The 60,948-nt window shown below is 35.7% G+C and overlaps 1 protein-coding gene across 6 annotated transcripts; it reads right to left on the reverse strand.

The window, feature by feature from the left end:
* Positions 1-6,804: 6,804 nt before the first annotated feature.
* On the reverse strand, positions 6,805-60,655 carry Nr2c1 (nuclear receptor subfamily 2 group C member 1). 6 transcript variants are annotated; one of them, XM_076854960.1, is made up of 15 exons: positions 60,320-60,655; positions 52,611-52,658; positions 49,716-49,789; positions 44,966-45,196; positions 39,036-39,117; positions 35,991-36,170; positions 34,677-34,824; positions 34,508-34,598; positions 31,513-31,694; positions 30,013-30,163; positions 23,193-23,314; positions 14,554-14,693; positions 12,390-12,527; positions 10,042-10,147; positions 6,805-8,814 (listed from the first exon to the last, which is right to left on the reverse strand). In XM_076854960.1, exons 3-15 carry the CDS (start codon positions 49,767-49,769, stop codon positions 8,640-8,642), a joined length of 1,800 nt encoding a protein of 599 aa, XP_076711075.1. In that variant the 5' UTR covers positions 49,770-49,789; positions 52,611-52,658; positions 60,320-60,655; the 3' UTR covers positions 6,805-8,639. The 6 variants fall into 6 exon arrangements, with proteins under 6 accessions (XP_076711075.1, XP_076711076.1, XP_076711078.1 ...); XM_076854961.1 differs by lacking the exon at positions 60,320-60,655 and adding an exon at positions 59,493-59,925; XM_076854963.1 differs by lacking the exon at positions 52,611-52,658 and having other exon boundaries at positions 30,025-30,163.
* Positions 60,656-60,948: the final 293 nt, after the last annotated feature.

Raw genomic sequence — 60,948 nt, forward strand, 5'->3', positions numbered from 1 at the left:
ATGTCCACAATGTCCACCCATGTTGTAGTATATGACAGTGTCTTCTTTTTTAAAAAAGTATTTATTTTTTAGTTGTAGTTGGACACAATACCTTTATTTCACTTAATTATTTTTATGTGGTGCTGAGGATTGAACCCAGGGTCTCGCACATGTGAGGCAAGCGCTCTAATGCTGAGCCACAAGCCCAGCCTGACAGGGTCTTCTTTTAAAAGCCTGAATAATGTTCTATGTTACGTATATACCAGCTTTTCTTTATCATTCATTTGTCCATGTCATTTAGGTTGCTTCCCCCTCTTGGCTGTTGTGAATACTGCTACAGTGAACATGAGTGTGCAAATATCTCTAAGATCCTGTTTTCAATTCTTTTCAATGTATATCCAGACGTGGGATTGCTGGATCATATGGTAATCTTATTTTTAATTTTAAAGGAACCTCCATATTGTTTTCCATGGTGCCTGGCTCATTTATACTACCTGCTACAATGCGCAAGAGTTTCAATTTCTCCCCATCCTCACTGACATTTGTTACACACACACACACACAAACACACACACACACACATTTTAATAGTGGCCATCCTGATGGGTGTGATATTTCAATGTGTGTGTGTGTGAGTGTGTACTGGGAATTGAAACCAGGGGCACTTAACAACTGAGCCACATCTCTAGCTGCCCCCCCATTTTTTTGTGTGTATTTTATTTATTAGAAACAGGGTCTCACTGAGTTGGTTAGGGCCTTGCTAAATTGCTGAGACTGGCTTTGAACTGGGAGATCCTCCCTGTCTCAGCCTCCTGAGGGATTACAGGCGTGTGCCACCCAGCCAGGCTTATTTGTGCTTAATCTATTTCAGTAATGTCTTATAGTTTTCAATGTTCAAGTCTTCTACCTCCTTTGTTGATTTTATTTTATTTTATTTTATTTTTTTAAAGAGAGAGTGAGAGAGGAGAGAGAGAGAGAATCTTTTTTTAATATTTATTTTTTAGTTATCGGCGGACACAACATCTTTGTTTGTAAGTGGTGCTGAGAATCGAACCCGGGCCGCACACATGCCAGGCGAGCGTGCTACCGCTTGAGCCACATCCCCAGCCCCTGTTGATTTTATTTTTTGATGCTGTTGTAATGTGTTGTCTTAAATATTTTTGAATTGTCATTGTTAGTATATAGAGTACAACTGACTGTTTTGTGTTTTTTTTTTTTTTTGAAGCAAAACTCAGTTTATTAGGTTTGTCCAAAAAAGTCATACTTGATACACTGAAGATTTCTTCTTTTTTTATACTAATAATTTCTACACATTTTCCCCATAGTTTTAATGGGAAAACCCCATCAATTGAACAATATCCAACACATGAAATTTGAATTTCAACTAGATGACCATCTTAACATACACATCATATGAAAGATAACTTTGCTCAAAGGGAGTGCATATAAGAAGAAATGGGTTGGAAAGATTCATAAAGCCAGAAAGAAAGAGAGATTTCCTCTAATATTAATTTGACTCCTTAATATTATTTTATTTTATTTTTTAATTTTAATTTTAATTTATTTATTTATTTATTTTTAATTTTTATTGTTGGTTGTTCAAAACATTACATAGTTCTTGATATATCATATTTCACACTTTGATTCAAGTGGGATATGAACTCCCATTTTTACCCCGTATACAGATTGCAGAATCACATCGGTTACACATCCATTGATTTACATATTGCCATACTAGTGTCTGTTGTATTCTGCTGCCTTTCCTATCCTCTACTATCCCCCCTGCCCCCCTCCCCTCCCCTCTTCTCTCTCTACCCCCTCTACTGTAATTCATTTCTCCCCCTTGTATTTTTTTTCCCTTTCCCCTCACTTCCTCTTGTATGTAATTTTGTATACCCCTGAGGGTCTCCTTCCATTTCCCTTCTCTCTCCCTTTCCCTCCCACCTCTCATCCCTGTTTAATGTTAATCTTCTTCTCATGCTCTCCCTACTTTGTTCTTAGTTACTTTCCTTATATCAAAGAAGACATTTGGCATTTGTTTTTAAGGGATTGGCTAGCTTCACTTAGCATAATCTGCTCTAATGCCATCCATTTCCCTGCAAATTCTATGATTCTATGTTTTGTGTTTTTTATCCTCCAACTAACTTTACTAAATTTATTCTAACCTTTTTTCTTTTCCCCTTGGCAGTGCTGAGGATTGAACCCAGGCCCTAGGATCTGCTAGGCAAGCAATCTATTAGTGAGCAACATCCCCTGCCTTTGGTGAAATCCTTAGGATTTTCTACATACAAGTTACATCATCTGAAGAACAGAAATAATTTTACTTCTTTTCCAACACTGACGCTTTTCTTTTTCTTGCCTAATTGCTGTGGCTATTGACTTCCACTAATATGTTAAATAGGAGTGGGCATCCTTGCCTGTCCCTAATCTTGGAAAACATTTTCAGTTTTTCACTGTTGAGTATTTTGTTTTAGGTTTTCACTCCGTCTTTTTGAGTTCCTTTCCCTCTATTCCTAGTTTATTTATTTTTTATCATAAAAGAACATTTAATTTTGTCTGTATTGAGATGATTATATAGTTTTCTTCTTCATTCTATTTATATTGTAGATTCCACTGATTTTTTTTTTTTTTTTGTATGTTGAACCACCCACAGATTTATTCCGGGAATAAATCTGCTGGTTATGGTCTATAATCCTTTGAATGTGCTGTCAAATTCAGTTTGTTAGTATTTAGATGAGGGTTTTTTTTGCATTGATAGCCATCAGGGGTATTGGTTTGTAGTTTTCTTGTGTCTTTTCTGATTTTAGTATCAGAGTAGTGCTAGCTTAGAAAGTGATTTTGGAAATGTTCTTTTCTCTTTGATTTTCTGGAAGAATTTGAGGACTGGTATTCATTCTTTCAATATTCGGTAGAATAATCTAGTGAAGCCATCTGTTCCTGGTCCTGGTCCTTTCTTTATTTTTGATTGTTGATTTCATCTCCTTATTAGTTTTAAGTCTGTTCATATTTTTTATTTCTTTGTTATTCTTTCTTAGCATGTTTCTGGGAATTTATTCATTTTCCAAGATATCCAATTTATTGGTACAGAATTACTTTTTTTTTTAAACTTTTTTTTAGTTGTAATGTACAAATAAATATCTTTATTTATTTTTATGTGATGCTGAGGATTGAACCCAGGGCCTCACATGTGCACGGCAGGCACCCTACCACTGAGCCCCAGGCCCCAGCCCCTCGTGTTTTTATTAATAAACATTTTCTTTCTTTCTTTCTTTTTTTTTTTTTTTTTTTGAGAGAGAGAGAGAGAAAGAAATTTTTTAAATATTTATTTCTTAGTTTTGGCGGACACAACATCTTTGTTTGTATGTGGTGCTGAGGATCAAACCCGGGCTGCACGCATGCCAGGCGAGCGCGCTACCACTTGAGCCACATCCCCAGCCCCAACATTTTATTTCTTATGTCTCCTTTTGTTTCTTTTTCATCTTTTATTCTTAGTCTAGCTAAAGATTTGGCAAATTTGATTTTCTCAAAAACCAACTATTTTTTCATTTCTTATTTCTGTTCTAATCTTTATTATTCCTTCTGCTAACTTTTGTTTTCCAGTTCCTCAAAGTAGAAAGTTAATAGTCATTATGGTCAGGAAAGATTTTGGGGGGGGGTATCAGGGATTGAACTCAGGGCACTTGGCCACTGAGCCTCATCCCCAGCCCTATTTTGTATTTTATTTAGAGACAGGGTCTTACTGAGTTGCTTAGTGCCACACTTTTGCTGAGGCTGACTTTGAACTCGCGATCCTCCTGTCTCACAGCCTCTCGAGCTGCTGGGATTACAGGCATGTGTCACCGTGCCCAAGGAAAAAATATTTATTTAATACAGTCTCCTTAAAATTTGTCAAAACTTGTTTTATAGGCGGGTGGAATTCTCCTGTAATTTCAACTACTCAGGAAACTAAGGCAAGAGAATTGCTTGAGCCCAAGTTCAAAGATAACTTAGGTAACATAGGAAAAACCGGATTCAAAACAAAAACAAAAACTAACATGTTTTGTGATATAACATTTGATCTGTCCTGGAGAATGTTCTATGTATGTTTTTTTTTTTTTTTAAGAGAGAGTGGGAGAGAATTTTTTAATATTTATTTTTTAGTTCTCGGCAGACACAACATCTTTGTTTGTATGTGGTGCTGAGGATCGAACCCGGGCCGCACGCACGCCAGGCGAGCGTGCTACCGCTTGAGCCACATCCCCAACCCTCTACGTATGTTTGAGAGGAATACGTATTATGCTGTTGTTGAGTGCCCTTCTTCAGTTAGATCTAATTGGACTAAGTGTTGCTCAAGTCCTCCATTTTCTGATTCATCTTTCATCTGGTTGTTCTATCCATTATTGAAAGTGGGATTTCAAAATCTCCTTCAATTATCGTTCTTTTTTTTTTTTTTTTCAGTTCCGTCAGTGTTCACTTATATTTGGGTATTCCAATGTTAGGTACATAAATAATTGTTATATCTTCCTGGAGAAATCGATCCTTTTATTACTATACAATTTTTTTAGTCTCTTGTGGGTGATGATTTTCAACTTAGTCTATTTTGTCATATATATAATTTGGCTATCCTACACTTTCAATTATCATCTGCATGGATTTTTTTCAGCTCTGTGTGCTTACTTATCATGTCCTTTGTCCATACAAAGGTTTATACATATGTATGTTTTTATATTTTGAGAAAAGGCCTTGCTATGTTACCCAGGCTGGTCTCAATCTCCTGGGCTCAGTAAACTTCCCATCTCAGCCCTCAGAGTAGCTGGGATTATAAGCACATGCCACTATACCTAGCCAAGGGTGTGTACTTCATTTTAAGAATCTACAATCCAGTTTAACAAACAGAATACTGTGACAATGTATTTTCTAAAAATGACTTAAAAAAACTTTCCTTTTTTTTTTTTTTGTTCCAGGAATAGAATTTAGGGACACTCAACCACTAAGCCACATTCCCAGTCTTATTTTGTATTTTATTTAGAGAAAGGGTCTCATTGAGTTGCTTAGCAACTTGCTAAATTGCTGAGCCTGGCTTTGAACTCTATCCTCCTGTCTCGGCCTCCTGAGCTGCTGGGATTACAGTGTGCGCCACCATGCCTGGCTCCCCAAATTTTAAAGAAAATTTTTGCCACTCTTCTATTATGAGGTATAGTTTTGGAAGCTGGGAGTGTAGCTCAGGGGTAAATGCTTGCCTAGCACGCATTTGGCCCTGGATTTGCTTGACGATCTCTCTCTCTCTCTCTCTCTCACACACACACACACACACACACACACACACACACGTACAGTTTAATGCTCCTCGAATGTTGGTAGGCCTTTGCCTCAATGAACAAAATGGCAAGTGATATTGTTTGGTTTGAGAATAGGCGAAAAAAGACGATCACTTCCCCATTGTACTCCCTCTTAACATCTGCCCCAGTAGCCACAAGGAAATTACAAGAGGCCAGGTACATAGCAGAGCAGTTTCTTGGGGGTCTTCCTGCCAGCATAAAGGGCTCTTTTAATTTGTTCTATTCTTTATCTTTTAGTCCATAGTGATAGTTTAAACTTTATAAAATTTTGTATGTATCAATTTATAAGCAATCCATATAGACAAAAGTCATGCCTCCCACCCCCATCTTGTCGGGATAACCCCTTCTTTACCTTGGCCTTCTAAGTGAGGTTGCTGAGATACAACATCCTTTCCTCAAAATGGCCAGTACACTTCTGGCTCCACATGTTCTTCTAGAAGCTTGCTACACCTCCTCCCCAAGAGATGCAGAGTATTTCCCCTCCTTTTGAAACTACAGACTTTTATGGTGTCTCTGATGAACAGAGTACAGCAGATACAGTGGATGGCTTCTAATGACACGTGACACCTCAGCAAATGGCCACCATCAACTTCCAGACATGTGAGTGATTTCAAAGATTCCAAACCCACCCTTTGAGCAGACCCAATTTGGCTGAATGCAGCAGAGACAAGCTGTTCCTATCAGGCTGTCCAGGTTGTAGATTCAAAAGCAAATATATGTTCTTTCAGGCTTTGGGGTGGTTAGGAAGCAATAGATAACTGGAGCACTATTGATACTTTTGAAGACCCTTATATATCCCTTCTTGTTTGCACTTTCCTACTCCACTAGAAATAAGTAGTATTCTAAATTAAATATTACTAAGTCTCTTGCCGTTTTTTTTTTTTTTTTTTTGGTACCAGAGATTGAACTCAGGAGTACTCAACCACTGAGCCACTGTCTTGCCCTATTTTTTTTTTAAATTTAGAGACAGGGTTTCACTCAGTTGCTTAGCACCTTGCCATTGCTGAGGCTAGCTTTGAACTTGCAATCCTCCTGCCTCAGCCCCTCAAGCTGCTGGGATTACAGATGTGTGCTACCATACCCAGGAAGTCTGTTGCTTTTTTAAACTCAGTTTTACCACCTAAGTACTACTCTTCAAGAGTATACCCCCCTACCCGCCCCCCCCCAATGAACTGGTTAAGTTATACTCCTCTTGTCTCAAGTCCTTCAAATGTCTCAAGTCCTTCAAATCCTTGGGATTACAGGTATGCACTATTTACTGTGGCTGGCTTTATTTATTTTTGCTCCTACAATACTGACATAAATGTTTTTTTGTTTTGGTCTTGGGGACTGAGCCCAGGGCCTCAAGTGATAATGTACATTTCTACTGCTAAGTTATATTCTCAGCCTCATGACATGAAGGATATCCAAATACTGAGCAAATAAACACTGAAATAAAATATACTGGCAGGATACAGAAATTTGTAATGCAAGTCACATTTTAATATAGTTTTAAAAACACTTCCAAATATATCTACAAATTTAATCAGGAAAAATACCTGAAAATAACAATGTAATTAATCATTAGTACATTATTTTAAAGAATTATTTTTCTGAATCCTTGGCTTACTATCTTGGATTAAAAAGGTATCAACCTACTGACTTTTCCAGGTGGGCATTTTATATTAAATGAAGCTTTTCACAGCTGATAATTATAAAATAAAGGTGACAAAAATTATGATTTAATTTAAGTAGGGAAAAAATTTCCCTTAATACACTGGTAAAAAGCATAAGTTGATACTTTTGAAACTTTTTGGCTACTACTAAAATAGTAATTAGTAAAATCTGCATCACCTGCAAATTTTAACTTTTCCTCTATTGTAAAATTCCTTATTTAAAAATGTAATGAGTGCAATAAAATCTTTATATTTGTGTTTGAAAAACCAACAAGCAATTTATCAAAATAACTCATCATGAAAGCAGAGTAAAGAGATTTAACAGAAGCAGCTGTGCTTGTAACAGTACTGTGGAAGGCATCCCAGGAGTCTGAGATGCTGTTGTGGCAACACCACAGTTTCAGGGTGAGTCTCACCTACTGCTAAAGCAGCTCTCCTCCATTTTACAGTGAAAAATCAATGCATATTCCTTTATCTTTAAAAGTGATCAATTGCTTTTTTGTTTAACTCGCTTTGGAAACATGGATGGGCTCTGATAAATCCATTATTTAACAAATTTAGGGTATTTTTTTAGTAACCTAAAAGGAATTGGCTAAAACCCAGAGCATGGACAAGAAGCTACAACACAGATCAGAAAAGAGGGAAAGGACAGAGTTATTTTATGGAATAGAACAACAATTTTAATACCTATTTTGAAATACTGAAATATTTTGGGTTCAGTTAGTCTCTACTATGTTTAAAACACAGCAGTAAACCCAAAAAAATTAAACCACAAATACCACCTTATTCTCAAAACCAATTCTCAGAACCATTTGCTGCCATGTAAATAAAAAGTGCTTGTAACTAATAAGGTATAATAACACTAAAAATCACAAATGACCAATATCTCACTGCCAGCAATGAGTGGTATATGCTTAAGGATATCATGATATTTACAAAAGTCAAAAAAAATACATATTCAATTATTATTTCCTACAGTTCTAATTTTATCATTATACCATTGAGCATAAAATGATCTTTTGAGATGGTAAACAGATTACATTATGAAGAATAAAATGCAAGGAATTCTCTGTAAGGATATTTGACCACTAAGTGTTCGTACTAGTTCAAAATGAAGCTAAATATGAATAGAACACAATTTTGGGGAAAAAAAGAGACTAATTTATTTGCTTTATAAAATAAAATAGAAATCTTAGTTTAGATGGTCCGGAGGTGACAGCTTCAGATGTCATCTTTACCAAGAATAAATCCATAGTATTTCTTATTTATTTATGTAAGACAGAAAGGGATATTTAATTCCTGCTGACTGCCTAGTCACTTCAAAAAGTCTTTGAAGGAAGCTAAAATAAAAATACCTTGAATTTTGGTTATTATTTTTTTTTTTTTTTGAGAGAGAGAGAGAGAGAGAGAGAGAGAGAGAGAGAGAGAAAGAGAGAATTTTTTTTTAATATTTATTTTTTAGGTTTTAGCGGACACAACATCTTTGTTTTTTTGTATGTGGTACTGAGGATCGAACCCGGGCCGCACGCATGCCAGGCGAGCACGCTACACTTGAGCCACATCCCCAGCCCTTGGTTAGTCTTTAAAGTCAAAATTTGCACATACTATGGAAGCAATGAGTACAATTTGGTGTTTTCCTGTGTTCTGGAAAAGAACAATAAGTTTATAGCACTATGATCGCAGCTTTTCAAATGCTGTGACCAATTATTTGAGAGTTGTAATCTGCAGGTTCCATTTTTAAAATATGTGGGATGACACTGTCAATCCGTACATTTCCAATGAGACCTTTGAAAAATAATTCTTCTGTGATGGTAGCATTCATCAATCTCAAAGCTGGCAACCTGAGAAGGAGTCTCGATAATCTAAAATGAAAAAGAAAAAAGGGGGCAGAGGAACAAAGTTGAAAAAATAGAGATTTTGTAGAAAGATATTAGTAATTTATGCATGTCTATTACTTGTAGACTAATTTAATAAAGATCTACTGTTTGTGTGTAAAACCTATGACTGTCACCTGGATACCAGTGTAGTCTAAAAGGCTCTACATGAAAGCCTTGTTCTCAACTGTTGTCCCACTTGGATCTAAGGACCAGGTAACTAAATTATTAAACCATGGGTCAGGTTATACAATTAAGAATGATTTAGCAACTCCTTTCAGATTGTACAAATGCAATGTTTTGTGTTATCATGATATATGAGATTCAATAAGTTTTCTTGATTATGCTCTGCAAAAAAACTATTGGAAATGGTGTAACAGATAGCAGTTGTTATAGAACATGGAATCAAGACCACTGGAACCAAACCTTGATTCAACTGCCCCTTATGACAAAACCTCCTCTGGCCTTGCCTTAACAATTGAGACCAAATGAGACAAGAGCTCCTGTATAGCACATTTCTACTACTAAAATTACTCAGTTCCTGTTTGTTCCCAGCAGGTGAGCCCCATCCACAGGACTGAAAGGAAGCAGGGTAGGAAAACTAGTCAGATAAACCAAGGCTGGTTTTCTTGATGGAATTGGTTTATAAATCTACATGACTTGGTATAACACACTGTTATAATAAAATGTTCTTTTATTAGTTTGAAATATGCTAAACTGTTTTATTCATTATATATAAGCATACTTACATAGCTCTTACTGCATACCAGGTGTGCTTCTAAGCATTTCACACATATGAACTGACTTAATCCTTATCACACAGTAGTTCCCCCTCATCGGTGGGGTTAAGTTCCAGGATTCCCAGTGGATGCCTCAAACAGTGACCCTGAACAAGTTACTTATCCTGTCTCTCTTACCATATAAAATGTGAGTACTGATGAATATACTATATGTAAAGCACTCACAACAATGAACTGTTCTTTTATTTTCCCCTCTGGTGTTGGGGATCAGCCCAGGGCCTCCCACATGCCAGGCAAGTACTCCACCACAGAGTCACATCCCAGTCACACTACTGCTTCCAGTAGCATTAGCTAGTCCAAAGATAAATGCTGCTGAAAACATTTGATTATTGTTATATTGGAAAATAATGAAATAATAAGATTCACAAAATATTTTTAAATGAATGTAATTATATAGTATTTAAGATCTAGATACCTGTAAGTGTCATCTGGATATGTTCTGGTTATATAATCTTGAAATTCCACATAAGCCTTTTCCTGAAATTTCTCAATCTGTTCCATATTTTCTAGGCCTGGATGATCTGAAACAATAAAGAATATATTGTTACTCTAGTTCTGAATGTTCATTTAATGAAATCCTGAAAGTGGAGATGAAAATATAGTTTAGTCAAAAAAGAAGCCAATTTATATAATGCGCTACACTTTTATTACACAAATATTTATTAAGCCCACCTATTATATACCAAACACTGGACTTTACATACTTGAATTATTTTCTCTCATATACATATTCTAGCATCTAATAAAAAATGAGATCACTGGATGTTACCAAAATAAATAGTTTTCTTGGGCTGGGGTAGTGGCTCAGCAGTACAGCACTGCCAAGCATGTGTGAGGCATGAGTTCGATCCTCAGCACCACATAAAAAAAATAAAATAAAATAAAATAAAGGTATTGTGTCCATCTATAACTAAAAACAAAACAAAAAAGTTTTCTTTCTGTTCCAAAGGCAGTGAGATTTTGACCATTTTATGGTTTTAAAAAGGAATGAACAACCAAAATGATACAGCTTAAAGAAGTATCTTTTATTCATAGTATGTGCATTTAGAAGGTATTTTAGTATTTTTTTTCTTAAGGAAAAAACCCTACTATTGTTAGGTAACAAAGTACTTATGAAATTGTGAAACATAAACATTATCACTATCAAAAAATGTAAAATAATCTACATAAGCATTTCTTTTAAATATTGCTTTTTTTAGTTGTAGATGAACACACAAGTATCTTTATTTATTTTTTTGTGGTGCTGAGGATGGAACCCAGTGTCTCCTCACATATGCGAGGCAAATGCTTTACTACTGAACTACAGCCCCAGCCCCTATACAAGCATTTCAAAGGTCACTGTAACATTTCACAAAACTGGGAATACTAAAAGAACTTCATAAAAATGATGCATTCAACTTTCATCTATAGAAAATGAAGGTGGCACATTGCCTGTGATAAAAATGGAGACATATGATGGCTGCAAGTATAGTTCAGTGGCAGAGCACTTGCCTAATATGTGCAAGGCCCTGGTTCAATCTCTAGCACCATTGAAAAATGGAGACACGTTACTAAATCATGTGAACATTAGAATAAATAGTACAAATAAGCTCTAATTATCTTACTGTTATCACTGAGAAATTTGTTCAGATAATTTCATTATGACACACAGGGACAGAAATACATAGCAAAATGAAAAACAGACCCTAATAAAAACCTCTTAAATTTTTCCTATTCATAAATTGATCATTGAAAGCTTTCTGTCATTTGTCTTTGAAAAACTAGAAAACTGGCAGAAAAGTAAGAAACTAGGTCTAATAAGATGTTTGAGAATTTAACCCCCTGACATAGCAACAATTGTTTCTCATTCTGGTATTTATTATGTCTAACAAAATATACTTACAAAATTTCAATGTTGACCTGACAACCCAAATAAATACAGTCTATACATGCCCTCACTGCTTTTCCAACCTTCCTTTTCCTTCTCAGATGTCTAACATCCTTAAAATTCTCCAATATAAAGAATACAAGGATGATTTTTTTGGTAAGAGTTGTGCAATCATCACCACAATCTAATTTTAGAACATTTTGTCCTTCCAAAAAGAAACTTTCTACCTACACTGAGGAGATACTCAGACCCTATTGACCAAGGTTATGTACTTAATTTCTCTTCACATTTGCCCACACTGCATTATTTTATATAAATGGAATCAAACGATATGTGTTCCACTGTGACTGGCTTCCTTCACTTAGATGTTTTCAATGTTCATCATATTATAGAGCACATATCAGAATTTCACATATTGTCATGGCTGAATGATACTCCATGGTATATATAAATGCTCATTCTTCAGTCATCTGTTGATGGACACTTGAGTTGTTTCTACTTTTGGGCAATTATTAACAATGCTGCTATAAAACATTGATACATTTTTTAAAAATATTTTTTAAGTTGTAAATGGATACAATCTTTATTTTTTTATGTGCTGCTGAGAATCAAACCCAGTGCCTCATGTGTGCAAGGCAAGCGCTCTACCACAGAGCTACAACCCCAGCCCTGATATGCATATTTTTGTGTAGATACATATTTTCACTTCTCTCAGACTGACAGGAATGCAACTTCCAGTCATAGTGGTAATTCCAGGATTATTATTTTGAAGAACTACTGAACTCTTCTCCAAGACAACTGCACCATTTTACATTCCAACCAGCAATGTATGAGGGTTTCAATTTCTCCATTTCCTTAAACATTGTACTTTAATTAAGAAGTAAATGTTTATATACCTGGACTGAAGAGTACTATTGCCTTCAGATAGGCATATTCATATCCATCAATGCAGAGTTTAACCATGCTGTTACAAAACTCCTGTAGCTTGAAGATGTGCTCCATCAACAATTTTCTCCTTTCTGGTGACATCTTATCTTTAATTAAAAAACAAACACTTTTAGTTTTCATCTAAAACATAAGACTATTTTGATGCATGATATTTCCTTCTTACTGATTTCTAACTTTGAATATAATCAATCTATAAATGTTTAAAATTCAGAATATAATTATAGATGAAACTAATCATCTTCAGATATTGCTCATTCAAAAACTAAACTGTTATTACAGTAACACTTAAGGTAACATTTTCTTTCAATAAACATCTTTGAGAAGGAAAGGTTTAGAGGCAATCATCCCAAAAATTGGCCAAAGTACAAAAGACTCCAAATATAGTAACAGTATTTTACTTAAGCTCATATTGATTAAAAAAATAATGCACAAACCCATCTTTAAGAATTAGCAATACTACTATAATGAAACAAATATTTAGCAAAACAAACAAACCCTGCCAAGATAAAAGAAAAACTGAGGAAAAAAAAGTTTTACAGTAAATATTTAGTGTACTGTGGAAGGATGTGTATAAGACATTAGTAATTAGTCAACCATAGCCCTTCTGAAGGTAGGTGGTATGTGGCAAACTACAAGTATGCAAGAAAAGAATTAGGAATAGAAGTATATAAATAAGATGGAAATGTGGTACTGCCTTCTAGTAGATCTACTGAAAATGAGATTTTTAAGGTGATTTCTCTGCCCTTAAATATGAGGAAAAAGCAGATGATTTAAAGATAATGTAAGGGCTGGGGTTGTGGCTCAGAGGTAGAGCACTCCCCTCACATGTGCCTGACCCTGGGTTCAATCCTCAGTACCACATAAAAATAAATAAGTGAAATAAAGGTATTGTATCCTACTACAACTAAAAAGTAAATATTAAAAAAAAAATAAAGATAATGTAAAATAATGAAAAACAGAATATAGTAAGGAACTAAAAAGTAGTCCCCAATGTAAAAAGTATTCCTGAGCTCAAAAGGCTGAATCACCCTCCTGGTTATAGTGATAAGCCATTCTAAAGTTAAGTACTTTATAAACCAGTTATTGCCTGTCTCCTGAAATGAATGACAATTGTAATCACCTTGGTATCTAGCAAAGGAAAAAGAAAGTAAAAGTTGTTCCATGACTCTTTCTTTCTGCACATGAGAGAATATACTCTGTTGAACTGATATGAAACCAGCCTATACTGGGAATCAAAGGGCTATAATGAAGCAAAGCAGTTTTAAAATTGGGAAATATATATTTTAGAGATTTGAGCACCTCTACATTAGCTTTTTGGATTCTGTATTGTAGTATAAAAATACACAGGGTCTGGTCAAAAATAGTCTGGGCTATGTTATGGATGTGATCTGTCCCATCATGTTGCAACTTGGGTGCCAATGTAGGGGTGTTAGGAGGTAAGGCTTTTTAAGAAGGATTAATGTCTTCCTCAAGACTGAGATTCATTCTTTGGAGAGCAGGTTGTTATAAAATCAAGTCTGGCTTCCTCACTAGCCATGTGCTCTCTTTCCTAAAGGTACCTGCCTGCCCTTCTGCTTTTCTACTATGAGGCCCTTACAAGAAGAGGAGCAGATGGCAGTGCCAGGTTGTTCTACCTCCAGAATCATGAGCCAAAATAAACCTCTTTCTTACAAATAACTCCAATTCAGGCATTCTACTTCAGCAACAGGAAATGAACTAGGATAGCCTGCCAGACTTAAATATCCTAGGTTTCAATTTTGCTGCACTCTCATTTAACAGTATTTTTGGATGTTTAATAAATCTTATCTAAAATGTAAAAATTGTGGGGCTGGGTTGTGGCTGAGCAATAGAGCACTTGCCTAGCACGCGCAAGGCCCTGGGTTCGATCCTCAGCACCACGTAAAAATAAATAAATAAATAAATAAAGGTATTGTGTCCAACTACAACTAAAAAAATAAATATTTAAAAAAGAAAATATAAAAATTGTATTAAAAGGGTAGGTACCTAAAACATTAATATAATCATCAGGATATCTAACTTTAGTCATAACCTTCTATAAAATGGATGCCTCCTTCTATATCCTGGAAAAGGAATAAATAAGGTGCTTTTTACCTTGTTGAAGACTACTGTGAAGACAATTGACAAATGTTGCTAATATAGTTGCTACATTCATCACTTGCCAGCACTGGGCAAGGCCAAGAGTAAAAAGTTCATTCCAGTAAGCTTTTACCAATGATATGCTGTTTTCTTGCCTATTAAAAAACAAAAACAAAAGTATAAATCAAGTATTAAAATAAATTTTAAAAACTTCACAACTGATCCATGTACTTAAAAATATTACTGAACTAAAATTACTTAGAAACACCAACTGAGCAAGGATTCATCAATTCTGTTTTGCATAGCTGAGGGCAACTGATGAAAAGTGCTTAGAATTTAAATATTAGCTCATTATCAGTTAGTTTCTAAGAATAATTAAAAGTAATATTATAAACTTAAAATAAGACAAGGAGGAACAGAAGTTTTTGGCCAGTCTCAGCAAGTCAGCAAAGGGCCTCAGCAATAAAAAATAAATAGGATTGGGATGTAACTGAGTGGTAAAGTACCCCTGAGTTAAATTCCGAGTACCCTCCCCACTGAAAAAAGCATGTGTGTATGTGTATATGTATCAATTAGCCTTTTGTGTTTGTGTGTTGCTGGGGATTGAGTCCAGGGCCTTATGCATACAAGGCAAGCACTCTACCAACTAAGCTATATCCCTAGCCTGGCTTTCTTTTCCTTTAAATTTATAAAGAGGTAACTGAATTATTTGGCAGTAGGAAAGCAATAAATTTGGTGGAGAAATGATTCATTCTATAATTCAGAAGAGACATTAGTATCCCTGTGAAGGAGATACTCACAATTTTACTATGAATAACACAAAAAGCCAAAGGCCTTTCCTGAATTTCTGAATAAGAACTCTCTTCACAGCATAAGAAAATAGAAAAAATATTTAGAAGTACAAAGCACTATGGTTTAAAAAATCAGTTATCCATTTGAAATTAGACAAGTAAGCTCCCCAGGTCTCAGGCTGCATAACTTTCTAAAATGCAGAGACACAGTACGTACTATATCATGCTTAAAATTATAAAGAGGTGCATGTTCTCACTTATATATGGAAGCTAAAAGTTGACCTCAAAGAAGTATAGAATAGTGGTTACCAGATCCTGGAGCGGGTATGAGGAAGGAAGTGATGAAGGAAGGTTAATGGTCTCAGGGGTGAAGCTATTAAAAACAAAAACAAGAGTATAAATCAATACTTGCAATCTCAGCTATTCAGAAAGCTGAGGCAGGAAAACCCAAGTTCAAGATCTACCTGAGCAATCTAATGTTCTGTAGTGCAATAGTATAACTATGGTGGATAATAATTTGAATATTTCAAAACAGCTAGTAGGGAGGATTTTGAATGTTCCTAACACAAAGAAATGATATGTATCTAAGGTGACAGATATGACAGTTACCATGATCAACTGATTATAAGTGTAATAAAATGTCACAATGCACCCCATAAATGTGTGTAATTACAATGCATCAATTATAAAATATGACTATATTGAGAAACAGATCATAACATGCTAAGTTCTCTCTGAGGCATTGGAGAACTAGCAGTTAACAAGATATATTACGTATGCCTTCATGAAAAAGAAGGGAAACACTACAGATGTATAATTTCAAACACTTTACTATATATATGTGTGATTATACACATAGTAAGTTTCAGGTAGTGACAATTCTACATTGCTATAAAGTAGTTTGTTACATAAGAAAATGACCAGGTTTAGCTAAGGTGGTTAAAGAAGCCATTGCTGGGCTGGGGATGTGGCTCAAGTGGTAGCGCGCTCGCCTGGCATGCGTGCGGCCCGGGTTCGATCCTTAGCACCACATACAAAGATCTTGTGTCTGCCGAAAACTAAAAAATAAATATTAAAATTCTCTCTAAGCCATTGCTGAGGCAGTGAAATTTCAGTAATTTAGAGAAAGATGGCAGAGAAACTTTTTAAAAATATGGGGCTGGGGATTTAACTTGGTGGTAGAGTGCTTGCCTAGCATGTGTGAGGCCATAGGTTTGATGCACACATACATGAATGCCCACAAGCAATATCTATGAGAATAATATTCTAGGAAGAAGAAAAAATAAATGCAGATGCCATGATGATAACAAGTGTATAATAGGTATTGAATAAAAAGTGTTGTGTGGGCTGGATATGGTGGGCACTCACTTGCAATCTCAGCTATTCAGAAACCTGAGGCAGGAAAATCCTAAGTTCAAGATCTACCTGAGCAACTTAACAAGATGCTGTCTCAAAATAAAAGAATATAAAGGTCTGAGGATGTAGCTCAGTGGTAGAGTGCACCTGGGTTCAATTCCCAGGACAGAAGAAAAAACAGTGTTGAGTGGTGGTCTTCTTGAAATGTTCTTCCCTGCACTGAATATTTTCTTTGATTCAAGGAGGCTGATTCATTGTGGGACAGGGAGAGGGAACATGGGAGGAACAGACGAACTTTAGATTGGGCAGAGGGGTTTCTGGGGAAGGGAGGGGACTGGAGTTATTAATGATGGTGAAATGTGATGATCATTATTATCCAAAGTACATGTATGAAGACACAAATGGTGTAAATATACTTTGTATACAACCAGAGATATGAAAAATTATGCTTTATATGTGTAATAAGAATTGTAGGGCTGGGGATGTGGCTCAAGCGGTAGCGCGCTCGCCTGGCATGTGTTTGGCCCGGGTTCGATCCTCAGCACCACATACAAACAAAGATGTTGTGTCCGCTGAAAACTAAAAAATAAGTTAAATATTTAAAAATTCTCTCTCTAAAAAAAAAAAAAAAAAAAAAAAAAAGATTAGAATTGTAATGCATTCCGCTGTCATATATAAATTAAAAAAAAGAAATGTTCTTCCCTGCGTTGTTTTCCTGGTTAATAGGGTTATTTGACCCTTAACATATTTCAAAGTTAACTTTCTTGAAGAAACATCCTCTCCCTTCCTTGGTGCTAACTATATGTTCATATTTTATGCATAGTTCATGGTATCCTAATTTATTGTTTTAAGTCTGTCTCCCATATTACATTATCCTAACTGAAGGCAATGTTCTCTTGTGTTTCTCAATCTCAGTGAACAGCACAGTACATGGCATACAGAAGGAATTCAACACGTTTTCTGATTTTGGGGGACATACAGCAGGTAGAAGTTAAGACTTAGAAAAGACAGTTAGAAAACCTGTGGGGTATGGGCCCTTCTACAATCAAGCAATCTTTAAACCAAACCTATAAATTAAGATAATAAAATTATAAGATTGGTTTCCTTTGTCCAAAGAGTTCTCAGTTGGTAAAAACATCCTGATCAGAAATATGTGCATCCTAATGAATGGTACTTACTTTTTTTTCCTTCTTAAAAAACTTGTAATCCCAGTGGCTCAGGAGGCTGAGACAGGAGGATTGCAAGTTCAAAAACAGCCTCAAGAGGGCGCTGGCCTTGCATGTGGGAGACCCTGGGTTTGATCCTCAGCACATTAAAAAAAAAAAAAAAAAAAAAAAAAAAAAGGGCTGGGGATGTGGCTCAATTGGTAGCGCGCTCACCTGGCATGCGAGCGGCCTGGGTTCGATCCTCAGCACCACATACCAACAAAGATGTTGTGTCCGCCGAGAACTAAAAAATAAATATTAAAAAATTCTCTCTCTTAAAAAAAAAAAAAAAAAAAAAAAAAAAAAAAAAAAGCCTCAAGCAATGGTGAGGTGCTAAGCAACTCAGTGAGACCCTGTCTCTAAATAAAACACAAAATAGGGCTGGGGTTGTAGCTCAATGGCAGAGTACTCACCTAGCATGTGTGAGGCACTGGTTTCAATCCTCAGCACCATATAAACAAATAAAATAAAGACATTCTGTCCATCTACAACTGCAAATAAATAAATAAGCAAGCAAGCAAAAAATAGGGCAGGGGATGTACCAATCCCTGGTATTCCCACCGCTGAAAAATAAAATAAAAAATATATATATGCATACACACACACTCAATACAAAGGCTAATACTGCAAACTGCAAACTTTAGAAAGTAATTTTTTCTCATCAGGAATTATTCAGGTGAGATTTTTAACTCCAGGTTGATCTCTTTCTCAGTCAATACTTCAGAAGGATTATATATCACAAGAAATTGGCTATTAAAATAAGTTTGAAAGTTTAAATACAAAGAAAACCCCTATTTAAAAAATTAATATATAGGGCTGGGGATGTGGCTCAAGTGGTAGCGCGCTTGCCTGGCACGCGTGCGGCCCGAGTTCGATCCTCAGCACCATATACAAAACAAAGATGTTGTGTTTGCTGAAAACTAAAAAATAAACATAAAAAATTAATATATAGAAAAGGATTCAAAATTTCAATCTCAGATTAAGCAAAATCAAAGAGAAAGATAAAAGATACTAATGTCCACCTTCTTACACCTAGCAATTCTTCTTGTAAGAATCTATTTTATAGAAATAATGCACAGGTAGGCAAAATGTGCATTATAGCACTGGATATAACAACAAAGAAAACTGGCAATAACTTAATACAAGTAAGTTAACAAAATACAAGTAAGTTAGGTTATAATAAACCCATAAAATGGAATAGTGGGTAGCCATTAAGAAAAACAGGGTAAATTACAAGTCCTGACGTAGGAAGAAGTCTAGAATATATGTGAAAAAGCAAGGCAAAAAATAGGCTATGTAAATGTGTGTTCTGATGGTTTCATAAAGGTGTCATAGAAAAAATCTAGGATATCAAACTATTAACAGTGGGGTTAGTTACCTCTGGAGAGTGAGGCTTAACTTGATAGTTCTATACTTCAGTATTATTTTAAACATGAGGAAATGTTAAAAGTGAACCAGTTTTCACCTTGACCTCTAATTCTGAAATTTTAAATAGGAAACAGCTTAACAAGGTAATTACCTAGTGAACACAGGAAAGGAAATAAATAACAGTGGCCTGTGCTATACCCCTTATAAGAAAGTACCTTGAACATGTATGAATAAATGTATACACCAGTTAATCTCACCATTGTGTACATATACAGGACAGATAATAATTAAAATAAGATATATTCCAAACTTGTATAAATACATCAAAATGGTTTCTACTATCATATAACTAAAAAGAATAAAAATTAAAAATATATGGAATCAGGACATAAATTTGATGGTAGATCCAATTTTTATTATGTTTATCAATATGACTGTAATGTTGTACAAAAAATTTTCTGATTTATTATATCAACAGTGGATTATTTAAAACTGTGTTCAATTTTCACAAAATTGAGAATATTTATTATTCTTTATTTCTAGCCTTGTTCCTACTTATAATTTATAGTTTAATTTAACTATTGTCATGAAATATATCCGAATGACTTAAAAAAAAAAGGAAAAAAGTACCCTGACAATATTGGGAAGGCTCAGAGAAAAGGTTGATAAGTACCATTGCAGAAGATGAGAAACATTAAAATTATTACTAAAGAAATAAGATAAAACTGGTGATTAAGGAATAAATTACCAGGTTAATTATGTTTTCAAAGGAAAAGTCAAAGAGTTAATAATAGAAATCAATTACAGAAAGCTCTCTATCTGCATTTGGAGTCAAAACAAAACCCCCCAAACCCTTGTTACTCTAGCTAGAGTGTTTTTTAAAAGTTCATTCCATTAGGAGAGAAAAACAAGAACCCCCTTTTAAAAAGGTTCCTAAGAGTATGAAGAAAAATGACCACTTCGTACTTTGTAGCAGGCAGAGGATTAAATTTACATTCATTATCTCACATAAGTGCATAACTCATAAGCAAGTGTCTGCTCCTTATCTAGAGGTGGGGGAAATTAGTCTCATTTAAGTAATGTAGCCCAAAAACATGTAAGTTGCAGAGGAATTAGAACTAGGATTTAAACCCAGATGTTTAAAAGGCTATGCTTTTTAAAAAAAAAAAAAAAAAAAAAAAAAAAATTCCTTACCTAAGTTAGCAGGTAAACTACGAAAGTAAAATTTCTCAGTAGAGACACCTCATTTAAAGCTAATACTTTGGGATGGTAAGGGCATGTTGGCTATCAGTTTCTGTTTTTGTTTTTTCCTGTTAGGAAAAAAATTAACAAATGACTATTTTAGTCACATTCTACTACCTACTTCCAAAACATCTTTCTTTCGAGAAGCAGAAGGAGCTGGGTAGCAAATGAAGTTAAGGTACCTTTCAAGCACTCAGAAAGCAATATAGGTTATACGATAGCAAAAAAAGGCACTGGAGCTGGGATTGTAGCTCACAGGTAAAGCACTTGCCCACCATGCACAAGGCCCTGAGTTTAATCCCCAGCACTTCAGAAAAGCATTAAGTTGACTAAATCACCTATACCCCACCATTTGTAATCTACACAAATAACTCATCACATTATTCTTTCCCTGGCACCATCTATTTCAATTAAAGGCATGTCCTTGGGGGAAAATAATGAATGATATGTCAATAAGCCCAAAAAGTTACCAGTATATTAGATTGTTTATGGTATTTTAAAAGATTCAACTTTCAGGATTAACATTTCATGGAAGGTTGCTTAAATTACTTAATAGTTTCCTGTGGCAAACAGTGTTTTTCAGATTTTTTTAATCTTTATTTTATTTTTATGTGGTGCTGAGGATCAAACCCAGTGCTTCATGCATGCTAGGTGAGTGCTCTACCCCTGAGCCACAACTCTAGCCCCTTGTTTCAGAATTTTGGTGACATAATATAAAGAATCTGGGTGGAAAGGACTACTGCCATATGTACTCCAGGCAAATCAGGCATAGTGCCCCCATTGCCCTTCAACAGAATGCCTATGACTATGTAGAGCTTCACTTGAATTATGAAGAACTAAAAAAACCCTGAATTCCTTTAAGTACAGAAATTATCTTTAGAAAATACAAATAACTACACAATTAAAAACATTTTTAAAGCTACTATCCTCTTCCACTAAGTCATCAAATAACAAACTGCTTATCTGTTTCTCTCTGTAAAATTATGTTGTTGTTTTTTCGCCAACTTCTGTATCTAGCAATAAAAATGCAGCTCATGCTAGTTCCTAGATTTAGAAGTTTTTATTTCTACATAAAACTCTTCCATCATTAGTATCTAGTCCTTATCCATCTGATTAAGTCAGCATAAGATCTATATCTAGACAGGCAATAAGATATAAGAGTTTATGTACCACCTAATGGTCTTGACTGCTATCTTAGTAATTATTCTAATTGTAAAGAATCCTGTGGTTGTTACATTGAAAGTGATTTTCAATAAAGACCTCTCAGGAAAATGTGATTATCACACTAAACTTCGGGCTGCCCCCCAACATCTGGATTATTTGCAATAGGATAATCATACTCAAAAGAAGCACTGAAGATCAATGATGTCATGACTAATCCATGGAGTTGAAATTACACCCCAAATTCCTTTCTTACTTGACATACTACAATAAAATATACCAGGTTGTTTTTCTGGCCCAAGTATACCAGTTATGATCTTAAAGAACTAAGCTTTTTTTTTTTTTTTTTTAAGATACTAGGGATTGAAAACAAGGACCTTGCTCTACCACTGAAATAGATTCCCAGCCCTTTATTTTACTTTAGAGACAGGGTCTCGTAAATTGATTAGGCTGGCCTCAAATTTACAATCCTGCTGCCTCGCCTCTTGAGTAGCTGGGATTACAGACGTGTGTCACAGTGTCAGGATAGTTTATTACTTTAAAAATATTAAGTATACAGTGAGATTTGGTGCAATTTAGTGAGATCCTACCTGAAGAAAAAAGGGGTGGGGTACAGTTTACTGCCTAAAGCCCTGAGTTCAATCCCCAGTACTGGGGGTGGTGGGGAAGGAAATAATAAACTGATATTGTGTAAAATTTTACACTGTGTTTTGAGAGAAGGAGCTAACAGCATTTTAATAGTTATCACTCTAAATCAGGTTTTTAGCCTACGTAATTGTACTACTTAATTCATGACTGAATACACTGATAGATATGTCTGACACTAATTAGTAATTAGTTTCAAATATGTCTTTTACTGTCATATTTCAGTTGTTTCTTAGTTATACTCAAAATACTGTCTGTTGGGATGGGTAGAGACATCCATTTTAAAAAAAGGAAAAACAGATGGAAAGGATGTGAAAGTAAACTGTTTAGAATACAGATGTACTCTTCAGTGGTAAGATCAACTCTCTAAATCATTGTAATTGTACTATGGGGTTTACATTTTCATTCTTTCTCTTTTTCTACTGAACCACACAATTAGAAAAATAATTATCTCTATTTTTAAACATAACCTTTGTAAGCAAACTTTAGCTCCCAATAACATGGCTGGAATGAATACTGCAAGGGTGATGGTGGGAGGAGAAACAACCTAGGGCAATCCTACAGCTGCACTGTCCTTGACAGAACCAAAGGCGGCCATTACCAATGCCAGCCATGATCTATCATCTCTAATACTTATTATATTCCAACTAAAATTGTTAACTTGGTCAGTGAACTATGAAATACGGATACTCTCCCACATAAAAATAATATAGAGAAATTGTTAGTTAGCTGCCATAATTTGTCATATAAATGACACAATTTAAAAATCACAATGTTACACGTTTTTATTCCTTTAATGCAAATTCTCCCAAAATAAAAAGTTTTTGCTTAATGTACATTTGTGCTACAAAATCACATTTATACTCAAGGACTTCAAAACACTCACCCTAGTGCCTGGAAAGAAGGAATCGAAAGTGCCCAGTGCATTGATAAGAACAGCAGTCTGGAGGCAGACTCCCCAATGTAGTGCACATTCAGGTACTCAGGCATAGGAGAAGGCATGGTGAGCTAGTATGAACAGGGATTTAGGTAAATTATCTTATGACTGAAAGTTCTAAATTATCATTTCTTTGAAAAATTTGAATGTAAACAGAACACATCAATATGAATCTAATATGCTCATAAAAATCTTGAAATTATCCAAGTTACTGGATTTTAAGTTAACAAAGGGTTTATAAATTAGATCACAGTTTCTATCAAAGCAATATTCAGAAAAGCAGAATCTAACTTATTAAATATCAACCATGGTATTATTTGGTTGTGTTTTTAAGTTACTTCCTATCTTGGTTCATCAATGGTTTTTTTCTCCTTCCCTCCTAACAATAGTACACAACAAATTCAGGTGCAATCCTGTTTCATTTAGACTACAGGGTTAATACATTCAAATGCTTACAGAGGTAGGAAAGTTAACAAGTAAAGCAGAAATACCGGTGCCAAATGGGGAGAGCAGACTCCCAGACAAACGGCATTGCAGTGACTTGAATCCAGCATAAATAAAACATGAGAATTTGGGCTCAACACTGCCTTTCCTTCAATTTTTCAAAAAGCTCAGGATCTTTGTAAAGTCTTATTTAAAAAGGGGGTCTGGAGATGTCACTCAGTGGTAGAGCACTAGCCTGGCATACTTGATGTTCTGAGTTTGAATCCCAGTATCACCATCAAAAAAAAAAAAAAAAAAAAAAAAAAAAAAAGTACTAAAAAAATTATTCTGCCTCCAATATGGGTCATAAGTAATCTTTTTTTTTTTTTAAATATTTTTTCAGTTGTTGGCAGACCTTTATTTTATTTATTTATTTATATTTATTTTTTAGTATTTGGCGAACACAACATCTTTGTCTGTATGTGGTGCTGAGGATCGAACCCGGGCCACACGCACGCCAGGCGAGCGCGCTACCGCTTGAGCCACATCTCTAGCCCCGGTCATAAGTAATCTTAATCCAAAAATCAAAAATCTGAAACACTTCATAGCTCAAAAATTTCTGGATTTTGGAGCACTGTGGATTTTCATATTAGGAATGAACAACTAGTAAGGTCTCTGTCAATATTCCAAAATCCAAAAAAAATTGCCAAAATTTGAAACACTCTGGGTCCAAGAATTCCAGATAAAGGATACTCAGTCTGTATTTCTACTCCAGAAAAATTCATGCACGCACACACACACAAAAGCACATATCACGGGCATTGTCTTGTGCAACTCTAGTTACTCATGAGGCTTAGGAAGAAGGATCAAATAAGCCCAGGAGTTGAAGACCAACTAAAGATATTCTCTGTAGCTCTACTTCTAATGGTGAAACTAAATGCTGGCAACAACCCCAAATTTCCTCAAGGGAAAAGAATAATCCATACTACAGAACAGAATACCTTGTAGGTATTAAAAAATATAAAATGAGATGCAAAAACTAGAAAAAATATCTTGCAGACATCTAAGTGAAAAAATTACAAAACAGAATGTTGATGATCTGACTTATAATACAGAGTATATTTAAGTGTTCATACATATATATGTATATAGAAAGGACAAAGGAAAGCACAGTACACAGGAAATAGTGACTAACTCTGAGGTGGGGTAAGTAGATGTGCACAAATGTATTTTTCTGGGGAATGTATGTATAGCTTTCACCAGGTTCTCCAAGATACTTATGATGATAAACATCAAAGTTTACATCAAAATGATGTAAAAATTCTCTAGAAATGCTAGATAAAAATGTAAAGAAAAAACTGTTTTGTTCAATATTAGCCACAAATGGTTTACCTAATTATTAATGGTGTTAAGGAATAAAACAGGAAGATTAATAGATAAAATCCTATCTAAAGAAAAATAATTTTTTTTTGAGGTTCTGGGAACTGAATCCAACTCTTTGCACATGTTAAGCACATGCTCTACCATTGAGCTACATGCTCAGACCTAAGAAGAAAAAATTTGAAATGTTTCATAATGTTTACTGAGGCAATGAAATAAAATACAACTGAGACAATTCTTTTTTTTTTTTGGTTTGGAGGGGCACTTGACCACCATGCCACATCCCCAGCCCTATTTTGTATTTTATTTAGAGATGGGATCTCACTGAATTGCTTAGCACCTCAGTGTTGCTGAAGCTGGCTTTGAACTCTCATTCCTCCTGCCTCAGCCTCCTTAGCTGCTGGGATTACAGGCGTGAGCCACTGCGCCTGATGAGACAATTCTTAATATGTCAAGCAAACTTAAACATCTTAAACATTTAAGACACAACTGTCTCTACACATGAACATATATATTTAAAAATTGAGAACTATCATACCTTTTCAGAATTTCTCAAGGTGAGTAGGGGAAAAAAGGCCTGAAAATTTTGGGGAATTACCAAACCTTTCTAGTTTTATGGGGGAGGAATGAGTAAAAAGCAAAACAACAATAAAAAAAATACCCTTTACAAAATAGTTTTAAATGGCCTTTAAATAAATAAAATACTTGCAACATGTAAAAACTAGGTACAATGGCTTTAATTCCCACAACAGTGGTGATAATGTAAAACTTTCCCATGTTTTAATCACAAAAGTTGAAATAATTTGCAATATACACTAAAGAAGCTCATCATTAAAAAAAAAAAACAACTATCATGCTATATTATTTTGGAAAAAGAGGAAATGTTTTATGATTTATCTTTTACAGACTTTAATATGCCTCTACTGTTATGATCAGAAAGTTAATGTGGATGAAGAAACAACATTTTCTTTATACATATATAGAAGTTTCTACTACAAAGCTGTTAAAGCTTCCCCAAAATGTCTGTGGATCTTTATTTTTATAAACAGAATGATACATATTTTCTAAACTATAGAAAATTAATAAATTGAATTGATTTTTTAAGGGGTAGAGACAAGACCTAAACTTGATCAATCTATTTTAGAGGTTATCACTTGCTTTTGCAATTATCCTTCTAACACTATTTCTGTATGGAATTCTGCTAATAGTATACATGATATAGGCTTTACAATACTTTATGGATTCTACCTTTTAACTCTTTATTAATTATTTATATGACTATGTAGACTGTTTATCCGAAAACCATTTACAGAAAGCATCCCTGTGCTACTATTTCAGTAGAGGAATAAAATGAAAATGGCTAAGCTAGGAAATGATACACGTGTGAGAAATAATGGGCAGTTGGATCAGAATGTGGAGGGCCCTAAAATGAACTTAGTTCCACATGGGTAAGAGAAGCTACAGAAGTTTTATTAATTTTTTTATTAATTTATTATTATTTTTTGGTAGTAGGAATTGAACATAGAACCTTGCACATGCCAGGTCAAGGCTCTACCACTGAACTATATCACCAGAATTTTTAAAATCTTGAGATGGGGTCTGATAAGTTGCCCAGGGTGGTCTCAAACTTGAGGATCTCCTGCCTCAGCCTCCCACATTGCTGGAATTACAGGTGTGTGCCACTACACCTGGTTTAATTAAAAAATTGGCACTGGATGCAGTATAATCAGTGATTTGAGATGCTGAGGCAGAAAAATTGCAAGTTTGTGAGCAACCTGAAAAACTCAGTGAGGCCCTAAGGATTTAGTGAGACCCTGTCTCAAAATAAAACTTAAAGGGCTGGGGCTCAGTGGTTAAGTGACCCTGGGTTTGATCCCAGGTACAAAAAAAAAAAAAAAAAAAAAAGAAAAAAAAAGGCAGCCCAGGGATCAAACCCAAGACCTCCCACATGCTAAGTGGAGGCTCTACCACTGCTCAAGGCTTACAAATAGCCAAGTGGCATTATTAGATTGATTTTTTTTTTAAGCAAGTATCACTTTAATACCAATGCACAGGACAAGATGAAGAAGACAGACTGGAAACAATATTACTATTAATAGTTCAAGCTGGAGATTTTAAAAGGTCTAAAATATGGTGACAGGAATAAGCAGAAAGGGACAAACTCAAAAATACCAGAAAGGTTAAATTTCAGTTATGGTATGGATAGGAATAAGGCATGGGGAGAATGACAAGAATTTCCAAGATGCAAACACTGGTTACTAAAAACACTGTGATTCTAATATTGAGATAAACTCACACAAAAGAAGAAAAGTTTGGAAATCATCTTCTGTCTCATAAGTTGATTTCTAAAATGGAAATACTATCTATATTGATTATTCTTAAAAGAAATTTTCACAATCAAGTGAACTAGGTATATGAAATCATACCCAAGACTCAAGTTTAATAAAACTGTTATACATTATTATCATCCTAGATTTTTCAACTTCCAGTTTCATCAGACTATTTTTCTATTATTCTATTTTTCTATTTATTATTCTATTTCTATTATTAGACTACTTTTCTTGACTATGTAGTCATTTTGAAAAAGACACTGAAAAATTTCTTAATATCTTTCTTCATCTACCAAGTGAGAATAAAAATTCAAATGTCCCCAGAAGACTGTAGTGAGACTTAAGGGAAGAAATGTATGTGAAAATGTGCTGTAAAAAAATTGAAGAACATGCTATAATTTAGCCTAGCAAATAAGAGAACTGAACTAACTATCTCATTACAGATGTCAGTCTTCAAGTCATGACCAGTAAATTTCAATGAGAGAACCAACCATGAAATGACCTGGCTCTAGGAACTAAGAGAAATCAAGGAAACATAAAACTCTCGACATAACAGAACTGTAAATAATAATCAAAACAAGCTGTCCTTTTCAGCAGCAAAGAAGCTTCACAGTGCTAACTCTGAGGACACACGGTGTTTAACAGTCAGTCAAAGATAGAATGGAAAAAAGCCAATTCCAGAAAGAAAAACAAAGTTCTAGTTTTTCCAATTCATCTGTTTAAAGCTCTTATTTCAAGGAAGCAAAAATCTTGAGGACCAACATCAAAGACAAAAAAGTTGAACAATTTCTTTCTAAACAAGTCCTTTGTCCTTTTTCCCACACTGGGTCCTCTTCCTGCATTTGTCTCATTATGTCCTTCTTCCCATTTAAGTAGAAGAGCAGAAAATAAAACTAACAAAAGAATATCTTCTATTTAGAATAAAAACAACACTGAGAAAAAAATAATCAAAATCTGCCCTGCTCCACCCTTGTTTAAGCCTAGCATAATTTTTTAGGATGATACTAATTTTGGAGGGTTGGTAACTCAGGATTAAACTTGAGGTATTCGACCACTGAACCCCAGCCCCAGCCCTATTTTGTATTTTATTTAAAGACAGGGTCTCACTGAGTTGCTTAGTGCCTTGCTTTGCTAAGGCTGGCTTTGAACTCCCAATCCTCCTGCCTCAGCCTCCCAAACTGCTGGGATTATAGGTGTGCACCACCTTGCCCAGCAGATTACACTAATTATTCATATTAAATTGCTCTGTATAGGGGCTGGGGTTGTGGCTCAGTGGTAGAGTGCTTGCCTAGCATTCCTGAGGCACTTGAGTTTGATTTAAGATATTGTGTCCACTAAAAAATAAATATTTTAAAAATGCCCCGTATAGTACAGATAAAACATTTTGAATTTTTCCATGTAAGTTTTCTTATGTAAAATTTTATATGAAAATTGGCTTCACTAATATATTTTACTATATTACATTATAGCAATCTGCCATTATTAAAGTCATAATGCGTTTTCTCTAGCTGTTTCTACAAACTGAATTTTACAAAAAGACATTATCATACACAGTTTTGGCTAATGTTATATTTATGTTCTGTTCATTATTTCTACTGGTAATACACTTATTCATATGATAACTGTGCAAGTTTTCCTAAGGAATTTGTTATAATCTACCATAAAATTATGAGCAATCACCCTTAGGCAATACAGAATAGTTAGGCCCTGCATTGATTGCTAAGGAAAACCTCCCATGTATATTCAATCACTTTACATACATCTTGCTAACATCAGCCACAGCTGGCAGAGATACAGAGTGGTTAAGATGAAGTGCCAAATAATAGGTTCTTAAAGTGAGGTCTCAATAGTGAGCATATTTATAACTCTGGAACAAATAACATTTGAAAACAAAACAAATACTAAAAATTGACTTTTTAGTCTACTACATATATTGTTTCTAGTATTCTATGTGTATAGTTTCCATTCTGAAGAATATATTTAGGGCAAAAAAATAAATGTGTCTCCTCCAAAATGGTTAAAAAACAAAAGCTAGGGCTGGGGTTGAAGCTCAGTGGTGGAGCTCTTGTCTAGCACTTGGTTCAATCCCCAGCACCATATAATAACAAACAAATAAAATAAAGGTATTGTGTCCATCTACAACTAAAAAATTTTAAAAATTTAAGTAGCATTAAAAAAAAACTAATATTATTAAAATTTTATACCTTCTTATAACAACACTGAAAGTTAATTAGAGTGATAAAAAAAAATGGAGTTCTTTGTAGTACCACAGAATATCTGGTTCTTAGTTATTGATTTACACCAAAGTAGTAAGTAGCCAGGCACTGAACAAAAAGCAGTGCACTTAAAACAACATTAAAGCCAATGCTTAAACTTCAAAATAAAAAAAAAACAATTATGGTTAAAGAGCTGTAAAAGCTAACTTTTTAAGACTTAAGCACACTAATTACTATCATAACAGGATGTTTTATTGAGCCATTATCTTTTCTAGCCAGATGTGTACATTAGTTTTAGTTTTGGAATTCTAACCAGGGATATTTTTTAGTTTAAAAGTACAACAAACACACTTTCATTTTTTGAAAGGAACATCAGAATCAAATAACACAATAAGAAAATTTAAAAACATATAGAAATACCCTGAAAGCTACATGTGAATCACTGAGAAGTGGCCCCTCTTTTTCGATGTAATTTATGCTTGAATCTCCAGCAATTAGGTGTACGCTTCCTTCCATTCCCTCTACAGTGCTCTCTCCAGGATTCAATGCTTTTGCAAGAGTGTCAAATGCCCTAAAAAGAGACATCAGAAGCTGTGAGCTTGACCAATCTCCAAGAGTAAAATAAGAATTCTACAGAAAATTCTGGAATTGTGACCTAAGCCTAGTGGTTCAGTGATAGAACATTTGCTTTGCATGCAGGAGGCCCACCCTTCCCCACAAAGATTTAAGACCTAAAATATTCTTTAGAAAATAGGTTGGGTATGTGGGGTTAAGTGGTACAATGCTTGCCTTGTATGCATGAGGTCCCAGGTTTAATTCCCCAGCACCACAAAACAAAACAACCTCCACAACTTTAGAAAATAGATATTTGCTATATCAACAGTTTATTTTAATGACTTAATGACTTGTATGATTCTCTTCAAACTCAACAAATTAAACTTCATACGTATGGTATGAAACACTATATTATCAGATTAATGTAATATCGAGGAATTAAGTTTCTTCTAAAAAAAATCTTAGGGGGGGAATTCTTATGCTCTATTTACAGAGTTGGGACTTAAAAATTCAGAGAATAATTTAAAATCTGTGGTTACATAGGTAAATGTAAAAACTGTTAAGCATTTAAAATAAGAATAATTAACTATTAGCAAATAATTATTCAAATAATAATTAACTATTAGCAAATAATTATTCAATGTAACACCCCATATTTTTCAATGATATAACTTCTAGAGCTCCTTAAAATCTCATTTTAAATAAAGTACTTATTGTGATTCAATCGCAGTTTATCAATATTTTATTTTATTTATTTTCTGGTGCTAACGTTTGAACCCAGGGTCTTGGGCATGCTAGGCAAGTGCTTTACTACTGTGCTACAGCCCAGAACAATATTTAATATTTTAGGTGACAGAACTACAAGAAAAGTTTGAAGAAATTTGGTTTCTAAATCCTAAGCGTTAACACTGACAGAATAAAAAACAGAATTCTGCATTATTTTCCTCAAGTGTAGTTCATTCAACTGGGTGTCTTTTACATTTATTTTTATCACTAAAAATTACTGTATGTGGAATCAATAAGACTGTTTAGAAAGAAAATATTTTGTGCTTACATAAACAGAAGATAAAATCTAGCAATTAAAATATCAGATGCAAATTACCACTCAAGAGGGAAAATATTCCTAAATTTTACAAATACATTCTAATCTTATTCACTTATTGCTTATTATTTAGAATGTAATTTGCTCAACATTTTATATTAAATGCAGTTTTTCAGTTAAAACTTAGTACACTTTAAATTTTCTAAGTCTAATAGAAATACCCGTTTCCTGAAACTTTAATCAACAGTGTTTAAAACAAATATATACCAGTAAATGCTAAAACATTTAAAAAGACACTTATTATTAATTAAGATAAACCTTACCTTGAAACATCACCATTGCTCTGTGTTTCTTGAAATTCACACAAAGATGAATCACCATTGCCTAAACTTTCCATCATAGATATTTCATTACTATTTTGAGAAAGATCTTTAGTTTTTCCAAGATTTGCTAATGAGGTAACCACACTGGCCAATGTACTTAAATCTCCCTGACATGATTCAGCCTAAAAAAAAAAAAAAAAAAAAAAGTATTAAAATTCTGCAGATTGGCATCAATTTATTTTAAAATCTGAATGTCCAATTCTAGATTACAAAATGCTATAAGTGCACTAAGATAAATGAATGCTTGCCTGGCATGATTAAGCCTCTGGGTTCAAACACCCCCACTCCCTTTAAAAAAAAAAAAAAAAAAAAAAAATCACCCAATCCCATGTTCTTTTTTTATTGAAGTTGAACAATCTTTTTACAGGGTTAAGATGTTGGCTTTTTCTTACACAATACATTTTCCCCCATTTGACTTCATTTTTTAATGTTTGCTAACAACTATAGAATATATCCTGTATGCATTAGCTGTAATTCATTAGAAACAATTTTTTTTTCCTTAACTCTTCACAAGTATATGTAACTAAGTGCTTCATTTTCTTCCTTCATCAATTTTTCAGAGCAATGAATTGATACCTTAGCAACTTCTAATGGTGACAGATTTTCCTGAGTATCATTTTCTTTTTAAATATTTTTTTAGTTGTAGATGGACACAATATCTTTATTTTATTTATTTTTTTATGTGGTGCTGAGGATTGAACGCAGTGCCTCACACTTGCTAGGCAAGTGCAATACCACTGAGCCATGACCCTAGCCCCTGCGTATCATTTTCAATTAATACATACTTAGTTATCTGAATTTGTTACATTATTTTTTTAAAAAAATTTCTTAGCTGTAGTCAAACATAATACCTTTATTTATTTATATATTTACCTATTTATTTGTTTATTTTTGTGTGGTGCTGAGGATCAAACTCAGTGTGTCGCACATGCTAGATGAGCACTCTACCGCCGAACCACAACCCCAGCCCCTTGTTACATTCTTTCTTTAATGCTCAAATTATCCCATCAAACCTAATGAGAGGACTTCCAAACCTCCTTCTATGGCTTACTGGCAAGATCCTTTAATAATATTTTTTCAATTAGTACTTTGCTTTATGGTTTTTATTCATATTGTTTTTTATTTTTTAGTTGTAGTTGGACACAATATCTTTATTTTATTTATTTATTTTTATGTGGTGCTGTGGATGGAACCCAGGGCCTCACACATGGTAGGTGAGCCACAATCCCAGCCCCTCATACTGTTCTTTTTTTTTTTTTTTAATATTTATTTTTTAGTTGGACACATGCCTTTATTTCACTTATTTATTTTTATGTGGTGCTGAGGATCAAACCCAGGATCTCACACATGTGAAGTGAGCACTCTACCACTGAGCCACAACCCCAGCCCCTTGTTACATTCTTTCTTTAATGCTCAAATTATCCCATCAAACCTAATGAGAGGACTTCCAAACTTCCTTCTATGGCTTACTGGCAAGATCCTTTAATAATATTTTTTCAATTAGTACTTTGCTTTATGGTTTTTATTCATATTATTTTTTAGTTGTAGTTGGACACAATATCTTTATTTTATTTATTTATTTTTATGTGGTGCTGTGGATGGAACCCAGGGCCTCACACATGGTAGGTGAGCCACAATCCCAGCCCCTCATACTGTTCTTTTTTTTTTTTTTAAATATTTATTTTTTAGTTGGACACATGCCTTTATTTCACTTATTTATTTTTATGTGGTGCTGAGGATCAAACCCAGGATCTCACACATGTGAAGTGAGCACTCTACCACTGAGCCACAATCCCAGCCCCTTGTTACATTCTTTCTTTAATGCTCAAATTATCCCATCAAACCTAATGAGAGGACTTCCAAACCTCCTTCTATGGCTTACTGGCAAGATCCTTTAATAATATTTTTTCAATTAGTACTTTGCTTTATGGTTTTTATTCATATTGTTTTTTATTTTTTAGTTGTAGTTGGACACAATATCTTTATTTTATTTATTTATTTTTATGTGGTGCTGTGGATGGAACCCAGGGCCTCACACATGGTAGGTGAGCCACAATCCCAGCCCCTCATACTGTTCTTTTCTTTTTTTTTTTTTAATATTTATTTTTTAGTTGGACACATGCCTTTATTTCACTTATTTATTTTTATGTGGTGCTGAGGATCAAACCCAGGATCTCACACATGTGAAGTGAGCACTCTACCACTGAGCCACAACCCCAGACTCCTCACACAGTTCTTAATCCTAAAATAATAACTGTGTTTCTATTGTTTCATTTGTTCTATTGATTCTCTATGTGAATGAAGTTGATTTTGGTGAATGTATAGCAGAACAAACAATTTCTGTGCTCTCCTCAAATTAATCAGTAGGCAGATAATTATTTAATAAATATTAATTACATGACTACTACTTCCATGTGTATTTTACTTAATCTTCATAACAACCCTGTCAGAATCACCATCCCTCTATCATCAACAAAAGAATGATCCTCTAAAATCAGGCAGTAAAAAGCAGAGGTGGGACAGGAAGTCAAGTCCATATGACTGTACTACTCCATGCTTGCAGCCACTGCTCCAAACAGCCTTCTTATATATGAGTAAACAGTTGTAACTTTTAAGTATTATAATTTTCAGCTAAAACTTAAAGACACATATATTCTCCTTCCATGAAACAACGTATACAGCTAGATTCTCAAGTTTTTGTGCTGGTGATTGCAGCCTGGGCATAACTTACTCTCTTCTGAGTTACAATCTGAGTCCTTTGGGCCTGTTTGTAAGAGAAACTTAATATACAACATTGTTATAACAACTTAATACAAAGACAAATAGTAAAGCACAGTGTCTGGGCAGATAGTAATTAAACAAAAGTTAGCTCCCTACCTTTCTTAAAGGAATTATTATATTTTAAAAATTTAGCTTTAAATTGCCCTAAACACACCTTATCTGGTGTCATCAGCACAGTTGACTCAGTTTTTATTCCAGACTGATGAATATTCACAAACATTCCTGAATCCAACAGTCCTGTTGACCTGTAACAAATAAGTTTATGTCTTAGTATCACTGGGAAAAACAAACGACTAACTACTTTAATATTTGTTTTACTATACCTTGTAGTTTCACTATCTGTTACAAAAGTTGGAGTTGCAGCTAATGGGCTTCGAAGGTCTTTTCGGATATAGATTTTCTCTGTTGAAGCAGCACAGTTAGAAGATTTTTCTCGGGATACTTCAATGGGTTTTCTTTCACACTGAACAGCTATAAAAACGGATTGATTATATCATAATACAGAATTCATGCCTATTATAAATGTAAGCTCTAGGTCAACAATCCTGCTAATAATGGAAGACAAGGCCACCACACTGAATTCCACAGATAACCATCAGTACTTAAAATACAAGCAAATTTTAAAAAATTGCTTCATATTTGTAAAATAAGCCAGTTGCATCTCTCAGTTTCCTGTCTCTCCTCCACTCCTGTGGTAGAAATACAGAGGAATTTTTACTTTTTAAAAGCTCACTGACACAAAGTTAGGAATCCCTCATGTATCTATGAGTTTAAACAAAAAAATGAAATCAAATGTGGACCAATTAAAAATTATACTAATAAACACAGAAAAGTCTAAGATAGATCTTTTTTAAGCTAAGGGCAAGGAGACTTTTTTTTTTTTTTACAAATATTTCAACTGTCTGGTCTTTATTTATAATATATATACTGTAACATATTAAATTCACGTAGGTATACATAGTACTTTTATTTTATTTCATATTACTTAATAGATAAAGTAGCATGGTTGTAATTACATTTTCTGGCAGACAAATTGCCAGCATTCAAAAAAATTAAAAAACAATTGCCAGCATTCAAAGCCAAGTTGTGCTCCTTATTAGTTGTATACCTTGGATACGTTTTTCAACATCTGTCTAGTAAAATGTAAAATGGATAACGATAGTATCTTCTGTAGAGAACTGCCCTGAGAGGAAATTAATATATATGCTAAGTGTAGTGTTTGTATACTGAGAGCTTTTATTAGCCATTATCATTATCTTATTAAGTCACTTTTTCGTAGTTTAATCAAAAAGCAAACTGGGGTTTATAGCTTTGAGAGGTAAAGTGCTTGCCTAGCACATGTGAGGTTTTGGGTCTGATCCCCAGGCACTGTTAGGGGAAAAAAACAAAAAGTAAACTCGAATCTAGTTAGTCATATTTTTTTGGGTGCCAACCTCAAATTACAAATATATACTAGATATATTAACAGTCAAAAATGTTTGTTGAATAATACACATATGTACATATTCTTATATTCTGAGTTGGAAAACTGAAATAAGAAAGTATATATATTTGACATTTTTAATGTGTTAATTTGAATATAATTCTAGTTCGCTGAAATTCTTAAAAGTATTTTCTCCTTTAAAGCTAATACATACAGTCTTGTTTCATTCCAAACGCAATACATCTCTGTAACCTGCAGTATTGACAGCGGTTTCGATGATGTTTATTGATAATACAGTCCTTTGATCCTCGACATGAATATACTAAATTTTTTCGGATGCTTCTTTTAAAAAATCCTTTGCAGCCTTCACAAGTTACTGCTCCATAATGACGCCCTAGAGATAAAATGTTAAGACAATATAAAAGTCACATATTTTAGAACAGAAATGAAATAAACGCATTTCTTCCTTTTAAATAATAAATTTGATAAAACTAAGATTATTGATTCTGACATGCAAAACTTTTTTAGGAACTATTAAACAGAATGAAATAATTATACTTTGTGATAAATTATAAAAATATGAAAATTTTAATTTTATAATGTAAGCTCAACAATGTTAAAAGAAAATTTGGGAAACAGAAATCACCCATAATCCCCTTTTCTTTTTTTTAATTAGTTGCTCAAGACAATACAATGATCTTGACATATCATACATTTGATTCAAATGGGGTATAAATTCTTATTTTTCCACGTGTACAGATTGCAGGATCACATTGGTTATACAGCCATGTTTATACGTACAACAATACTAGTGTCTGTTGTATTGTGCTTCGCACCCTATCCCTCCTCTCCTGCCCTCCCCTCCCCTCCCCTCCCCTCCCCTCCCCTCCCCTCCCCTCCCCTCCCCTCCCCTCTCTCTACCCAATCTACTGTGACACATTTCTCTCTTTTTTTTTTCTTCCCCCTCACACCATCATATATGTAATTTTAAATAACGATGAAGGTCTCCTTCCATTTTCCCGTGCAATTCCCCTTCTCCCTCCCATTCCCTCCCACCTCTCTTCCCTGTTTAGTGGTAATCTTCTTTAAACTCCTTAATAGGACACCTATAGCACAAGAGTTAAAATCAAGAATCAACAAATGGGACTTACTCAAACTAAAAAGTTTTTTCTCAGCAAGAGAAATAATAAGTGAGGTAAATAGGGAGCCTACATCCTGGGAACAAATTTTTACCCCTCACACTTCAGATAGAGCTCTAATCTCCAGAGTATACAAAGAACTCAAAAATTAAACAACAAGGAAACAAATAACCCAATTAACAAATGGGCCAAGGATCTGAACAGACACTTCTCAGAGGAGGATATAAAATCAATCAACAATTACACGAAAAAATGCTCACCATCTCTAGCAATCAGAGAAATGCAAATTAAAACCACTCTAAGATACCATCTCCCTCCAGTAAGAATGGCAGTCATTATGAAGTCAAACAATAACAAGTGCTGGTGAGGATGTGGGGAAAAAGGTACACTTCTACATTGCTGGTGGGACTGCAAATTGGTGCAGCCAATTTGGAAAGCAGTATGGAGATTCCTTTGAAAGCTGGGAATGGAACCACCATTTGACCCAGCTATTCCCCTTCTCAGACTATACCCAAAAGACCTAGAAAGAGCATACTACAGGGACACAGCTACATCGATGTTCATAGTAGCACAATTCACAATAGCTAGACTGTGGAATCAACCTAGATGCCCTTCAATAGATGAATAGATAAAAAAAAATGTGGCATTTATACACAATGGAATATTACTCAGCACTAAAAAATAACAAAATCATGGCATTTGCAAGGAAATAGATGGCATTAGAGCAGATTATGCTAAGTGAAGTTAGCCAATCCCTAAAAAACAAATGCCAAATGTCTTCTTTGATATAAGGGGGGGGGGGTGACTCAAAACATAATCCCCTTTTCTAACATAGAAAGTATTCGTTTCTTTTTTTTTTAATATTTATTTTTTAGTTGTAGTTGGACAAAATACCTTTATTATTTTTTATGTGGTGCTGAGGATTGAACCCAGGGCCTAAACATGCTAGGCAAGTGCTCTACCGCTGAGCCACATCCCCAACCTGAAAATTTTCATTTATAAGATCACTTATTAACTAGTTTTATTATATACTTTAATCTGAATACTATATACACCAGACAGGAAGATAAAATGTAGGCTAGTATTTGAAATATAATCATCTCTACTCATGAGTTTCACTTTTGAAATTTCTGAAGAAATCTGTTACATTTTGATTATCCCGTGATAATTTCTTTTGCATACTTACTAACAAACTGAACATACTCTGGGAAAAGTTCTAATGGAGATTTTCATAAAGGAGCTTTAGAAAAGAGTAACAAACTTAAAACTCTTAAATTGTATACCACTGGCATCTGTGAATATGTATGAGCAGATATGAGTATATTTCTGGCATGAAATAATAATGACCAGAATGAAAGTGACTTAACCCCAAGAACCAGTAATAAGCTTTGAGAACAATCTTCTCAGTTACACAGAACACCGAATAAAGATTCCCAAAGCTTTTTTCACTTCAATAATTCAAATTACTCCGTATTCCCAGAAGTTAACAACTGACGTAATATATTAATAAAAATCACATCTTATTTTAAAATAATACACTGAAAAAAAATAATAGAGTGATTCCTTTGACAAATCCTCCAATTTTAATTTTCAAAAATGTCTACATGTACACTTAAAGTGAAACTTTCCATGATTCATTGAAATAATCATTTTATATCACTACAAATCAAACTGCACCGAAGTAGAAGGTAAAAGAAAAGCTCTGGGGAAAAATTAGCTACATTTTGAGCAGGGTGCAGTGGTGCATATCTATAATACCAGCTACCAGAGAGGCTGAGAGAGGAGGATCACAAGTTTGAAGCCAGCCTTGGCAACTCTTTGAGACTCTGTCTCAAAATATAAAAAGCACTGAGGATGTAACTCAGTGGTAGAGTGTTCGTCTGGTATGTGGGAAACCCTAGGTTCAATCACCAATAGTGGGGGAATAATCATATAAAGTCATATATCACTATAAAAATGACACATTCCTTTTTCTTTTTTGCAGTGCTGGGGATCAATTCAGGGCCTCACACATGCTAGGCAAGCACTGTAACACTAGGCCACATACCCAGAACTATTTTTAGAAGAAAGATAGTATGTATTTTAACAAAACAATACATATAGGTAATTTTTAATGTTACCTGAAGCTTTGTCTCCACATACTACACAAAGATCAAAAACCTTATTTGGTCCCTGGTCTGGGGAAGAATTATCTGTTAAGAGCTTAAAAAAAGAGAGAAAAGAAAAATGTTATTACTCGGTAACAATCTCATTCTGTTAAAAAAATTAAAGAATATTCAGTCTTTTTACTTTATCTTAAGTTAATCTTAAACTGTGAACTCATATCAATTAAACTAGTCTTATATATAGGTGAAAATTTCAACTATTATAAAAAACAAGGACAGCAAGAATATCTTTTCAATTTGTTCCATAACAACTCCATTAAAAAATCAAATTCAACACACAATTACATTAATATCTTTTTGATGTTGGTTTTCTTTTTTTGAGACAAGGGTTTTGCTATGTTGCCCAGGCTAACCTTGAACTTGAGACCCTTCTGTCTCAAACTCCTGAGTACCAGGGATTCCAGGTATATACCTCTATACCCAGCTACATAAATTTTTTTCTAAATGCATTTTAACCATAAACACTAATATTATTTCAAAGTTATTTTTATTTGTTCTTTTTAGTTATACATGACAATAGTTTTTTTTTTTTTTTTTGGTTTGGGTATTTGGGATTGAACTCAAGGGCACTGAACTGAATCATATTCCCAGCCCTATTTTGTATTTTATTTAGACACAGGGTCTCACTGAGTTGCTTAGCACCTTGCTTCTGCTGAGGCTGTCTCTGAACTAGTGATTCTCCTGCCTCAGTCTCCTGAGCCACTGGGATTGCAGGTGTGTGCCACTGCACTTGGCTTGAATGTACTTTGATATATCTTACATATGTCGAGGACAACTTCCCATTCTGTGGTTGTACAGGATGTGGAATTACACTGATCATATATTCATACATGAACATAGAAAAGTTACATCCAATTCATTCCACTATCTTTCCAATCCCCATCTCTATCTCCATACCCTTCCCCGCATTCCTCTATCCAGTCCCAATCCTGTGAACCTCCACTCCTCCCTCCACACCCTCCCAATGTGATCCTTCCCCATTGTGAGTTAACACTGACCTTTGTTTTTTGGGACTGGTTTATTTCACTTTAACACGATAGCCTCCAGGTTCCATCCACTCAATGGCAAATGCCATAATTTCATTCTGTATGACTGAGTAATATTCTGTTGTGTGTACGTACCACATTTTCTTTATCTGTTCATCTATTGAAGGGCACCTAGGTTGGTTCTATAACTTAGCTATTGTGAAATGAGCTGCTATGAATATTGACATGGCTGCGTCACTGTAGTATGCTGATTTTAGCCCTTTCGGCATATGCTGAGGAGTGGGATAACTAGGTCAAATGATGGTTCCAGGTTTTCTGAGGACTCTCTATACTAATTTACAGAGTAGTTTTATAAATTTGCAGTCCCAGCAGTAAGGTATGAGTGCACTTTTTCCCCACATCCACACCCACATTTATTGTGACTTGTATTCTTTTTTTTTAATTAATTAATTTATTTATTTTTTAGTTATCGGCGGACACAACATCTTTGTTTGTATGTGGTGCTGAGGATTGAACCCGGGCCGCACGCATGCCAGGCGAGCGCGCTACCACTTGAGCCACATCCCCAGGCCGTGACTTGTATTCTTGATAACTGTGATTTTTTTTTTTTTTGTGGTATTGGGGACTGAACCCATGGCCTTGTGCATGTGAGGCAAGCACTCTACCAACTGAGCAACATCCCCAGCCCAATAACTGTGATTTTGACTGGAGATAAATTCTCAGTGTAGTTTTAATTTTCATTTCTCTAATTGCTAGTGACATTGAATATTTTTTCACATATTTCTTGACCATCTGTATTTCTTCTTCTGTGAAGTGTCCGTTCAGTTCCTTTGCCCATTTATGTTTTATTTTTACTTTTAATTATCTTCAAAAAATTTTTTTTAAATTATTTTTTTAGTTGTTGTTGGACACAATATCTTTATTTTATTTGTTTACTTTTAATGTGGTGCTGAGGATCAAACCCAGGGCCTCACACATGCTACGCGAGCATTCTACCACTGAGCCACAATCCCAGCCCCTAAAAAAAATTTTTTTAAAGTGGGGGAGAGGGCTGGGGATATGGCTCAAGCGGTAGCACGCTCGCCTGGCATGCGTGCGGCCTGGGTTCGATCCTCTCAACACCTCATACAAACAAAGATGTTTTATCTGCCGAAAACTAAAAAATAAATATTAAAAAAAAAAATTCCCTCTAAAAAAATAAAATAAAGTGGGGGAGAGAGAGGGAGAGAGGGAGGGGTATAGATGGACACAACACAATGCCTTTATTTTTATGTGGTGCCGAGAATGGAACCCAGGTCCCACCCGTGCTAGGCGGGCACTCTACCTCTGAGCCACATTCCCAGCCCCAGCCTTTGCCCATTTATTGATTGGGTTGTTTGCTTTTTGGTGTTAAGTTTTTTGAGTTCTTTATATATCCTGGAGAGTAATGCTCTGAGGTATAAGTACCTAAGATTTTTTTCCCATTCTTTAGGCTCTCTCTTCATGTTCTTGATTGCTTCCCTTTGCTGTGAAGAAGCTTTTTAGTTTGATACAATCCCATTTATTGATTCTTGATTTTACTTCTTGTGCTTTAGGAGTCTTGTTGAGGAATTTGGTTCCTAAGCCATCATGATGGAGATTTGGGCCTACCACTTCTTCTAGTAGGTGCAGGGTCTCTGGGCTAATGCCTAGGTCCTTGGTCCATTTTGAGCTGAGTTTTGTGCAGGGTGAAAGATGGGGTACTAATATTATTCATATAGAATGTCAAATTATTATGGCAGACATAAATGTTTATAGCAGCTCAATCCATGACAGCTAAGCTATGGAACCAACCTAGGTGCTCTTCAACATATAAATGGATAAAAAAAAAAAAAGTGGTAAATATACACAATATAATATTACTCAGTTATAAAGAATGGAATTCTGGCATTTGCTGGCAAATGGATGGAACTGGAGACTATCATGCTAAGTGAAATAAGCCAATCCCAAAAAACCAAAGGCTGAATGTTCTCCCTGATATGCAGATGCTAACACACAATGGGGGTGGGGAAGGGACATAAGTTCTCTGGATTAGACAAAGGAAAATGAAGGGAAGCAGGGGTGAGTGAGAAGAGTAAGGACAGTAGAATGAAACTGGACATAACTTTCCTATGTTCATAAATGAATATATGATCAGGGTGACTCCATATTCTGTACAACCACAAGAATGGGAAGTTATACTCCATGTATATATATGTACATACAGTATGTCAAAATACATTCTACTGTCATGTATAACTAAAAAGAACAACACAACAGAAAACCAAAACAAAACAAAAAAAATCATTGCAGCAGTTACTAATCCTATCATGACACGTCTTTTTTGTTTGTTTTGTTTTAATATTTTTTAGTTGTCAATGGACCTTTATTTTAAAATTCCAGCCCCCATGACATGTCTTTGAAGAGCTTAGAAACTGGGCTGGGGATGTGGCTCAAGCGGTAGCGCGCTCTCCTGGCATGTGTGCGGCCCGGGTTTGATCCTCAGCACCACATACAAAGATGTTATGTCTGCCAAATACTAAAAAATAAATATTAAAATTCTCTCTCTCCCTCCCTCTCACTCTCTCTTAAAAAAAAAAAAAAAAAAAAGGAGCTTAGAAACTTTCCATATGGAATGGCCTGACAAAATAAAAAGTCCTGAACTTTTTGAGGGGAAATGGGTTATTATAAATAAATTTTGATCATATAATTAATCATAACTTTGAAAATATGATCAACATACAAAATTCAGACTTTGTACTAATGAGGTATGACTGGGGACATGTGCAGGTTGAGATCATGGGCTCTGGTCTGATGAACAGTAGCTCCTAACTGACTAGAAGTGAAACTCGGTGGGATGGTCTTGGGCAAATTACCAGGCCTTTTAAATTATATAAAGAGCTCATCACTAAGCAGGAGGAATGTGAAGCTAGCAAAGGAACAATAGTTTCTTCTGTTTTAGGGTTATTTTCCAACCTTCATTTTTTTTTTCCCCAAAGTTTTGAAATACTAACAAATCATCAATGTGGTCCAAAAACAATGATATAGCATTTAAACACCTTCTCTTGCTACTTGGAAACCCCTGTAATCCCCACCTTTTTCTCTCCATTTAGGAGTGTGAATGTCTTCATGAATAATTTTCATTTTGACAACTTTAAATGGAGGATAAAAAAACTTTAAATGATTCTTAAAATGACTGTCCCTTACTATGTAATATAAGGTATTATTTCTTTCTATATCACCTCAAAAATCAGTCTTCAATAAGTACTTTAAAAAATTCAACACCAAGCATGGTGGTGTATGCTTGGGATGCCAGCTACTAAGAAGGCTGAGGCAGAACGATCAGGAGCTGGAGGCCCGATTAATCAACACAGTGAGACTCCATCAAAGAAAAAAAAAAAAAGTAATAACAGGTGAACAAAAATTTCTGCTAGTAGATGTCCTCTGAAAGGACCTATAACAAGTATCACACTTCCTTAATGGCATACTGATCACAAATGGTGCTTATCTTTTAGAGGCTATTATTTTAATACAAAGAAGTTAAAAGGACTGCTCATATTTGAATCAAATCTTCTAAGTCTAGGGGAACTGTAACCTACATCTGTTTCTCTTTTATTTTCCTCAGAGAGAATCCATAAAGTAGGCAAGTTCCAATATGATCTTTATTTTAAAAATTGATTTTTTAAAAATTTTAATATTTATTTTTTTTAGTTTTCGGCGGACACAACATCTTTGTTTGTATGTGGTGCTGAGGATCGAACCCTGGCCGCACGCATGCCAGGCCGGCGCGCTATCGCTTGAGACACATCCCCAAGCCCAATTTTTTTTTAAAAAAGCAGTAACTTTACAATGAAGAAACATGACATAACAGCACTTCAGCCAGGTGATCAAGTTTATCTCACCATCCATATTACATTGACAACAAATACTTTTTTTTTTTGGTACTGGGGATTGAACTCAGGTGTACTTACCCATTGAGCCACATCCCCAGCCCTTTTTTATGTTTTATTTAGAGACAGGGTCTCACTGAGTTGCTTAGGGCCTCAATGAGTTGCCAAGTCTGGTTTTGAACTCAAGATCCTCCTGCCTCAGCCTCCTGAGCTGCTGGGATTACAGGCGTTGTGCCACCGCTCCCAGCAGTAAGTACTTTTGATAAATGATGAACTGGCATTTAACTCCCATAATCTTTTCCACACAAAACTATACCCACCTCAAAACTGTCAAGGCCATCAAAAACAAGTAAGAAACCGTCAAAGTTAAAGCCACCACTATAAACCTTTTAAACTATCAATTCTACTTCCGTGAAATTCTATCCTCTATAGAAACAAACAGGTAAAGGTGTGAGAGTAAAAGCAGACAATTAATGGATTGCTTGTTATGTCAATGAAGGTGTGGTTGACAAGAAAGTAGGAACAATGCTGAAGCCAGCAGCAACACTTCCTAGTTCTTGATCTGGCAGCTTGCTATGAGTACCACAGGAAGCCTGGTTCCAGACACCACAGCTATAAAAGTTGTTCCTGAATTTGACAGTGTCTACTTTGAACCTCAGAAGTTGGAGGGGACTCTCAGAACCAAATTTTGTAGCATGCTCTAATAGTTATTCTTAGAAACCTGGCCTAGAACTGTATTCATTATTAAATTGCTCCCTAGCCAAACTAGCTAGAATGGATCTTCCGGATATAACTAAGAACTGCCCAAAATATCTGGGTGTGAGGGAGGGTTATGAGTGAAAGTACAATGGCCCACAGGAAAAAGCAGTCACCACAGACACTCTGAACACAATTTACACAATATTATACTCTACATAATATGCATATATTTGAAGTCTTTATGGCAGGACTTTAATTTAAGCTTTTTAATTTTTTATAAGTGTAAAAGGGAGATACTTCTACAGTTATTTACCTGGAGATGTGGTGCAGACAGATCAGGAGTTGTAAAAAATAACTGGTTAACACCAGCTGCATCTGGAGTTGTGAGGAAAACTTTTCCTGGAGTGGAATCTTGTCTGGCCAGAATGACCTTGCTTGGAGTAGAACCATCGTGATTTGTCAGAATGAACTGCTTGCCTTGTGTATTATGATCAAGTGCTGTCACAATCTGGATTTTTTGCCCAGTTTGCTGCTCTGTAACAATCTAACACAATCAGGTTAAATTAATAATTGATTCAGCATAATATTTTGTTTTTCTTAGTGATACAATTTTCTTATATTCTCAAAGCTAGAAAAGCCACCACTATAAACCTTTTAAACTAGCAATTCTACTTCCATTTTACCCTATGGAAACAAACAGATAAAGGTATGATAGTAAATCATTTGACCTTATTGTTTTGGTATGACAGTAAATTATTTGACCTTATATTATTTTGATTCCTTTTTCCCTCTTCTTTCCCACATTAATTTAGACAAACATAAATTTGTTGTTCTGAATTCTGGGGGGATATAGCAGAGAATGAAACAAAAATCTCTGCCCTCATAAAGCTTTTACTTCAGTGTAAAAAGATACAAAAAAATTATAATATTGTAGGTATTACTATGAAGAAAAACAAAGCAAGATAAGGTGAGATCTGAGCAACAGCTCAGATTTTTATGAAAAATAAGTTTATCTTCCAAACAGTATTTAATAGACAGAATAGCACTATTTTACATTTTTTGCAAATTCTTTATGTCTGGTTAATAGAACTTGGAATTTCATGTCTGCCTCTTCATTCAGTCTGTTGAAATATGTTGTTTGGATTAAATATATAAAGCAAGCACAGTCTTACATTCAGTATATAAGTGGAGCATGGTATTTTTATAGCCTTCTCAAACTGTGGAAACTGTTTTTCTGTTTGTTTAAAGGTTTTTTTTTTTAACTTTTTAAAATTTATTTTTATGTGATGCTGAGGATCAAACCCAGTGTCTCATAGAGGCAAGGACTCTACCATTTAGCTACAACTCCAGCCTGGAAACTGTTCTTTGATATAACACCAAAACTTGACAAGGGCTGACTTCTCAGAGGTTCACTGTAATATCGTAAAATCCACTGGTCTATTCTACAATTTGAATGGATCCTTATGCATGCACAATTTTGTAACAATATGCATTGCATTGTTCACTTGGAAAACACTGGTTCAGTGAATAATATACATCTTACAAATGTTGACACATTTCATCACAGGATAATATCACATCATGTAGCTTCTAAAAACTTCTACTGTATATTTGTGAAAGAACAATAAAGATAAGATAAATAATATTTTAGTACTATTATGAGAACAGTTTTGACCTTGCTGCCTTTGTGAAAAGGTCCCTAGATGATACTTTGAGAACATCTGGATGATGGTACTGTGTGTCTAGGAAAAGCAGTATTTGAGGGATTTTTGAAAAATTCTTATATCACTATCAACATAGAAGACTTGTGACCTGAAAAGATGAGAGGATTTTTCCCCACTAGCAAGTAGGCAGTTTTGCAGTAGACATCAACTGGGGGTCTTCTAATTTATTTAAATTCTAACACAATCTACCCTGAAATAGCGTTATATCCCATAGGTTGAGGCTTCAGACTTCATCTAACACTATTCCCAAATTAGATCTAGTCAGAAGTCTAGGTACTCTTCCCCCCTCTAGTACTAGGCATTGATTCCAAGGCCTCATGCTAGGCAAGTGCTCTATCACTGAGCTACAACCCAAGCTCTCCACCCCACCCCACCCCACCCTCGCCCCAAAAGAAACCTCTTTTTTTGAGACAGAAGTTTTATTTCTCACCAAGTTATCCAGGTTGGCCTTGAACTTGAAAACCTCATGTCTGGGCATCCTCTGTAATTTCTGGCAGGGAGTTTAAGTTTGGGTATTTATGACCTCTTTAGGTTTGATTAATTTGTGCAATAGCTTGTAAAACTCAGGGAAACATGTTTATCAGTTTATCATAAAGAATGTTTTAGAGGACAGGAATAAGAAGCCAGATGAAGAGATATAAAAGGTAAAGTATAAAAAGGTCCTGAATGAAGGAGCTTTTGTCCCCATAGAGCTGGGATAAAACATTCTTCTGGCATGTGAAGTTGAATTTTTGTTTGCCATTTTGTGAGGCTCTATGTTAAGCTTTTCTTTATTAAAAAAAAAAAAAAAAAAAAAAACACCACCACCAACAAAAAACCAACAACTTTTTTTTTTTTTTTAGTTGTAGATGGATACAATACCTTAATTTCATTTATTTATTTTTATGTGGTGCTGGTGCTGAGGATGGACCAGTGTCTCACACATGCCAGACGAGTGTTCTACCACTGAGCCACAACCTCAGTTCTATCTTTTGGAGTTTTATAGAGACTTCATTGTACAAGCATGACATAATCATGTCAAAATATGATTGGACAAAAAGGGTATTATCTAATACTAACAGAATGAGTGGGGAAACCCAGCAAGGTTTTTGGGTTTTCAAAAGAGCATTCTTTTCTTGGGGGTATGGTGCAGGACCCCTTCTGTAATTAGGGTCTTATCAGATAACTTTTTTTTTATGCCAGCTGCAAAACAGATTTATTTCTATGGCTTGCATTGGGGAATAAAAAAAAAAAAAAAAGAGTAGGCAAAAGGAGGGTAGAAGAAAGTCATAGAATGAGACTTTGTTTTCTGAGGCCTACATGAAGCCCAAAGTGTTACAAAACCCATGGGAGTAATGAGCCATGTACTCTGAATAAAACCTAAAAACATATCCTACCACAGGCCATTCTCTGATTTCTTTCTTTCTTTCTTTTTTTTTTTTTTAAAGAGAGAGTGAGAGAGGAGAGAGAGAGAATTTTTTAATATTTATTTTTTAGTTATCGGGGGACACAACATCTTTGTTTGTACGTGGTGCTGAGAATCGAACCGGGGCCGCACGCATGCCAGGCGAGCGCAGGCTACCACTTGAGCCACATCCCCAGCCCCATTCTCTGATTTCTGAACATGGATCCCTTATAGCAAAACAATCATTATCTGTCAGGGTATCTGCGTACGTTGCAGCATTTGTAGAACAGATATAGCACTAGTATTAACAAAAATACATCTATAATATGGAGAAGCCAGTCTGGGGTCGGGAGAAATAAAAAGAAACTAATTTGTCTTATGTCATTATAAACATTTTTATATTTTTGTACTAGTCAATTATTATTTGTACCTTGTAATGAACTTGTGTTGATCAATTTATAAAAATCAACTGATTAGATTTAATATCTCCCAGGCCAGTCATTTTTTACAGGTAGTATATCCTAAGGAGGCTTCAACTTAATTTTTAATCAATTTCATTATCAATATTAAAAAATTTATATAAGGACATTGAATCTTACCAATGTCACCAGTATTATACCATACTGAAATATGGTTATGGTGTATTTTTTGTGGAATTATGGATACATTTACTTTGTCTTTCTAACACAATCTACCCTTAAATATATACTAGGTATTATTAAAGATAAGTGTTATCACAGTTGGTTATAACTTGGTTATTTCTGGATTTTATGTTAATTGGGGACAAAATCAATTACCCTGACTCATCTTATAGGCTTAGACTGAGACTGGGTTTTCTTGGGTACCTCGGGTTAGCAGGTAGATTACCCTGCTAAAGGGAGGACATGAGTAGTGAAGGGGTCGGGGCAGGGGTAAGAGTAAGTTCTGAAGCATGTTTCTGAGGTCTGAAATGCTAATATTATTCTTGTTACTTAAAAAACAACATTAGAAGGCTGGGGATACAGCTCAGTTGGTAGTGTGTTTGCCTCGTACGCACAAGGCAATCCCCAGCACCACATACACGCAAAACAACAACAAAACTTTAGATAGGGTAAAGGGGAAAAAAGGAGGAGGGGGCATGGGGGTAGAAAAGATAGGGTAATGAGGTGGACATCATTATCCAAAGTACATGTATGAAAACATGAATGTTATGACTCTACCTTGTATACAACCAGAGACATGAAAAACTGCGCTCTATTTGTGTAATATAAATTGAATTGCATTCTGCTGTCATATATAACAAATCAGAATTTAAAAAAAAACCCCATATTTGACTGAATAATGAGCCAAAATAACTGCCACAAAATACATCATTTAATAGGTACCTTTTGCTAAAGAATAGGATAAAACCATTTAAAAATAAATTTGTAGCCAGGTGAGGTGGTACATGCCTGTAATCCCAGCTACTCAGGAGGGTGAGGCAGGAGAACTGCAAGTTAAAGGCCAGCCTGGGCAACTTAGTAAGACTCTGTCCCAAAATTTAAAAAATAAAAGAGGGTGGAGATACAGCTCAGTGGCAGAGCATTCCTGGATTCAATTCCTTCCCAATACAAGGGAAAAGAAAAAAAAAAAGTCATCAATACTGTCTATACTGACATAGAATAATTCTTAGAGGTCCATCAAGACTGACCTCAGATTTTGTACCCTCCAAAATGCATCCCCTGGTTAGGTCCTCACCAACTCTACACTCTCCATTAGCTGTTTTTCTTTTGTGCTCTCCAGGACACTACACAGCTATCTTATCATATTCTTATACTATATTGTGACTGATTATTCAACTAACTCTCACAAGACTGAAAAGCTATCTTAAAGTTGGGGGTATAATTTATCTTTGTACCTTCAGAACTTAGCATATACATTTAGCATAAATAATAAAATTTTGATGAGTTAGTCAATGAACTGTTACCTAGACGTACCTCTCCCATCTGTTGTTCAATAATTTGATGTGCAATTTCTTCTATGGTTGCCATGATCTAATTGTCAAAATGACCTGCCAAAAATAAAAGACACATACTTTTTATACAATGATACCCATAAAAACACATTTATGGGGAAATTTATAAACTTAAGATTTGCTTAAAAGTAACTCAGTTGGGGTGGGTGGAAGTAGAAGAGAATAGACAAGATTGGTCTTGTTTTGACAACTGCTAAACATCTTATCAGCTGGTGACTTTCTGCTTTGCATGTTCTGAAATGTCTATTGACAAAACTATTCCAGCACCAACAATTTACTTTTCAAATAGACTAGACAGAACTTTGAGTTGTAGTTTATTAACTTAAACAAAGGCAAACCTGTGAACAAACCTGATAGTTCTTTTATCAATATTTTATAAAAAAATTTATAAAAACTGATAGTTGATTCAATACATTAAAAAATTTCCCAGGCTGGGGTTGTGGCTCAGCAGTGAGCGCTTGCCTTGCATGTGCGAAAGAGACCCTGGGTTTGATCCTCAGCACCACATGAAAATAAATAAAGGTATTGTATGTACACACACACACACACACACACACACAATATCTCTAGAATTTTGCAACTCTTCTTTAGTAGCAATTTTCTATACATATTAAGGTTAACTTGAATTTAATTCCTGTCTCCAAATAAATTTGAGAAACTGAAAGAAAAAAAAAAAGAGAGAGACAAACTGAAACATCAATGGCTTGACTTCAAATTAAGGTTAACTTGAATTTAATGCATAACTGTCTCCAAATTATTTTGAGAGACTGAAACATCAATGGCTTGACTTCAACTTTGCATTTTCTCTACATTTTACAGTCAAGATTCAAAAACTCTGTGATTTTATCTTATACATTGTTTGTCATATATTTACTAATATTCTCCAAATATAATTACTATTAGCTGCCAAATTGTCTGAATTGTTTTTATCTTTTTTTTTTCAGTTGTAGATGGACATAATACCTTTATTTTATTTATTTGTATGCGGTGCTGAGGATCAAACCAATGAATGCCTCACACATGCCAGACTAGCATATTATCTATCACTGAGCCCCAGCCCCAGCCTTGAATTGCTTTTTTCTTTTAATTACTTAGAATATCCTAAGTTTTAATTAGTTGTGCTAAAAGCAATATTCAATATTTAGCTTGATTATTCAACTCTCTCTTACTAGATTGAACAGGAGTAGCCCTAACTTCTCTGGAACCATCAGAGGAGGAGACAGCCCCAGCATTCTAGGAATAGTTCCTTCTGAGCTGTTGTGATAGTGTAGGTAGCCTTGACAACCTCTGAGACACCCTTGGTGTCATTCTTCCCTTTTAATAAAAAGACAACAATGTTTGTAGCTAGACAATTATACTAGTCTGTTCTGCAATCTCAGAAGTCCAATAGTCTTTCTTTTTCATCTCATCACTGTCCCCTTGAGTCTAAGATTGGTAGCATTTCAACAACTCTACTGGTCTCCCATGCAGTTCATGGAAGCCAAAGACAAGAGTCCTCTGCAGATCTTTCATGGATAATCATATGTCTATGCTATTCCAAGTTTCAATGAAATGGCTGCTGGATCTATAAGTCATATAACCCCAATCTCTTGAAAGATGGTTGTTCAGGCACAATCCTTTTTTTTTTTTTAAAAGCATTTTTAGATATAGATGAACACTATACCTTTATGTATTTTTTTAATGTAGTGCTGAGGATCAAACCCAGTGCCTCACACTGCAGGCAAGTGCTCTACCACTAAGCCATAATCCTCAGGCACAATCTTGACAATTGCTCCATAACATGCTTTATGGATCTCTGTGTGTTGGGGGTTGGGGGAGTTACTGGGGATAGAACCCAGGGATTCATACATACATGACAAGTGCTCTACCATGAACAATACCTCTAGCTCCCACTTTCATATTTTTCACTGTAGGAATAAGCTAAGAATTTTCCAAATCTTCAAGATATCATTTCCTTTTCCTTACCAAATCCTTTTTTAAAAAACAATTTTTAGTTGTAAATGGACACAATACCTTTATTTATTTTTATGTGGTGCTGAGGATTGAACCCAGTGCCTCACACATGCGAGGCAAGCGCTCCACCACTGAGCCACACTCCAAGCCCACCAATTCCTTTTTTGCTGGGTGTGGTGGTGCATGCTTGTAAACCCACCAACTCCAGAGGCTAAAAGGAGAAGATCATAAATTCAAGGTCATCTGAGGCAATTTACTGACACCTTGTCTCAAAATAAAAAAGGCCTAGAGACAAAGCTCCGTGATGGAATACCCTTGGGTTCAATCCTCAGTACAGTAGGGAAACAAATAAATAAAACCTTTTCCAGTTTATCTCTCCTCTTAAACTTTACTATAAGCAGCAAGGAAAAAACAGACTGTGCCTTCAATATTTTGCTTAATAATATTCTCATGTATGCATCCCAGTTCACCTCTTACAAATTCTACCTTCCACAAAACACTAGAACACAATTCAGCCAAGTTGTCACTTTATAACAAGAATCATCTTTCCTTCAGTGTCCAGCATGTTCCTCATTTCCATCTGAGACTTCACAAGAAACACCTTTAATGTTCACATTTCTATCAACCATCTGATCATGACTTATCTCCAAGATGAGAGAAACTTTCTCTACAGCTTTCCTCTTTTCTTCCTGAATCCTCACCTCTGTAATATAAAATATCCATATTTCTATCAAGCCTTTTCAAGGCAACCTAGACTTTTTTCTACCACATACCTCAGATCTTTCCCAGTTTCTACCCATTACTAAGCTCCAAATGTTTAGTTATTTCTATCCATTTCCCAGTATCTGGAGACATAAATAATTATGAATATATCCCATAAAGAACAACAACAACAAAACTATACCTGGAAGGAAACATAAGAAAATGGTTACCCAGGGTTCAGTCCTCAGTTCTGCAAAAAGAAAAAAAAAAAAAAAAGGAAGAAAAAAGGATATAATGACCACTTCCAAGAGGGTAACTTATTTTTCACTGAATAAGTATTTCTTTAAAATTTGCCTAAATGTAAGAATTACACGATTATTGCTTGCTTACTTAAGTAAGTGTATAAATAGGAAAGCCTGAATTTCAAATATCATTTCAATTATAACAACTGTGCTAAGACTTTTTAAAAAAATATTTATTTTTTAGTTGTAGCTAGACACAATACCGTTATTTTATTTATTTATTTTTATGTGGTGCTGAGGATCAAACCCAGGGCCTTCCGCTAGGTGAGCGCTCTACCTCTGAGTCACAATCCCAGCCCAATTGTGCTAAGATGTAAAAAGAAAAAATTGGGGTGTCAACATACTTTATATACAGAGATACAAAAATTGTGGTATATATGTGTATTAAGAATTATAATGCAAAAAAAAAAAAAAAACATTGATGTGGCTGCGTCACTAAAAACAATAAAAAAAAAAAATAAAAAAATAAAATAAAAATTGAGGGCTGGGAGAGAGACGAAATAATCATTGTTAGGATAACAAGCAGAGCTGACCTTGGAGAAAACTAGAAAAAGGGTCTCAAGATACAATCAAGTATCTTCTTCTCTATTGTCAGTTTCTATGTTGGTAATTTTCAAATTTGTAGTAAAGAATGAAATGTATTCTTATTTCAATGAAATGAAAAGTATTCTTATTTCAATTTTAAAGTCCTAGTAATGGATTCTGATTAGCCCAGTCTAAGTTATGAGCTTATGTCTTGGATTAATCACTAGGTAAGCCAGGAAAAAAGGTAGTACTGGAATAGGCAGCCTCCATTTTTGGAAGGAATAGGCAGCTTCCATATTTGGAAGGCCCATTTCTCAAATGATGAAGACTAGCATAGACATGCTACTGACTGTATGAATTCAGCCTGACATGACTGTAGCCACCCTAACTCATAATCCCATGACTGCCCCAGAGTAACCTTAATCAGTTTTTCCTGCAGTTTTCCATCAAATTATACATAAGACCATTAGAGTCTGGTATGTAGAAATTTACAACTGGTCCCTAGCACCATAAATATACCTGACTCTTTGACAAGAGCTTAAAAGGCCAGGTAATTTCCAGTTTGGATGAAGTCACTTCTGTTTGAACCAATATACACCCCTATTTCTGACCCAAATTATGCAGATCCAACTGGTCCTGCTACAGCTTAAGATCAGCCTTCTTCAAGTCCCTCAACTGACTGCTCTCTGTGAAATCCTGGATCATCTATCTCATGGCATCTTGGGGCTCACTTTCATATACTGGGACTGGGTAGTTCCAGAATGGCCAGGCAATCACTTTAATTTGCTTCTACTACTGATAAAAGAACACCACTAAACTACTCAAAAACTTAATTTGCTATTTATTCCAATTTTCTCTATTAGAGAAATCTCAAAAAGAAGTGAGGATGGGGGATGAAACCCCTAATAAAATACTAAATATTGTTTTTGGCTTCATTTAGATCAAGGTCCTTTAATTTCTTGCTTTCTGAGTTCTTTAGTAAATAATAACTTTAATTTAAGAGGTATGTTGTATTAGATAATCTCCAAAGTTTCTAGAGAATTCTCAGAAATTTCCCCAAGATAAACATACCAGACTCCTCCCTGCTTTAATTGGTAAAAGGGCATAAGTAGTGATGGTAAGGCAGCTTTGAAATTCTCAATACTAAAAACTTGAAGATTGATTGGATGCAGGGGTGCATGACTATAATCCCAGCTACCCAGGAGGCTGTCACAGGATTACAAATTTGAGGTCAGCCTGAACAACTTAGTAAGACTATGGGACAAAATTAATTTAAAAAAAAAATAAAAATAAGGGCTGGGGATGTGGCTCAAGCGGTAGAGTGCTTGCCTGGCATGTGCAGGGCGCTGGGTTTGATCCTCAGCACCACATAAAAATAAAGATGTTGTGTCCACTGAAAACTAAAAAATAAATATTAAAAAAATTCTCTGTCTTAAAAAAAATAAAAATAAAAATAAAAAGGAGGGGCGGGAGTAGTGGCTCAGTGGTAGAGCACTTGCCTAGCATGTGTGAGGCACACACCACATATAAATTAATAAAATAAAGGTCCATTGACAACTAAAAAATTATTAAATAAAAGAAAGGGGGGCTGGGTATGTATCTCAGTGGTTGAACATGTAGGCAAGACCTTGGGTTCAATGTCCAGTAACCCCCACCCCCAAAACCTTGAAGACTTGATATTTAAGACCTTGCTATTATACTTTCTCATGTAACAAAGGACATCAAAGATTACCAATTGCCCTGATATACTGAATTTTCTTTATGGGGAAAAACTACTGTTAGAGTAAGAAAAGAACCAATTTTATCTACAGTTTCAAAGAAAAGCTAAAAAATGAGGAGGTTCATCAATGGGAACTCAATAACACAGAGACACAGTTTTTAATTGTATCTAGGGAAAACTTAAGTAAATTATTGTTAATGAAGATAATAAAGAATTTTTAAAAAATCTAATGAAAAAAAAATCAAATGAACATGAAAATACGTATTTCGTTTGTGTGTGTGTGTATGTGTGTGTGTATGCTAGTTATAATGAGTAATTTAGCAAGATCTCTGGGACACTGTTGATGTTCTAGCACTCTGAAAAAAGCATATCTATGAACCCAGCTACTCAGAAGGTGATACACGCCTGTAATGTCCCTTTTCTTTTCTTTAATTATCTTTATTTTATTTTTATGTGGTGCTGAGGATAGAACCCAGTGCCTCACGCATGGTAGGCAAGTGCTTTACCTCTGAACCAAAACCCCAGTCCATAATGTCCCTTTTCTACCATCAACATGGATGACTTGTGTCCACAAGAATAGACAAATTATAACCAATCTAGTCTCCAAGTTTCTTGACCTCAAAGCCTCATATGGTTCAGCTAACTGCTACTTGAATACTTTGCAGCCAGACTGCTCTGGCATATAGATCTTGTTGGGCTCAGTGGGGCATGCTTGTAATGCCAGCAACCCAAGAAGCTGAGGCAGGAGAGTCACAAGTTCAAGGCCGGCCTGGGCAACTTTCAAGACCCTCAGAAACTTAGCAAGATCCTGTCTCAAAAAATAAAAAGAAGTCATAGCACTCCTGGGTTCAATCCCCAATACTCTTAATATTCTTCACAGATTTCCCTTATCTATAAGGATCTGAGGTGTCATTTATTAAACTACACATTCTAGCTGTATATATCATTGTAATTCCTTGAGTTTAACCATGTTGTTTCATACTGCTATGTCTTTGCTAATGGCTTTTCTCTGTACTATGGTACTGATACCAGGGAATCAGTAGATCAATACTTACTTTCCAAGACTAATTCAGCACAAAAGATGAAGCAAAACAGGTATTCTTTACAGATAGCTGGTAGAAAACTAAACTGTTTTAACCTTCCTAGAAAAGTAATTTGCCATTGCGCATCAAGAACTTTAAAAATGTTCAAACTTATTATCCAACAATTTATTCTACAGTCTTGCATTCAACAAATACTCGTTGGGCACATTTTATAGGCCAGGAAATTTTCTAGGAGATGGGGATACAGGAGAGGATCTTAAACATATCAGGGCTAGGGCTGTAGCACAGTGGCAGAGCACTTGCCTATCATGTGTGAGGCACTGGATTTAATCCACAGCACCACATATAAATAAGCAAATAAATAAAAATACAGGTTCATCCACAACTAAAAAAAAATATTAAACAACAACAAAAACAAACACATCTTCCCCTTGTTACATTTATGTATTGGTGGGTGAACAGAAAACAAAGAAGTAAATAAAATATGGTATCATCACCTAGTCTTGCTTCTGTTGCAAAACAGAACACCCATATTTGGATAAGTTGTAAAGAAAAAAGGTTTATTGTTGGGTGTAGTGGTGCACACCTGTAGTTCTAGGAGCTCGGGAAGCTGAGGCAGAAGGATCTCAAGTTCGAAGTCAGCTTCAGTGACTTAGAGAGGCCCTTAGTGAGACCCTGTCTCAAAATAAAAAATAAAAAGGACTGCGGATGTGGCTCAGTGGTTAAGCACCCATGGGTTCAATCCCTGGTACCAAAAAAAAAGTTTTACTTAGCTCACTATTCCATGAAAAGTACTGAATTAACAAAGTGCTCCCTAAATGAATGGGAGTAGTGTTAAAGATGATCAACCCTAAAAGAGGAGGTCCCAGGTAATCTATTAGAAGAGACATGAGTTACTGAAGGATAAGTGTTTTTCCCAGCCTGAGAGAGAAAGCAAAACACATGAGAATGCTGTCTTTACTACTCCAGAGCTAATTAACAGAAGGCACAGAAACCTACATCATCCCTTGTTCAGTTACCTTCACATCTTTCCCACAGAAATAGATTAAAAAAGAAAAAGCCTATGATGCAGATGGTGCCATCTTTTTCCATTCAGATTAGGAAACTTAACATTGCTATTTGACTCAACTTCTGTATCTAATACTGTTAATTTATTTTCCTAACATCTGCTCCTTGTCCCCATTCTTTCCAGTCCCACTCCCATACTCAATATAGGCTACTATCACCCAAAGCACTATTTTGCAATCTTTGTGTTGTGACCTGTTTATGATGGGTAAATTAATTTAGTAGACCACAACTAGAATGGAAAGAAGCAAAGAAGGGAGAGAATCGAACATAGTGCGTAAAAAATATATACTATATAGAAAATAGCATATCAGATTTTTAAGGGACAGAAATATCCTGAAGAAAACTATTTCAATTTGGTATATATTATGCAAAACTTATTTGTGTGGTATGTTGTTGTAAGATTTGAAAATATGATATAAAATAACAACTCTTTTCTTTTGTGGAGGTGGAATGGGTCCCTTTGAAAATCTGATGGAGTTAAGGTTTCCCCCAGCAGAAAAACCCAAGTTCACATTCATTCATACTACAAACCATTTTAAGTGCTATAATTTTCAAAAAACCAGCCCAAGAACCCCAACTTAGGAATTCTTGAGGCAAAATTTTGGGAGTTGATTATATATAACTGAAACCATGGAAAGAACAACCCCAGATAAGGGGGATTTCTATTATTCCTGAATATACCATTTTGATTTCCTCTTCCCTCATTTAAATTCAACTTGACCTTTGAGATTTAGTTCCAACACTTTTTTACCCAATTTTTTTCTTGCTTTTTACTTTTTGCCCTTTTCCTGTGGTACTGGGGATTAACCCAGAGCCATAAAATAATGCTAGAAGTGTTCTCCCACTTAACTATACTCTCAACCTTTAAAAAAAAAAATTTTTTTTTAAATTGTAGATGGGCACAATATCTTTATTTATTTTTATGTGGTGTTGAGGATTGAACCCAGTGCCTCACACATGCGAGGCAAGTGCTCTACCACTAAGCTACAACCCCAGCCCACTCTCAGCCCTTTTAATTTTGACACAGGGTCTCACTGAGATGTCCATGTTGGCCTCAAACTTGTGATCCTGTTTCTGCCTCTAGAGTAACAGAAATTATAGGCATGTGCCACCACACCTGTCTTACCCAATATGTCTCGATTGGTGTAGCATTCATTGTGTACAGTAAGATTGTTAACAAGGACTCAGGAAGAGACTTCCATTAATTACTAACATGTAAAATTTTTATATAGAGTTGCAATTTTCTAAAGATGGTTCCTAAAATATTTTAAAAGACTATAGGTCATATGACTCAATAATAAAGGCAAAAAATTCATACATATACCATTACTTATTGTATGCTGTTTTTTCTTTAGTCTTTCTTATTTCCCTTGGATAGACATTATATACTTTGTGTGGCACACACCATCAACAGGTTTCTCAGAAACACTGACTTGTGTCTTCCTCAAAACCCTTAAGATACCAAAATGTTCTACAATGAATAATGAAATGAGTTACATTTCATGTGATACCCTCCACCCCTTGGATAGCTGGGACTGAACTCTGGGGCACTCGACCACTGAGTCACATTCCCAGCCCTATTTTGTATTTTATTTAGGGATAGGGCATCACTGAGTTGCTTAGTGCTTCACTTTTGCTGAGGCTGGCTTTGAACTCCTGATTCTCCTCAGTCTCCAGAGCAGCTGAGCTGGAATTACACCTGTGTGCACCTGGGGCCCAGGGTTCAAATAGTACTTTTTTTTTAGTTGTTTTTTTTTTTTTTTTTAAATACGTGGTGCTGAGAATAGAACCCAGTGCCTCACACAGGCTAGGCAAGTATGCAACCGCTGAGCCCCAGCCTCAGCCCCAGCCCCTTCCCGTGATACTTTTTATAACAAACAGAAAAAATTTTGTTAATACAATAAAAGCAACTGTTAAGATCTTTCAAAATTGGTGTGGAAGCCATAAAGGAAGCAGGACTCAAGCTGCTGCTTAGGAATGTGAACTTTGGTCACCTCCATACTTTGACCACAAGACTCTGGAATGACCAGAACAACTGGAAAATTACATTATACTCACAGATTTAAGATGCATACCAAAATATTATTAGACCCTTGTTTTATGGGCTTTTTTACTAAGCATATATGTTCCTTTTTGTATCTTTGTAGTTCATCAAGCCCTTGTTTTTTCAACATTCAACAACTCACGTAAGTGCCCAGCTTCCTTGAAACACGGATTCAGAGCTATTTGAATATGTGTCTCCCCAAGTGCAAATTTCAAAGACCCCAAAGTTCTTTTTCCTTTCATTGTCTTGAGTTGAACTGATCCACAATCTCTCTTTCAGATCCAACAACTGCATATATAAACTAAATTCAAAATCAACCGTGCATCACCCAACACACAAGTAGACAATGCTAAAATAACCTCAAAATCCGAGGTATACTTACAACTTCCGGGGAAGCAAAAGCCCTAAAGACCTTAACTTCAAGCCTGCTTTTCTCTTCCAGTTACTTTACACGCTGACCTACTTACTGAAGGTTACAGGGCGAGTTGGCAACATTTGTATTTCATAAAGTGATGTTTGCGTGAGTTGGAGGCAGAGTTCTTAACAAAAGAGCTACTAGTAGCTTGGACATGTCCACTGTAGCGAGGACCCTGGGCCATTCCGGTTTTTTTCTAAAACTCAGAGGTCCAAAGGCAGAGACTACTCTCGCCTCTATTTGTCGTGAGAGAAAAGTGAAAGTGGAGAGCGCCATTCTGTCTTTACTGTGTAAGCTTGGAATCAGTCCGCGGCCACGGAGAAAGGGTTCCAGGCCCAGAGAAGGAGATGCACCTCTCCAGCGTCCCGCCCGCCGCTGCCATGCGCCCTCGGCTTCCCGGGGCGGGGAAAGCGGCGGCGGTGGCGCCGCCGAGACGGAAGTTTTTCCTGTAGGTGAAAGGTCAGAGGTGCCGCGGGAGAGAGAGCGGTGTGCACCGCGCCGCTCGCCTGCAGTCCCCGCGCCCGGCCGCCCCGGCCTCTAGCCCGACGCCGCGTCCCGCCGCGACTACGGCCTCAGCCTCTCTGGGGGCCCCGACGCTCCGGCCACTCCTCGCACCCGCGGCCCGACCCGAGCAGCCCGCCGCGGCACTCCGAACAGATCGGCAGGGCCGGGCGGCGACCGCAGGCAGTGCGAACGCGCTAGGGCTGCGTCCGTTGGCAGTTGGGATAAAGGGGCACTCCAGACCCCTTCCCAGGCGCCGCCACGGCCCTGTCCCCCCACCCGGCACTTCTTACCCGCGTCTCTCCGTTGCACTAACTCCTCAGTCGGGCGCCGACCCGACAGTCCCGCTGCGGCGGCAGCTGGGTGGGGAGACGCCCCGGGAGGAGGGTTGGAGAAAGCTGAAGGAAGTAAGGAACCGAGGCGAAGTAGGGGTAAACAGCTTTCTGGGTTTGTGTTTTTGGTGGGGGGTCAGAGTTCGTGACCCCTCCCTCGGCTCGGCCGTGATCTCTCCAATCCACGCCTGCGCAATAACGACGTGGAGAAGCAGCGAGAGGGGGTCGTGACGTTCCCTAGGTGGAGCGGAGAGACTGGAGAGTGGAGCAGCGCCCCTGAGAGTCGACCGCCCCCTGTCGGCTTGGAGGGAAATGGCTCGCCAGATCTGCTTGTCATCAGCCACTTTTACAAGTGATGTGCGCCCTTTAGCATAGTGTTTGCCAAATGTAATCTATTGAAGCATTTTTGGGTCAATGTTTCAGATTTGGGTAATAAAATTAACCGGCTAGGATTTATGCAGTTCTATTTCTAATTTCTGGAAAACTGGATTCCGCTAAAAGCTCTTACATTACATTCTATTAGAGAACAAACGAGTCTGTATCCCAGATATTTAAATTTCCCTTAATATAACAATCTGAGGCAGAATCAG

The sequence above is a fragment of the Callospermophilus lateralis genome, chromosome 4, assembly GCF_048772815.1.
Source record: "Callospermophilus lateralis isolate mCalLat2 chromosome 4, mCalLat2.hap1, whole genome shotgun sequence".
NCBI classification, from domain to species: domain Eukaryota; kingdom Metazoa; phylum Chordata; class Mammalia; order Rodentia; family Sciuridae; genus Callospermophilus; species Callospermophilus lateralis.

Bases quoted from the DNA above. Each gene is read 5' to 3' on its own strand.
- Nr2c1 (XM_076854959.1), bottom strand. From the start codon at position 49,769: ATGGCAACCATAGAAGAAATTGCACATCAAATTATTGAACAACAGATG. The intron at 39,118-44,965 runs GTAAATAACTGT...TCTTTTTTTAAG, and splicing joins TGTCTGCACCACATCTCCAG to CTCTTAACAGATAATTCTTC. The intron at 23,315-30,012 runs GTATTTCTATAT...TGTTCATACTAG, and splicing joins ATTCACATGTAGCTTTCAGG to CTCACCATGCCTTCTCCTAT.